This window comes from Lynx canadensis, chromosome X (assembly GCF_007474595.2).
Source record: "Lynx canadensis isolate LIC74 chromosome X, mLynCan4.pri.v2, whole genome shotgun sequence".
In the NCBI taxonomy this organism is placed as follows: Eukaryota; Metazoa; Chordata; class Mammalia; order Carnivora; family Felidae; genus Lynx; species Lynx canadensis.
The window spans coordinates 52,292,857-52,364,945 of record NC_044321.2 but is presented as its reverse complement, the minus strand read 5'-3'; the positions used below and the strand labels follow the sequence as shown (position 1 = coordinate 52,364,945).

General features: G+C 37.6%; 1 protein-coding gene across 4 annotated transcripts; it reads left to right on the top strand.

The window, feature by feature from the left end:
* The first annotated feature begins 21,546 nt into the window (after window positions 1-21,546).
* EDA2R (ectodysplasin A2 receptor) lies at window positions 21,547-57,051 on the top strand. 4 transcript variants are annotated; one of them, XM_030305817.1, is made up of 8 exons: window positions 21,547-21,600; window positions 50,100-50,278; window position 50,343; window positions 50,817-50,901; window positions 52,718-52,882; window positions 53,507-53,508; window positions 56,490-56,544; window positions 56,717-57,051. In XM_030305817.1, the coding sequence occupies exons 1-8, from the start codon at window positions 21,547-21,549 to the stop codon at window positions 57,049-57,051; spliced, it is 876 nt and encodes a 291-aa protein (XP_030161677.1). The 4 variants fall into 4 exon arrangements, with proteins under 4 accessions (XP_030161677.1, XP_030161679.1, XP_030161678.1 ...); XM_030305819.1 differs by lacking the exons at window positions 53,507-53,508; window positions 56,490-56,544 and having other exon boundaries at window positions 56,723-57,051; XM_030305818.1 differs by lacking the exons at window positions 53,507-53,508; window positions 56,490-56,544.
* The last annotated feature ends 15,038 nt before the right edge of the window (window positions 57,052-72,089 follow it).

Genomic DNA, 72,089 nt, shown 5'->3' with positions numbered 1-72,089 from the left:
CAAACATGCTTTGATGGAGGGAGCACCTTTTTCTTTGTGTGAAATCATATTTTCCCATGTTTACTCTTGTCAAAATGCAAGTACATAAGAATGATAAAACTTATGCACCCTATCACATTCCATTTTGCTAGACCTTAGTACAGTATCCTGCCCCATACTAGCTGTGTCACACTAGATGACATTAATAGTTATTATTTTTCAGTACTTATGTTCTTGGAACTATACTAAGTGCTTTTTTGGCATTTCTCCAATTTATTTCTTACACCATATATGATAGGTTTTATCATTACCCTAACTTTACAGATGATCAACTGATGATTAGGAAGGCTAAGGAACTTGCTCAAAGTTACAGGACCAGGAAGTAGAAAAGGAGGAATCAGATACAGGACTGTCAAACTCTAACTTGTGACGCTAACTATTCTTCTTCCTGCCTTTTTGAAGCAATATACTCAATTTCCACTTCCATAAAGTGAAGACATTTGTTGTTTTGCCTATCCAGTGTCTGTTATTCCATAGATAAAGTGGGGACAGATAGATTAGTCTGGAACAAAATAACTCTGATATAAAGACAAGGATAAGCTTGAAGGTAGAGGGATAAGAGGTTGTTCAGAAGTTTCTAGCATGGTGCTATGTTATGGTCTCAGTGAAACTGTAGAAGAAGTCTTATCTACTAGGAGTTTTGGCTATTATATATTAGTGTTAGGTGCTTGAATAAGAGGAGTAAGTTTGAAATAGCCATCTTGGGCAAGTAGAAAGAAAGATGTAAGGATGAGAGAAAAGACTGTTTAATTAAACTAGGACTTAACTGAACTTTGAAAACTCCCAGGCTTAGAAGTAATTCTTTCTTATACCCCACCTTTCTAATTCAGAAGATCCAAGACTGTTGTATATGCCTCAGACATCGATGGCCATAGTTATCTATACACATCACATAGGCTGACAAAAGGGCACCAGGAACTGATCTTGGTATTCAGGTATATACATCCCTATAGATGCTAGATTTCACAGGGAATGCCCCATATGCCTCAGTATTCCCTGGTGCCTTAGGTCTCTGCTTCTGCTAATATTGCCAAGGCCAATATTCCCCCAAGTGATCCTAGGTAACCTCTGAAAGAGAGATGAGTATGGCATCAGGGGGTCCTGAATCTCTCACTGGGCCCCATAAGAGCATCTCTGGCCCCAAAGATAGGCAGGGGGTAGGTTGTCCCTGTCTGTTATGTCATTTCAGTCTGATTCCAGCAGTGAGGTGTAATCAAAAATACCCTTTACCTGAGAGCACTTGGTTTGAGTTCAAAGTGACTCCTGCCCACCTAAAGAGTAGGAGATCTCCCCAGAAATGAGCTGACTCAACCTCACTTCTGCTCAGGTATGGGAGCCAGAATGGCTCCCCATAAAGGGCAGAGCTGAGAGTCTTAACTCTATTGACCCTTATATCCCCCTTCAGGTCCTTGGGGGCTGGTGCTGAGGAAAAGTCCAAAAGGCCTTGGCAATTCCATTACTCTATATTAGATAGGGTATTTAGGAAAGTCCCTCTTATAAGGTGAAATTTGAGCAGATACTTAGAAGAAATGAGGGAAGAATCTATGTAGATATACGAGGGAAGAGTTGCCCCGGCTGAAGGAACAGCAAGTACAAACACAGTCTAAAGAATGCTTTGAGTGTTTATAAATCACAATTTCTTTATCCATTCACCAGTTGATGGACATTTAGGCTCTTTCCATAATTTGGCTATTGTTGAAAGTGCTGCTATAAACATTGGGGTACAAGTGCCCCTATGCATCAGCACTCCTGTATCCCTTGGGTAAATTCCTAGCAGTGCTATTTCTGGGTCATAGGGTATATCGATTTTTAATTTTTTGAGGGAACTCCACACTGTTTTCCAGACTGATGAATGGATAAAGAAATTGTGGTTCAATACACAATGGAATACTACTTGGCAATGAGAAAGAATGAAATATGGCCTTTTGTAGCAACGTGGATGAAACTGGAGAGTGTTATGCTAAGTGAAATAAGTCACACAGAGAAAGACAGATACCATATGTTTTCACTATTATGTGGATCCTGAGAAACTTAAAAGAAGACCATGGGAGACGGGAAGGGAAAAAAAAAAGTTAGAGAGGGAGAGAGCCAAACCATAAGAGACTTTTAAAAACTGAGAATAAACTGAGGGTTGATGGGGGTGGGAGGGAGGGGTGGGTGGATGATGGGCATTGAGGAGGGCACATGTTGGGATGGGCACTGGGTGTTGTATGGAAACCAATTTGAATAAATTTCATATTAAAAAAAAGAAGAAAGAATGTTTTGAGTGTTGAAAGATACAGCGAAGCATCCAGTGCTGTTGGATATGGTGGCCAAAGGGCAGTGGTAGGAGATGAGATTAGAGATATAAGAGTAGGATGGTGGAGGTGGGATGATGTCAGGAGGAGTGTAGACTATTGTTAAGTACTTTGTCTTTTACTCTGATTTAGAAGCCAGCCACTGGAATGATTTTGGTAGACTTGAGCTGACTTACATTTTCAAAGGATCACTCTGGCTGCTGTGCTAAGAATTGACTGGAGTGGAGTAAATTCAAGGACAAGGAGACCTATTGAGGCTATGGCAGTAATCCAACTGAAAGGTGATGGTGGCTTGCAACAGAGTAGTTGCAGTGAATGTGCTGAGAAGTTGGGGATTCATAGTATTTTGAAGACAAAGCTGATTAATTGTGCTGAGGATTGAATATGTATGAGATGTGAGAAAAAAGAAGAGACAAGGATGATTCCAATGTTTTTGGCTCCATATGGTTTTTGTAAAAATGAGATAAATTAATCCATGTAAAACACTTAGAACAGTACCTAGCAAGTGCTTAGTGAAGGTTAGTCAATATTATAGTATTATTAGACAAGTTATGGTGGTGTATAGTAGTTTCATATATGCTGCCTAAGGTCATTTTCCAAATAATGAGGAAAAAGCTTGTGGACCCTGAAGTTTCCCTGGTACCTTTGTCTCAGGCTTCCTCCTATCATCCAGGAAGCATTATGGAGTACAAGGTTCTTAATCTGTATAATGGGCATAGTAATCCCTATCTCATAGGACTGGTGTAAGCTACAAAGGGACATTTTCATGACTTATAAATGTTCTGTAAATGTTCCTTCCTACCTTTTCTTCAAATGCAAATTTTGATTATGCTGTCTCCTAGCTGATGTACCATCAAATGTCCTTTCACTTCCGTTCACTTAGGTAAGTGTTGTCAATGGTCTAATATGGCTCCTGGTTCTTATACTCAGTTTGCTAAGTAGGATCATAAGGTGGAGCACTTATGCTGAGAGCACAAAAGTTGGGTGAGCCTGTGAGACTGAACTTGTAGAAAGGCCCCTAATCCTGGCCTTGAAGCATGCTCCATCTTAGCTGGAAGGGACTTGTGATTAAAAAATAAAAGATAGGAGTGCCTGGCTGGTTCAGTTGGAAGAGCATGTGACTCTTGATTTCAGGGTCATTAGTTTGAGCCCCACGTTGGGTGTAGAGACTACTTAAATGAATAAATAAATACAAACTTAAAAATAAATGAATAAAAAATAAAAGACAGCATGGTTGTGCCAAGTGGGAGAATGTCCCCAGGCTAAAGAGTCCTTGTTCCCAATTAATATTTTCATCTGTGAAACATTTCATCATATGGGGCTCTCTGACAACTGAAGTTCAATATATTCAAAGTCTTCCTGGGCTCTCCCAATTTGTCTTTTGCATCTTAGTCCTCTCATTAATTTGTTTTGTTCCCTCTGCTGTGTATCGGGCTCCTTCAGAGCCCTGCCATTTCCTACTTGTTTGACATTGGGCAAGTCAGTCTGTGCCTCAGTTTTCTCATCTCTACGTTGTGGCTAGTACTAGGGTATTTACAAGGATTGGGTGAGTTAATATATGCAAATATTGTGAAGAATGCCTGGCAGATAGCAAATGCTCTCTACGAATTATTATTAGCTCATGATGCTTATCACTTGGAAGGGAAAGGACAGACATTAAACAAGTAAGCAAATTAATTAAATGATTATAGGTTTAATTCAGTGCCAGTAAGGAAATTAACAGGGTGCAAGGACAAAGGCAAGACTGGGCAAGTAAGGCTTATATGAGGAAGTGACACTCTGTCATGAAGACTCAGGTCCTCCCTTGACAGCACAGATTTTAACTTTAACTTCACAATTTCTCCTGCTTTCATTCCCCTTTTTCATCACATAGATCCTACCCTTATTATGCTTTGCTTTGATCCTAGCAGTAATCTCCTAATCAGTGTCTACCACCAGCCAATCTGTTGCCTAACCTGCAGCCATACCCATTTTTTTTAAATTCTAGGTTCTAGAATTTCCTTTGAGCACCTACTGTATTCTCCTTGCTTTATGAACATTGGCTCATTCCACATTCACAATTTCGTAAAGAATTATTAGCCTCCACCTGCATATGGGACAACTGAGGCTCAGAGAGGATAAGTCCTCCACTAAAGATCCAACAGCTAGTAGATGTTAGAACCAGAGTTGTAATAGTGATCTGTGGATTCTAGAGTCTGTATTCCTTCCAGATGCCTTCCTAAACTTGTATTTTACCTATGTGTAATGACTGTAGACCTAAGGAAATAATGATAACATCTAGTTATATAACATTTCCCATGTTTCAGGTTCTATTACATATTAATTCATTCAATCCTGGAAACAACCTATGAAGAAAGGATTACTATCATTCCCATTTTTCAGATGAGGATACTGAACCATGGAGGAGTTAAGTAATTCCCCAGTTCACACAGCTAGGAGGGAAAGACCTAGGATTCTAACTCAGTTTTCCATCCTTGTAGGCCTGAACCTATAGTAGCAGTCTAAAAGGCCACATTCTTGTCCCAGCTGTAACCAGAGGCCATATTTGGAGTTCACTCAGAACGTATTCAAAGTCACCTCTGAGCCTATTCAGCCCTTTTTTTTTCCACTGAAGGCATTACAGCCTATGTATTGAGACCTTACCCTGAACTCCTAGCATACAGCCTCAGCCCACACCAAGTGGGGCCCCCCAGAGTCTGAACATGGCACATTGATTAGACCCTTCTCCATGCTTTGGCTTAAGCTTCTTTTCCATTTACGCAAATGCAATTTGCTCCTCCACATTTTTTTTAGGCCGTCTCAATCTATTGAAGAGCATTTCCCTTCCCTGCACATATTTCTTCTTTTATTTTTCCCTTTTCTCTGCTTCCTTGCTACATTTCTAGCCTGTACCTCACAGTTTGGCCCCTCATTCTGTACTGTGTGCTGTTCTCTGACAGTAGCCAGTCTGTCTTATCTCCCTTATTCTTCTGCAAGTTCTTCAAGGTCAGGGACTAGTAACATTCCAGTACTTCTCCACTGCTGCCTCTGAGATCCCGAAGTGTCATTACTGGAAAAAAAACAAAAAACAAACAAAAAAAACCAAAAAACAAAAACAAAAACACCTTAGTGTCTAGTACACCATTCTTTGTATAGAGAATCAGGGGCCCAAAGCAGAGAATCAAATTCTCCTTCAATTTGAATTATTTTCCTTTGTTTTATATTTCCTTTCTTCCTGCCCAAATTCTGAACAAAGGAATATAAGAAAAGGGAGGGCCAGAGCTGGGAAGTGGCTTTTCCCTGTGTCTGAAAATCATTAATTTTCTGTCACTAATTTCCTGTATTAAATTCTAGGCCTGCTAACATTCATGTACAGAACTTCAAGGAGCTGAGCTGCATGCTACTGTGCAATAATTACAGGAAAAGAAGTCTGCACACGCTTGTAACCACTTGACCCTCCCTCTGTTCCCACAGACCAGGCAAAACCTAACTCCCTGCCTGTCCACAGTCCCTGGAGCTTTTGGATTCTTTCCATAGGAGTGGCTTGGTCTCTGTTTACCTCTTCTTCTCTGCCTTCCAGCAGCAGTGCCCCTTTCAGGGGTGGGACTTCTTTACATAGCCACGCCTAGATACTCAAGTAATCTAGTTGCAGCTTTGGGAGCTTCTGGGGGGCTGAGAAGTAGGCATAACATAAAAGAAAAGGAGAATAGATTTAGGCTGTTCTTGCTACACATGGATGTGAAATTAGCCTGAGTGATTGCAACGGATTTCATCTACTGTGAACATGGTATGTAAGTTGGAGGCTGTGTGTGTGTGGGTGTGTGTGTGTGTGTGGCGGTGGGGAGGTTAGTGATATGTCTGGCCTGCGCTGAGGTATGTTTGTCCAAGAATTCTGTTGCTGGTTCAAGATCCATCCATCCATAAATTTACAGGGTAAGTCAGGGAACATTCCCTGGCATGGCAAGGCAGCTCAGACCTGTGGGACATAAGGGTGGAAGCTCAGAATGAGGATAGGGTGACCTTGTTAAAAGGCACAAAATCAAAGTGTCTGAGAAGACATTCTAGTGGTCTGTTTGTCCATCCATCTGTATTCAGAGAATACTATCTAAGGTGCCGGGGACCTGGGTTAATACCCCAAGGCTTTGGAGGGACAGTTCCCCCCCCCCCGTGTAGGGTTTTACTGGACCCATAGGGCTTCTGAAGACATGCCTGGACATGTCCAAACACCCTGAGCACCTGGGATTTAGAGCTTAGTAAAAGAAGGAGGCTGGAGCTTAGAGATGAAAGGGAGGGGTTGGATCAGACATGTTAAGCATCTGGAGGGAAGTTGAGCTGCCAGCTCACCCTCATGGCCCCTTGGCAAGTCAGGGCTTGTGTAAAGAGCACTCAGGCTATTTGGGGGCTTTCAGTCTGACCCTTCATCCACCCTACTGGGTTTTACTTGATCCCTCACTTCTAGAAACTGAGCCCAAGTCAGGTGATATTTTGATTCTGCCTTACCCCAAACACTGGCCAGGGCTAAAGCAGCTGTGAGAACTAGGGGGCAAGAAGAGACCCACCAGAAACCTCAGAAAGCAGAGACTGCAACGTCTGGTTTGGACGGGTGTTGGCAGTGTTGGCCAGGTTCATGTCATGTAATGTGGCTAGGCAAGAGAGTATGTGGCGTGTCTTCCTCCCTATTGTTGCATCCACACGACTCCTGAAACAGAATGCTAAGGGCACCAGTGACAGTCACAACAAAGTTTATTACAATGAGAGGCAAGGCTGACCAATTGGGACCAAACACTTCTGATACGAGTGCGGCCTCGAACAGCCGGGGTACAGAGTTTTTATAGCCGATCACATCGTTTTATCATCACCTGGGAACAGAACAAAGAAACAGTTTCCCAGATGAGTTAGAAACAGTTGCCTAATGAGGTGTTTATTTTAGACTTTCTGCCTCTAAGTTGCAACCAGTGGATCTCCTTGACCCTGCCTCTGATGCTCTTTTCTTTGAACTTTTGTTTCCTTAATTGGTGAAGCCTAATTTACAAGAGTATGAGGTGTAATTTACGAGAGTAAAGCAAGGCTGTTATCTCTTAACCTTCAGTGTCAACACAAAGCTGTTATTTTTCAAGCTAAGTGTTAGCCCTACACTACAATTTAACCCTTAAACTATCCCCTTTTTCACCTCAATATTCCTTCAATTCAATGTGGCAGGCTCACTGAGCACCTCTTTTGTCAATACTGCGCAAGATAGATGCCTAAGATGCACTGGGACCTGATAGTTTCATCATGGGTTAAGAACAAATAAATATGACACAATATAGGCTTTAAAGGTTTAGTCAAGGAACCTCCACACTGCTTTCCAGAGCGGCTGCACAGAGAAGGACAGATACCATATGGTTTCACTCTTATGTGGATCCTGAGAACTTAACAGGAACCCATGGGGGAGGGAAGGAAAAAAAAAAAGAGGTTAGAGTGGGAGGAGAGCCAAAGCATAAGAGACTGTTAAAAACTGAGAACAAACTGAGGGTTGATGGGGGGTGGAGGGAGGGGAGGGTGGGTGATGGGTATTGAGGAGGGCACCTTTTGGGATGAGCACTGGGTGTTGTATGGAAACCAATTTGTCAATAAATTTCATAAAAAAAATAAATAAAGGTTTAGTCAAAATGTCAAAAAGTTTAGTCAAAGTTTTGACAACTTTGAGGTTGTCAAAGTAAGAATCACGTCAAGTGAATCAGGGATAATCAGAAAGACATTTTTTGATATAGTCACACCTTTTTAGGGCTCCAGAGACAGACTACTTGAGTTCAAATCCCGTCCCCACTATTTATTAACTTGTGTGACATTGGACAATTAGAATTACTTCCCCTTCCAGAACTCTGGTTTACTCCAGACTAAATGAGATAATAATAGAGCTTAATTCATCAAGTTTATGTGAGTATAAATTGATAATCCATGTAAATATTTGTATACACTTATCACAATAGGCCAAAATAATCACTCAATAAATGTAATTATTATCATTATTTATATTATTATTATTTAAGATGTACCATGAAGCACAGATAAGACTTCAACAGGTGGAGATAGAAGGCAAACCAAGCAGGAAAAACAACAGGAACAACGTTTGGAGGCAGGAAAGATCGGGCATGTGAAAAGAGCATAGGCTGCCACTGGATTTTAGGGTACAATCAGGGAAAAAGTGGAAGGTTAAGTTTGCCATGGTAGATTGGTGGCAAACTGTGTGAAACACTTTTGGATGCTACACTTTTTGTTGAATTGAAAAACAGTGGAAAGTCATTGAAAATTTCTGAGCTAAAGAAAAAAGTCAAATATACATTATAGGAAGAATCACCTGGTAAATATGAGTCATCTGGTATGGAATAGGAAAGCATAAAATGTGGATAAATTGGATGTAGAGAGGGGGATGAGGCCTCGGGGCTGAGGTGGTAACTTTGGGAATAGAAAGGAGGCAATAAATTGAGCAAGACATCGTAAAGTTAAATCTACACAATTAAAAGTTGATAAATTATATGAGATTGAAAAAAGGAGGAATGATAAGAATCAAAATCTCTTAGGACTGGCTTAAAATTTAAAAGGTTATACATCCCATTTCCATCCACTTCTCTGATGGTGCAGTAGAAGGTATATCCACTTTCTGATTTAGACAGCTGTGTTTAAGTCCGGAGTCTACTTATCTGCTGTCTGTGATCCTAACATATTATTTATCCATAATTCCTAGTCAGGATTGTATTTCTATAGAGCATTTAGGAGTATGTGTGGGGAGCATGATTTTGTTTTCTATACAAAGACTGAAGTACACCCACTAAAATACCAGCTGTAAGCCCAGTAAAAAATGTTGAACTTCTCTGAGCCTCAGTTTTCTACTCTGAAAAACAGGAGAAAGAAACCCAGTACTTACATCATAGTTTTATTGGGATGATTAAAGGAGGTAATCCCTGTAAAGTACTGGCACAGTATCTGACACCTACTAGGTTTTCAGGAATCATAATCTCCTGCCACCCACAAGTGACTTTACCTTAAACATCCTTGTTAGTTTCTGCCTAAACACTTCCAGAGGGGAATGTACTTAGTGATCTATGAGAAAGTCCATCCCCTTCATGGAAAGCCTGACTCTTCAAAAGCTCTTCCTTTTGTTTAAGCTTAACTAATTCTCCCTATGGTTTTCACTCAGAGATCCTAGTCATTCTCCCTGGAGCCACTCAAAACAGTTTGTTTATTCTCTTCCATGACAGTTTTTATAGACCTGAAAGATGGAGACCATATCCTCCTGCATCTGCTGATCCAGGTCAAACAGCCCATACCTTACCATATCTCACATGGCATGTTTTCAAGTCAAATAGGACTCTGAGATTTTAACTCTGTAAATTGGGATGATGGTGGTACCTTAAAGTGGTTAAGAAAAAATACATAAGGAACAGGATGGGTGAATGTGACAAGTTCCTTTATAATTTATTAACTCTTACATTCCCGCTATGTGCCATATACTTTCAAATCCATCATCCCACTGACTCCTCACCCCCTACTAGGAAAGGTGTGGGTTTTCTTCTCTTAATTGTACAGGTGGCCAAACAGGCCCAAAGAAAATAAAACTTGCCAGTAGTTGTTTAGTTACTAAGTGTCTGAGCCACAACTGGAAGTAAAATTTGTCTTACTCCAAGATTAGTGGTTATTGTTTTTTTTTTTCATTCATTCTTCCTTTTTTTTTTTTTTCATTTTCCATAGCTGTTTTTGTTTAAAGTATAGGCTGGGCAACTGGGCCAACTTTGAAACTAAAGAGACTGGAGGAGAATGGGTTATCTAATTGCCTTACATAGTTATTCTTTCTTTAAGGGACCTCATTTAGAGAAGCTTTTTAAGGGAGAAAAAGCCCCTCATGCCAGAGGAAAGGCAAACAATGCCTGTACCTGGGAATACACACCAGGCTGTATAACTTCCTTTAGATGTCTTCTTTGACATGCTGTACTTGAATGCCTTCTGCAGAGAGTGAGGCTCATTTTGGAGCCATTCCTCACAGCTGAAGCTGGATATTGAACCAAAAGCTAATTTTCTCTCCTTCCTGTCTGGAAACTAGAAACTGTCAATTTTCCCATTGGGTGTATAACAAGGGGAATGTGAGTCAACTTCACCATCTGTCTGAAAATGGAAGGTATTATTCTGTGTTCATGGGAGATATGAAGATGACTATAGTTTGTCTTGGATTAGAGTTAACTATATATGTTTTCTATGTTCCTCATAAGACTATGGTTTTTTTAAAGTAGAGAAGATACTTTACTCACCTCTGGTTTGTCCTTTTCCACCATGTCCTAATAGAAGTCCTATCATAGAAGGTAATTCTCAGGTGCTTTTTGAGTGAAAAGAAATCCATCCTTCCCCTCCCAGGGTGACTATAGTAATGATATCCGTTAAGTATCCCAAAAGATATCATGACATTATTAAAAATAAAGGAATTGTCACATAATGTTTATGGTAGAATCAAAGACTAAGATATTTTTACTTACAGGAAATTGTTAGTCACCATGGTGAGTAAGCCAAAAGGACCACTTCCTTTCTATGGGCCACATATTCCTGACCCAGCCTACCCTTTAAAACTTTTTCTGTTGAGGGGCGCCTGGGTGGCGCAGTCGGTTAAGCGTCCGACTTCAGCCAGGTCATGATCTCGCGGTCCGTGAGTTCGAGCCCCGCGTCGGGCTCTGGGCTGATGGCTCAGAGCCTGGAGCCTGTTTCCGATTCTGTGTCTCCTCTCTCTCTGCCCCTCCCCCGTTCATGCTCTGTCTCTCTCTGTCCCAAAATAAATAAACGTTGAAAAAAAATTAAAAAAAAAAAAAAACTTTTTCTGTTGAAATAAAATGAGCCAAGATTAGTCTGTGAGGTGGGGTAGGGAAAGAAGCCAGAAACTTGTTAATATACTCAGTGAATAATTAGTCTTCAACCTGGGCCCACCCCCTATTTTTTTTTTACTTATGGAAATAGACAAGCCACTGGGACCTAAATTTGGATACTTGGATTATAGTCCTGTCCCTGCCACTGACCAACTATGTGACTTTGGGAAAATTTTACCTCTTCTCTGTGTTTCAGTCTTTGCATCTAGATTATCAAACAATGGGGTTAGGTTGTCTTGAAGAATCCTTTTGGGATTCCATGACAGTATGTTTTTCAATTATCTGGTGATTTAAAGTTTTAATCAGCTGCCAAAGAGGAAAAAATAATAATAATGGAATATGCTGTCATGTGAATATTGAGGTGCCTGTTTCTTTCTTTTTTTAACTTATTTGTTTATTTTGAGAGAGAGGTTGTGGAGAGAGAGTTCAAGCATGGGAGGGTCAGGGAGAGAGAGAGAGGGGGAGAGAAACAATCCAAGCAGGCTCCATGCTGTTAGCACAGAGCCTGACTTGGGGCTCAATCTCACCAACTCTGAGATCATGACGTGAGCTGAAATCAAGAGTCGTGCACTTAACCTACTGAGCCACCCAACCACTCCATGAGGTGCCTGTTACTAAAAACAAAAACAAAAACAAGTAGATTTAGATGATATTTCTTTATTTGGCAACAGGTAATTGGGGATAAAAAGAGTTTTAAACTTCTTTCTAAGATTGTAGTATTTATAAATTGTCTTACAGAATATGTGTTTATATATGAGATCGTAGGCTTCTTATTACATGCTTCCTTTTTCTTCCACTACCCTGGCAACCCTTATATGTTTCTTCTTTTTAATGAGCATCCTAAAAAAATTAAAAAAAAAAAACATTTTGGTGTCAATATCTCACATCCTGTAAAGACAGGCTCAATTTATGGACTGGTTCTTCCATTTCTGTTGGAAAGATAAGTGGCTCTGAGCTATACTTTCAAATGGTCATCAGGTTGTATTTTTGCTTCTTTGGGATATTTCATTCTCTGGCCTATGAGGAAGGGATAGTGTGCTTGATTGAATTTAAATTGCTTTGGGAGATAAGGCACTCTTCTTACTGACACCTTCAGAGAGATATAGTTATTCCAGATTGCTTGGTAAATTGGACAGGGTGGAGAGAATGTGAGGTAAGATCAAAAAACCTTAATAGAAATCAGAAATTAATACCCTTGACTGAGTTTTATCCAGTGTGCAGCCCTGCAAAAAATCAAACCACGAATCCAATTCCCAGTTATGACAACTCAGCTAAAAATCATATCCCCCTGGGAAGTCAATAAATATTTACTCCCAGCACTCTTGGTGGGATAACTAATTTTTGAGGATACCATAATTTCATGTGGTCGGGGTTTGTACATTAATAAGTGACTCACTTTGTCTGAGACCTGGAGCAAAACAGGGGCTTTGGGTACTGGCTAAGTGTTTGTTTAGCCTGTGCTTTGTTTCCAATTCCCTTTTCTCTACCCCCTAGGTGGGATGGTAACAACAATCATAGCAACCCTCACATTTGTAGCACAAACCAGAGTTTCCACAGCACTCACACATGCATTATCTCATTTTTTCCTTTGAACATCATCTAGGGTAGTTTCTGTGCCTTTGCTACCACTTGGGAAGACTGTTTCAATAATTATTAAAATTAATTTCCCCTCATAATCAGCCCAGAGTTTGCTGGTCTTCATTTCATCCCATTTATGTTATTAATTATATTGCTATATTTTTGGCTACACAGTTCTTTTCTCCTCTTCCTTTAACAATTTTATTTCAGCAGTTGCCAGATAGTAACACAATATTTGTATATTTTGTAGCTTTTTCTCCTCCTCAATGTATAGTCTTTTAAGTTATGTTTGTCTTTTTAAGTTTGTGTGTTTTTTTAATTGTTATTCTTTTGAATGTGTGTGCTCACACATGTTTTGAAGGAGAAATAATTTACTCCATATGGTTAGCATTTGGTTTTGGCTAAAATGGAAACGGCCCAGTTCAGTTGGTTATTAATTCTGTCTACAAAATTATAATATACTTTTAATAAGGTTTTTTCTTTTTCTACTCCAGCATCTTTATTCTTACAGAAACATGATCTGTTGTTCTGCACATTGGAATAAGACGAAGTAAATACGTGAGGCTTCTTTGATTTTGCACAACTCCCTTCATTCTCCTCTGTTGATAATCCTGACATTATTGGACCAGTTGTTATCACTAATAATTGAAATTCTTTAGCTACTTTGGAAATGTAAAGAGAAGCCTGTTAAAAACTATAAACCTGTGGTATCTGAATCTTTCTATCCTATGAACATATCAACTTTAATATTAAAATACAATTTACTTTTATTACATGTCCACAAAATAAGATCAAAATAATGCATCCTCAGTCCTGATGATCTTCCACCTTCCTGTACTAACAGTTGACAGTGCTGCTCACCTCTTTTTAAAACTCTATCCTGTATTTCCCTATCTGGGTTTTATTGTTTCTTCCCTGGCTTCCACTTCTTGGTTGCTACTGGATTTTCTTCCTCTTCTAACTTCAAATATGGATGCCCCTCAGTGTTTTGTTCTTGACATTTTTCTTTGTTCATCTAAGCCTCCACCATAATTTACCTAGGCCAGTGTCTCTTAACCTCCCAGAGGTATTTATTTAATTGATCTAAGATACAGGTATATTTTGTAAGTCCTCTTGATGATTTTGATGTACATCCAAATTTGACTTATCTCTAACCCCAACCTATGTTCGACATATTTTAATTGCCTGCTAAGCACCATCACTGACATTTTTTTTGTCCCTCCTGTACTTGAAATAATTTGAAAAAACTAGTATATTGTTTTTTTTTTTTATTTTCTAATAAGGAACTGTTTCACACTCTTCAGGGCTTTGAGATTCTCTTTGTTTTCCAGGCAGATACCCTCAGAATTTTCTCTGACTCATGTCCTTCTTTGGCTCTCACATCCATGGAATTGTAAGGTTCTATAGGCTTTTTTTGAGGTCTGTTTCCCCCACCATTACTTGCTTTCTATTCTTATTGCTACCACCTATGTCCTGGCCCTTATCACTTAAGGCTTGGGAAGTAACCCTGTCTAGCTATTCTTTAAAGTAGAATCAGATTAACATTCAGAAAATGGCCTTTTTCCAACCTAAGATATTATTGATAAAAAAATTAAATTTCAGTCACAGGCTGGAAAACCTCAGTTCCCTATTTTAGAGTTCAATACTGCCTTGGAAAATATGATGGACTCATGGGTCTTAAGTTTCCTGTGAGTTCTGGGTGTGTTTCTTACTAGATAAATAAATTAGAGGAATCTATTTTTCTTTGAGCTTCAACATTTTTTTAACTTAATAATTTGTGATAATCCCTGGCTTACTTCTGGGGTTATTGTAAGGATCCATTGAGCTAAGTGATGTGAAACCCTTTATAAATTGTGAAACCTTTCACTCAGTCAGAAGATTGTGACCATTATTCTGTAGACTTTAAACATTCACTAAATTAAAAAAATATATATATATTTATATATATATATATATATATATATTATATATATATATTTAGGGCCTACTATGTGCCAGGCACTGTTCTAAACATATGTGATAAAGGAGTGAGCATAAAAAGCAATTTGATTTCATGGTGCTTACATTCTAATAATATATAAGATTTCAGATGGTCAGGAGGGCTATTGAGAAGAATGAAATAGCAAAAAGGTATAGGAAATATGGAGCAAAGTTAAGGTTTTAAAGGAATGGTCAGAGAAACCTCACTAAGAAGATAGTATAATAAAGAATTGAAGAAGATAAGGGAGGAAGCCATGGGGATATCCAGGGGAAAACATGCATGATTGAGGGAATAGCAGGTGAAGCACTTAATTAAGTTGGGAATATTACTAGGTTAGCTTGAATAATATAGCAAAGAGGCCAGCATGGCTGGAGTTAAAAGAATAAGAGATCATAAGGTCAAAGAGGTAATGGTGTAAGGGAGGTAGGCGGATCATCTAAGGCCTCATTGACCATTCTAAGGACTTTAATTGTATTGAGTAAGGTGGAGAGCCATCAATGGATTTTGAGATTGGAAATGACATGATATAACATGTTTTAAAACTAACACTCCGCTCTCAACCTCTTTGTCTTTATCATCATTTTTTTCTAAAAAAAAAAAAAAATGGAGGGTCTCATCTGGTTAAGAGTGTGACTCTTGAGTTTAACTCGGGTCATAATCTCACGGTTTATGAGTTCAAACCTCACGTCAGGCCCTACACTGATGTTGCAAAGTCTGCTTAGGATTCTCTCTATCTCTTTCTCTGCCCCTCGCCCCTCTCAAAATAAATAAATAAATAAACTTTAAATAAATACTGGGCAGGCCACAGTTAATTCTGTCACCAAATTCTCTCTGAATGTAGGAGAACAAAAACCTTTCTGAGTACACCTTATACTCGGGCAAACAGACAAGAGAAAAAAAAAAAGCCCTTAAAGCAATGATTTTCAAAGTGGGCTGCACATAAAAATCACCCGGTGAACTTAAAAAATTCCAAATATTAAGACCACACCTGTGACTGATTACATCAGAATCTCAGGAATGGGACAGAACTATCAGTATTTTTTGAAGCTCCCAAGGTTCAGTCTATACAAAGAACCACTAGTCAAAGAGATTGGGCAAACCCTTATAGTATGAATGGAGACCTTGAGTCTAGCACTGAGGAGGAACATGCTTCTGATAGAAGAGCTGGGCCTGGGATCATTCACCAAATGGAGGAATGTAAAGTTCACAGATAGTGGGGCAGGAGGAAGATAAGATGCTTGATAGCTTATAAACAAGAGAAAGCTGGGGTTAGGAGTAGCTGTAGGCCAGGCTGGGAAATAAAGAGCTGAGAACCAGAACCAAATAATAAAGCAACATCTGGATTATAGGCCAAACATCTGGAAATGATGAGGGAACTCATTATTAGAGTGAGATTAGAAGCTTAATTTTCAAAGAAGGCAATATTCCCAAGGCCAGGCTGAGCAACCACTTTGATTTTCACCAGTCTTATGTATGTGGGTGACCGGGAAGCCCAAAGGAGAGGAATGGATAGTGTATGGGCCAGCTGCTGTCTTCCTCACCCTCATTAATACCACCCCCTGCACTGATTAGGCAAAGTAAATATCTTCCCTAAAGTCCTGAGTTCTTAATTTAGACCTGTCATCCTGTCTTGCCCACTCACCCTAGATGAAAGAGCATGTTTCACCCCATAGGCATGTGCAAATTGAGAAGAGCAGCAGCCGAAAGCTGTGGCCAGAGGCAGGTACACTGGCAGCAACCAGAGTACCTCACATCCACCAGAAACTTGGCCAACATTGATCATTCAGGACACAATAAGCTAATGTGAGGATTATTGTTAATGTCAACCTCATTTTTCTCCTCTTCCCTATCTACTTGCTCTCTTACTCTTCTAGGTTATATTATTTATGTTATTATTATTTTGGAATTAAGACAGGGGTTGGGGATTGGCAGGGAGAGCAGCCACATGACAAAGAGATGAAATAAGGAGACCCTCTTGATATTTTGCCACTTGTCAGACCCTCTGGTTAAACCCAATCGATATATCCAACAACACTTACTAGATAAATTTGGGCGAAAAGTTGAGTGAAAAAAAATCAGTTAGGGGCACATATAAGAATATATAGTATCTATTTAAAATTTTAATTTTGGGCCTAACTCAGGTAATAACTTGGAATAATATAGGGTAGTTCATAGTATTAAAGAAAAAGCTGAAGAACCAGCCTTTTCTAAAAATAATTGAGGTACAATTCACATACCATAAAATTCACCTTTTTAAAATGTAAAATTCATTGGGTTTTAACATACTCACAAAGTTGTGCAGCCATTATGATATCAGTTCCAGACCATTTCATAACCCCCAAATGAAACTCACCCATTAAGTAGTCATTCTCCATTTTTTCCTTTCTCTGACCTCTGGCAACTACTAATCTACTTTCTGTCTCTATGAATTACCTATTCTGGATATTTCATGTAAATGTAATCATACAATATATGTCCTTTTGTGTCTGGCTTTGTTCACTTAGCATAATTTTTTCAAGATTTATCCATGTTACAGCAAATATCAAGTACTCCATTCCTTTTTGTAGCTGAATATTTCGATGTGAGGTTGGGCCATATTTTATTTAGCTATTATCAATTGATGGACATTCAAGTTGTTTCTATTTTGGCTGTTATGAATAATGATGCTAGGAACATTTGTGTATAAATTTTTGTGTGGATATATAGTTTCAATTATTTGGGTATATGACCAATGCTGGGTCACATGGCAACTCTGTATTTAACATTTTGAGGACATACAAAAACATTTTTCAAATGGACTGCACAATTTCACATTCTTTTTTTACATCCACATTTTGCATTACATTTACATTACATTTTTTTGGAAAAAAAATTATTCAGTGTTTAAGATTAAAAACCACAAATAAAATATTTATAAAAAGTAAAAAAAAAACTACAAGATTTTGCTTGCAGCTGATGAGTGAAAAGAAAAAAAGTTAAATTATCAACTGATTGGCTAGTTAAAATGTTTTGACTCACAGTAAAATTATTAATTGATATACCAGTTACTTTGTGTAGGATTAAGAGTTCTGGAGCCAAATAGCTCTAAACAAAATATATCTTCTGAGAGCATAGGGCTAATGATAATGAATATTTAATTAGAAAGCTAATAAAGAGAGACTGTGGCAGACCTTTTGATTCTTTTAGGCTTCTAACAGTTGGTTACCACATGCAAGGACCTAGCAGCCAGCTATTTCACCTTTTTATTTGAGTTAAACAACTTTAACCCACTAAAAAGGAATAAAGAGATACTTTATAGATCAGTTGGAAAACATAAAACAGTCCCAATTCTCCAGCAATATTTGAGGGTTCCCACTTCTTCAATCCTTGCCAACATTTGCTTACCTCTCTTATTTTTTATTCCACTAGCCACATAGGCCTGGGTGTGAGGTGGGATTCCATTGTGATTTTGATTTGCATTTCTGTAATTGGCTAATGATGTTGAGCATTTTTTATGTGCTTATTAGCCACTTGATATCATCTTGGAATAATGTATATTCAAATACGTTGGCCTATTTTAATTGTTTTTTTATTAAGTTTTAAGATGTATCTATATATTATGTATGTAAGTATTTTATCAGAATCTATAATTTTCAGTTTTTTCTCTCCCTTTATTATTGGATTATCTTTTTAATTTTTATATAGTGTCCTTTGAAGCAACAAAGGTTTCACTTTTGATTAAGTACAATTTGTTCTTTTTTTCTCATTTGTTGCTTGTGCTTTTCGTATTATATCTAAGAAAACATTTACTAATCCAATGTCACCAATATTTACCCCTATATTTTTATAAGAAAAGAAAGAAAAATTGCCATAAAATGTTTTCTTATAAGAAGACTCTTATAGGAGTTTTATAGTTTGTCTCTCACATTTGGATCTTTGGTCCATTTTGGGTTAATTTTGTATGTAGTTTGAAGTAAGGGACCAATCTAATTATTTTTCATGTGAATATCCAGTTGTCACAACACCTTTAAAAACTGTTCTTTTCCCATTAAATTGCCTTTAGCACTCTTTTTGAAAATCAATTAACCATAGCATAACAACTTTGTGATGGGTACAAATTGGAAACAGCCCAATATCTATCAACCAAAAAAATGTATAAATTGTGGCATATCCATACAATGGGACACTAAACAGCAATGGTAAGGAACAAAGATTGCTACACACATGATGGATGAATCTCATTCACTGAGAAATAACATTGAGCAAAGAAAGTCAGAAACTAGAGTGCTCTTGCATTAAACTAATTTATATGAAGTTCAAGGACAGGTAAAACTAATAATGGTGAAAGAAGCCAAAATAGATATTACTTGGGAGAACGGGATGATATTGACTGGGAAGGGCAATGAGACAGCCTGTTGAGGTAATCAAATGTTCTGTATCTTTATCTGCATAGTGTTTATATGATTATAACATATGTAAAAACTTTATAGGCCTGTCTATTTGAATTTTAAGGATTCAGCTTCATCTTCTGTGACTCTAGAAGAGTGTGTTGATGCAGTTATGAGAAACCTCAGAGTAGCCCTGGATTTTCTCAAAACCTAATTATTATCTATTACCTTCTCTCACAATAAAAGGGCAATTACATCTACCAGAGGACACTGATGACCACAGGGAAAATTTTGACATAACTTTGGAGTTGTCCTTGGATAATGACATGTAGTCATTATTAAACGGTTTTACTCATATACCGTGACTTCAAAAACAGTCTAGAGTCTATGATATTTCTTCTCTTAATAAAGACAATTCATGAAACTTATAATGAAAGAATATTTTTGGTATGCTTCAGGTAAGCAAGTTTGACAAAAACAGAGGAGAAAAAAAGCTTTCTGTTCATTCCCTGGATTTTGCTATGAGGATTTGGTAATAAGCCTGCCTTGACTAAACATAGGTTTCAAAGTCAGTGTTAGAGAAACATGTTAGACACATGACAAATGACATTTATTAGATAAATGAGGCTCCTAAGTCAAACAGAATAGAGTGTTTCATAGACACCAGAAGCAGGTGCTGTGGAGATTCATATACCTATGTCAAGAGCTCATTTCAAGGGCAGGGCTGTTCTTTGGCTTCTGCCAATGTTTTTGTTGTTTGGTTGTTTGTTTTTTGTGGGCAAGAAAAGGATACAGGGTAGTTGTTCAGAGCAGTATGCTGGCCCTGTGGCCATGACACTTAATTCCCTTGTCATAAGGGCTATGCTACCACTGATGGTTTTTGTTTTGTCCTTACTAAGAAGGGGTAGGGGGAGGGGAGCATGCTTATTGAGGCTGATACTATGGGCCAGTAATTGAAACAACACAAGAGGGAGTGTTTTAGCTTGTACAAAAATGAATTTTGTAGCCCACTTACTTCTGAATGAAGGAATGAGAAAGAATGGCCCAGGTGATGGTGGGAAAAGATGCATTCAAGCAAGAATGCCAGCCAGGATGACTTGCCCTATCACCACTGGCGACTTTTGAGAGGAAGATTGATGCCCTCTCAAAGTTCACATTCACTTTCCTATCTTCTGATGTACATCCTTAGGACTTTCAGTACTTTCAGTACCTTTATGAGGTTAAGGAGTTAGCAAAAGAATCTCACTCCACCTTTATCTTTTAACAGTGCAAACCATGTGTATCCATTATTTGAGTCCCCCTCATTATAATTCATCTTTGTAGAAAACTGTTCCTCTGCATACTTACCTCTGTCTTACTTTGTAGAGCTTTTCAAAGCCTTCAGAATGCTTGATGAACCTTAGCTCATTTAATCTTCTCAAGAGCTATATAAGGTAGGTGAGGAATGCACTGTTATCTTTTTTCAGGCTAAATAACTATGGCCAGAAAAATAAAGTGATTCATCCAAGGTCATAGGTTGAAAGAAATGTTAGGTAAGTTAACCCACCATCCCAGTTTGCCTTAAACTGTCCCCAGTTTTAACAATGAAACCCCCATATGGGAAAACCCCCTTAGTTCTGGATGATTGGTTACCCTATAGCCAGGATTAAAATGTCTATCTCTCAATTCTCAAACCTGTGCTAACGATACTGCCTATGTCATCTTTATTCTAAAACTATATCTGAATAGTATTCCTCCTTGTCTACACCTTAGTATATCAGGACATTCTTCATGGTGGGTCATCTTCCCCTAGGACAGAAGCAATAACATCTAGGGACCTCAAAGATACTCAAGACAGTTTTGGCAAAAGAGGGCCATGTTTCAGCTTTCTTATCCACAAAACAATGACAATAATCTCTATATTGTTTACTCACATGGTTATTGTGTGGATCAAATAATAAGGATGTGAAACTGTTTTATAAGCTGCTAATAGCTATTCACATGTGAGAAACTGTGGTTATCCTTTACTCATCCAGGCAGAAGCTAGCTCCTTGCTTTATTCTCTTTCCAGGTCAGCAAGTGGTACAGCAACTAATTCTGTGAACTTTGGTGAATTTCTTGGCCTCTGTGCCTCTGTTTCCTCATATGCAAATTGGGGCTAATGATAATCTCTGATTATGCTGGTGTTAAAATATTGAATGAAATATTAAATTTAAAGTATTTAAAGATGTTTCCTGGCACATTAGCATTAGCTATTTGGATTGGCTTCCTCAACCCCTGTAACTCAGAGCCAGAGGACTATGTTAAGAGGACCCATAAATCAAGTAAATGGAAGCCACTACTTACATTTTGATACCTTTTCACTAGCTTCCCAGTATTGTGTTATGTACCCATAGCCTTCCCACAATGGACTGCCAAGAAAATGAGTACTGGGACCAATGGGACAGTGTGTCACCTGCCAACTGTGTGGACCTGGACAAGAACTCTCCAAAGTAAGCCCCTCTGATCAGGATACTTATTTCTGTCACATTCTAGGAACAAGCCTGGCAACTGAGTGGGTCCAAGATTAGGAGAGTCAGCCCTACCTGTGGCTAATACAGTTCAGTGGGCAAAACATACAGTCCAAAGATTATGATAATAGCAGTGGCAATGCAACAAATTCCACCTGACAGGATCAGGGCCAAGGGAGGTTTCCACAATATAATGACATATATCAAGAGGAGATGTGGAGTGCAGAGGCCCATGAAAACTCCTTAGCATTAGGGAAATCTGCCAATTAAAGTAGGGCTCAGGCTCACCCACTTGGGGTTCAAGAGTCAGATATCAGGTCTGATCTGCTATAGAGCTACTTCAGATCAAGTAGCAAGGAACTCTAAGGAGGTGCCTTCTGAGGACAGAATATAGGTAGTAGAGTCCCAAGGTGGAAATGTATTACGCATGTTCAAGGAAGAAAAAGGTTAGGGCAGCTGATGTATGGTAAGTGAAATAGAGAGTGGTTACACAATGAGGTCATAGAAGGGGTATAGGCCAAACTCTGTGGAGTCTTGAAGTCTATGATAAGAAATCTTCATATTTTTTTTCCCTCAGTGCACCAGGAACCCTTGGAGGGTTTTGAGTAGAAGAGTAACATGATCCTCTAAGTAAAGTAAATATCACAATTATTTAGTCCACCTTCCTATATCTGTATTTCACAAATGAAGAGACTGAGTCCAAGAGATACCAACAGATGCAAGTACAAACTCTAACTTTAACTCTTTACACATAATATTTGGTATCACAGATGAGTGTCCACATGGTTGATAAGAGTTCCCAGGACCCAGGAAAGGTTATCAGAGGTTAGATCATGCTGGCCATTGGGATGGACCTGATGGGCCAAGCTGCTTGGCTTGACAGAATCTATTTTCAATATACACTGATCTTGATTAAAAAGTCCTGGCACTCCCATTAAGAACAGTCTCTTACAAATGTTTCTATCATGTACATTGCCATTATGTTTAAAGCCATCCACATTTGCATATTTACATATTGAACTTCTCCAAGGGAGAAAGTGAGTCTTTCTATCAAACTTCCATTACCAAACTCTTAAAACATGACCAATGATGAAATGCGCATGTGTCTATTTCAGCACCACTAGAAAGCTCAGAGAAAATGAAGGAACTGCAATGTTGTGCTCCTGAAAAGCTTTATATATAAACAGATTGTACTTGTATAGTAGTCTGTACCTTGTAAACAGCTTTCATGTGTATTACCTAATTTGGCCCTCGGTCACACCAAGGAGGTATTATGAACCCCATTTTACATGAGGAAACTAAGACTCAGAGAGAATGCACGACTTGCTCAAAGTCAAAATAGTTCAGTAAAAATAATCATGAGCCACATAAACAAGGGTTTGAGCCTCAGCTTTGCTGTGGAGAAATTAGTTTATCTATGACTCAGGATATGGTCAGCTAGAAGTAACATAAAACTTAGCAGTGACTTGAACCATAAACACATTTATTTATGTAATGAAGTCTAAAGGTCAAGAGAATGTGCTTGATTGAGCAGACCAACAATGTTGCCAAGGACACAGACTTTTTTTTTTACTCTTCATCTTGTGTACCTTGTTTTCTCCTCATGCTTGTGGCCTCTTGGTTGCCATAACTCAAACCATCATATCTCCACACCAAAGTGAAAGTCAGGAAGAAGGGACAAGGACAAAACACCTTGACTTTTATTAGGGAAAATCTATCTTCCTAGAAGCAACCGAGCAAATTTTCTTTATATCTTATTGGCGAGAATTGAATGCTATATCTCTAAACTGCAAGAGAGGCTAGGAAATGAGTACCTGGCAAATGGGAATGGGATTACCATAATTAAATAAGACCAATCAAGAATCAGTTCTTGAGGATGTTCACTTTACAACCCAGAATTAAATCAATTATCTATTAGTAAGTGAGAAAATGGGCTATAACTTTTGGATAAGCAGCTAATTTCCTAATTAGCCTTGTTTTTATAATTACTTTTATTTAGATTTAAAGTTCATTCATATGGATTTTAAACATCATTGTAAATAAATCATTACAGAAAATCAACAGTATTTCCTCAGGACACATTTCTAGAAGTATAATTACCAGGCAAAATAATGCATACTATTCAGAAATTCTTGAAATATATAAGCAGAACACTTCTGAATTTTTTTTGCTAATTTACATTATAATTATATTTATTATCAATAGTGCATGGAATTCTTATATCCTAAAAGCCATACCACATATGAACAATGCATGTATCTACCATCTATTAATTTTATGCTTTCCTTTGTAATATTAAATTACTAATTAAGGAGAACTTTATGGCATATCCTTTTTTATTTACTTTTTTTCTATTTGATGGGGTAAAAACAACTTTTTTGTGCTTATTGTTTATTTGCATTTAGAATTTTGTGTAATATTTCAAATTGCTTTTTTTACTCATCTATTCATTGTTTATTCTTTACTAGTGTAAGGAACCTGAGTAAACAAATAGCAGAATATAGAGTTTTTAAATATTTTATATAATATATATGACTTTAAAAATCAAATGGCTTTGAATTTTGTTTCATTTTATCAACATCTGTTGACAATTTCATCTATTTTCCCTTTGACATGTTAATTTGTATATATTAATAAATTCCAAAAATTAAGATATATTGCATTTCTAAGATAAACCAATTTTTATTGTGATTTGGGGTTACATATCCTTTTATGTTTATAAGTTAATATTTTATTTATAATAAATAGTCTTATAGCACTATCAGCACCAAAATTTGAATAAGAATTATGTTAGCTGAGTAAAATTAATTAAGAACAACAATGTTATTCTAATTATAAAACTGGTGAACTAAACCAGCGATACAAGAGATCCTAAGGGGGATCCGGTGAGACAAAGTACCAGAGACATTGCTACAAACATGAAACCTACGGACATCACAATGACTCTAAACCCATATCTTTCTATAATAACACTGAATGTAAATGGACTAAATGTGCCAACCAAAAGACATAGGGTATCAGAATGGATAAAAAAAAAAGACCCATCTATTTGCTCTCTACAAGAGACTCATTTCAGACCTGAGGACACTTTCAGATTAAGAGTGAGGGGATGGAGAACTATTTACCATGCCACTGGAAGTCAAAAGAACGCTGGAGTAGCCATACTTATATCAGACAAACTATACTTTAAATTAAAGGCTGTAACAAGAGATGAAAAAGGGCATTATACAATAATCACAGGGTCTATCCACCAGGAAGAGCTAACAATTATAAATGTCTATGCACCAAATACAAGAGCCCCCAAATATATAAAACAATTCATCACAAACAAAAGCAACCTTATTGATAAGAATGTGGTAAATGCAGGGGACTTTAACACTCTACTTGCAGAAATGGATAGATCATCTAGACACATGGTCAATAAATAAACAAGGACCCTGAATGATACATTGGATCAGATGGACTTGAAAGATATATAGAGAATTCTTTCCTCCAAAGCAACAGAATATACTTTCTTCTTGAGTGCACATGGAACATTCTCCAAGACAGATCACATACTGGGTCACAAAACAGCCTTTCATAAGTATACAAGAATTGAAATCATACCGTGCATACTCTCAGACCACAATGTTATGAAGCTTGAAATCAACCACAGGAAAAAGTCTGGAAAACCTCCAAAAGCATGGAGGTTAAAGAACACCCTACTAACGAATGAATGGGTCAACCAGGCAATTAGAGAAGAAATTAAAAAATATATGGAAACAAACGAAAATGAAAATACAACAATCCAGACGCTTTGGGATGCAGCGAAAGCAGTCCTGAGAGGAAAATACATTGCAATCCAGGCTTATCTCCAGAAACAAGAAAAATCCCAAATACAAAATCGAACAGCACACCTAAAGGAAATAGAAGCAGAACAGCAAAGGCAGCCTAAACCCAGCAGAAGAAGAGAAATAATAAAGATCAGAGCAGAAATAAACAATATAGAATCTAAAAGAACTGTAGAGCAGATCAACGATACCAAGAGTTGTTTTTTCGAAAAATAAACCAAATTGATAAACCTCTAGCCAGGCTTCTCAAAAAGAAAAGGGAGAGGACCCAAATAGATAAAATCATGAATGAAAATAGAATTATTACAACCAATCCCTCAGAGATACAAGCAATTATCAGGAAATACTATGAAAAATTATATGCCAACAAACTGGACAACTTGGAAGAAATAGACAAATTCCTAAACACCCATATGTTTCCAAAACTCAATCAGGAGGAAATAGAAAGCTTGAACAGACCCATAACCAGCGAACAAATTGAATCAGTCATCAAAAATCTCCCAACAAATAAGAGTCCAGGACCAGATGGCTACCCAGGGGAGTTCTACCAGACGTTTAAAGCAGAGATAATACCTATCCTTCTCAAGCTATTCCAAAAAATAGAAAGGGAAGGAAAACTTCCAGACTCATTCTATGAAGCCAGTATTCCTTTGATTCCTAAACCAGACAGAGACCCAGTAAAAAAAGAGAACTACAGGCCAATATCCCTGATGAATATGGATGCAAAAATTCTCAATAAGATACTAGCAAATCGAATTCAACAGCATATAAAAAGAATGATTCACCATGATCAAGTGGGATTCATTCCTGGGATGCAGGGCTGGTTCAACTTTCTCAAATCAATCAGTGTGCTACATCACATTAATAAAAGAAAAGAGAAGAACCATATGATCCTGTCAATTGATGCAGAAAAGGCCTTTCACGAAATCCAGCACCCTTTCTTAATAAAAACCCTTGAGAAAGTCGGGATAGAAGGAACATACTTAAAGATCATAAAAGCCATTTATGAAAAGCCCACAGCTAACATCATCCTCAATGGGGAAAAACTGAGAGCTTTTTCCCTGAGATCAGGAACATGACAGGGATGTCCATTCTCACCGCTGGTGTTTAACATAGTGTTGGAAGTGCTAGCATCAGCAATCAGACAACAAAAGGAAATCAAAGGCATCAAAATTCGCAAAAATGAAGTCAAGCTTTCGCTTTTTGCAGATGACATGATACTATACATGGAAAATCCGATAGACTCCACCAGAAGTCTGCTAGAACTGATACATGAATTTAGCAAAGTTTCAGGATACAAAATCAATGTACAGAAATCAGTTGCATTCTTATACACTAATAATGAAGCAACAGAAAGACAAATAAAGAAACTAATCCCATTCACAATTGCACCAAGAAGCATGAAATACCTAGGAATAAATCTAACCAAAGATGTACAAGATCTGTATGCTGAAAACTATGGAAAGCTGATGAGGGAAACTGAAGAAGATATAAAGAAATGGAAAAACATTCCGTGCTCATGGATTGGAAGAATAAATATTGTCAAAATGCAACACTACCCAAAGCTATCTACACATTCAATGCAATCCCAATCAAAATTGCACCAGCATTCTTCTCGAAACTAGAACAAGCAATCCTAAAATTCATATGGAACCAGAAAAGACCCCGAATAGCCAAAGTAATTTTGAAGAAAAAGACCAAAGCAGGAGGCATCACAATCCCAGACTTTAGCCTCTACTACAAAGCTGTAATCATCAAGACAGCATGGTACTGGCACAAAAACAGACACATAGACCAATGGAATAGAATAGAAACCCCAGAACTAGACCACAAACGTATGGCCAGCTAATTTTTGACAAAGCAGGAAAGAACATCCAAAGGAAAAAAGACAGTCTCTTTAACAAATGGTGCTGGGAGAACTGGACAGCAACATGCAGAAGATTGAAACTAGACCACTTTCTCACACCATTCACAAAATGAACTCAAAATGGATAAAGGACCTGAATGTGAGACAGGAAACCATGAAAACGCTAGAGGAGAAAGCAGGAAAAGACCTCTCTGACCTCAGCCATAGCAATTTCTTACTTGACACATCCCCAAAGGCAAGGGAATTAAATGCAAAAATGAACTACTGTGACTTTATGAAGATAAAAAGCTTCTGCACAGCAAAGGAAACAACCAACAAAACTAAAAGGCAACCAACGGAATGGGAAAAGATATTTGCAAATGACTATCAGACAAAGGGCTAGTATCCAAAATCTACAAAGAGCTCACCAAACTCCACACCTGAAAAACAAATAACCCAGTGAAGAAGTGGGCAGAAAACATGAATAGACACTTCTCTAAAGAAGACATCCAGATGGCCAACAGGCACATGAAAAGATGCTCAACGTCGCTCCTCATCAGGGAAATATAAATCAAAACCACACTCAGATATCACCTCACGCCAGTCAGAGTGGCCAAAATGAACAAATCAGGAGACTATAGATGCTGGAGAGGATGTGGAGAAATGAGTACCCTCTTGCACTGTTGGTGGGAATGCAAATTGGCGCAGCCACTCTGGAAAACAGTGTGGAGGTTCCTCAGAAAATTAAAAATAGACCTACCCTATGACCCAGCAATAGCACTGCTAGGAATTGCCCAAGGGATACAGGAGTGCTGATGCATAGGGGCACTGGTACCCCAATGTTTATAGCAGCACTCTCAGCAATAGCCAAATTATGGAAAGAGCCTTAATGTCCATCAACTGATGAATGGATAAAGAAATTGTGGTTTATATACACAATGGAGTACTACGTGGCAATGAGAAATAATGAAATATGGCTCTTTGTAGCAACATGGATGGAACTGGAGAGTGTGATGCTAAGTGAAATAAGCCATGCAGAGAAAGACAGATACAATATGTTTTCACTCTTATGTGGATCCTGAGAAACTTAACAGAAACCCATGGGGGAGGGGAAGGAAAAAAAAAAGAGGTTAGAGTGGGAGAGAACCAAAGCATAAGAGACTGTTAAAAACTGAGAACAAACTGAGGGTTGATGGGGGGGGGTGGGAGGAAGGGGAGGGTGGGTGATGGGTATTGAGGAGGGCACCTTTTAGGATGAGCACTGGGTGTTGTATGGAAACCAATTTGACAATAAACTTCATATATTGAAAAAATTTTAAAAAACACAAAAAACTGGTTAATAGCAAACATTTGGGGTACATTAATCATTTGAGAGAATTGCCTTTGCCTCCTAATTAGGAAAGAAGATTCTTTGTATAATTTTTGCATGATACCTTGTTCTTTTTTAATTTCCTGAAAATGACTCATTCATTTATTCAATAAGTTATTGAGGAAAATTTGATAGTGTTTATTTTCATCTGGTATGCAAATGTCTGCTTTTAATTGTTGTATTAGACCATTTATATATAAGGTAATGATTGATATTTTAGAGCTTAAGTCTGCCATTTTATTACTTTTTAAATTTTATTTTTCTTTTTCCTCTGTTTGTCTTTTCTTGACTTCCTGTGGGTAAACTAATTTGGGCGGGATTGTATCTTGATTGTTGTATAGACCAGTAAGAAAGAGATCATTCTGGGTATTATTATATACACATGTAAGTTAACACTCCCTACCAGTATCAAGATTTTATCATTTTGTAACATAAATTTCACTGGTAATGGCAAATATATAGTCATAGTTAAGTTCTGCAATATGGTAATATTGGTGCATTTTTCACAACTCTAGTTTAAAAGAAATATATCTATATCTATATATATAGATATAGATATGGATATGGATATGGATATGGATATAGATATAGATATAGATATATAGATATATAACTATAAATACAATAATCTGCTATCAATTACACTATATATATATATATATATATATATATATATATATAAAACATGTACAGACAGTCCCCTACTTACAATGGTTGACATATACATTTTCAATGTTATGGTGTTAAAGTGATGTACATTCAGTAAAAACTTTAATTTGAATTTTGAATTTTGCTTTTTTCTTTGGATAGTGATATATGAGACAATACTCTCCCATGATGCTGGTCAGCAGCAGTGAGCTGCAGCTCCCACTGAGCCACATGATTGCGAGGTTAAAGCATCAATACACTTACAGCAATCCATGTCCATAAAATTACTCTTTTTTTTATCTCTCAGTACAGTATTAAATAAATTACATGAGATATTCAATACTTTATTACAAAATATGCTTCGTTTAAGATCATTTTGCCCAACTCTAGGCTAGTGTACGCATTCTTGGAACCATATAAGGTAGGCTAGACTAGGCTATGATTTTCAGTAGGAGTATTAAATGCATTCTCAACTATAACATTTTCAAATGATGATTCATTTATTGGGATGTAACCACATTGTCAATTGAGGAAGATCTTTAAATTGTAATAGCAATACCTAAAATGTGTGAGAGAGAAGAAGTAAGAGTGTAAAGTATATGAATTCTATTGAAGTTATCAGTTTAAAATAAGATGTCAAAAATTTAAGATATTTTATGTAAGCCTCATGGTGACAAAAGGGGAAAGTATTGTAATAATTACACAAAATAACACAATAAAAACATCAAGCAACACTGATACTAAAACACATTAAAACACAAAGGATAGAAGGTTAAGGCACAGGAGCAATGGACTTAGAAAATGACCAGAGAACAATTAACAAAGTGGCAATAGTAAGTATTTGCTTATCAATAATTATTTAAATATCAATGGATTAAACCCTCTAATCAAAAAATATAGATAGGGTAAATAGATAAAAAAGCAAGATCCTACAATATTCTGCCTACAAAGAGCTCACTTTAGCCTTAAATATAGATATGGACTGAGAGTGAAGGGATGGAACAAGACATTCAAACAAATGGTAAAAGCAAACAAACAACAACAACAAAACAAGGTGTAACTATACTTATATCAGACAAAATACACCTTAAAACTGTTAAAGAGATGGGACAACTGGATGGCTCCTTCGGTTAAGAGTCTGACTCTTGATTTCATCTCAGGTCATGATCTCATGGTTGGTAAGATTGAGCACCACATTGGGCTCCATGCTGACAGTGCAGATCCTGCTTAGGATTCTTTCCTTTCTCTGTGCCTCTACCCCCTTCTTGTGCTCTCTCCCTCTCCCTCTCTCTCAAAGTAAACATTTAAAAAAATAAAGAAAATGAAAGTGTTAAAGAGACAAAAAAAGGTAATTATATATTGATAAAGGAGTCAAAACATCAAGAAAATATACCAATTGCAAATATTTATGTGCCCAACTTTGGAGCACCTAAGTGCTAAAGCAAAAACTAACAGAGCTAAAAGGAGAAATAAACAGTAATACAATAATAGATGGGGACTTAATTCTCTACTCTCAACACTCAATAGATCCAGACAGAGTATCAATAAGGGAACAGTGAATTTGAACAACACTATAGACCAAATGACCTAATGGATGTATGTAGAACATTCTATCCAATAACAGCAGATACACATTCTTCTCAGATGGAAATGGCATATTTTCTAAGATAGACTACATGTTAGGCCACAAAACAAGTCTTAGCAAATTCAAGAAGGCTGAAATCATACCAAAGATTTTATTTGACCACAATGACATGAAACTAGAAACTAATAACAAGAGAAAAACTGGAAAATTTTGAATACATGGAAATTAAAACACACTTTCTTGAACATCCAATGGATCAAAGAACAAAATAAAAGGGAATAAAAATTTCTTGAGACAAATGAAAATAGAAACACCACATACAGGAACTTAAGTGATACAGCAGAAACAATTCTAAGAAGGAAGTTCTTAGCAATAAATGCCTACATTAAGAAGCAAGAAAGATCCCAAATAAACAACCTAATTCATAGCTTAAGGAACTAGAAAAGTAAAAACAAACTGACACCAAAGCTAGTAGGAAAAAAAAAAAGAAATGATAAATATTAGATAATAAGTAAATGAAATAGGAACAATAGAAACAATAGGAAAGATTAACTAAACTAAGAGTTGTGTTCTTTTTTTTGAAAAGATAAAATTTATAAACTGTTAGCTAAAATAATCAAGGAAAAATGAGAAAGGACACCAATCAAACAGAATTATCTATGAAAAAGCAGACATTAAAATTGATGGCACAAATATTCCATGTATCATAAAAGGCTAAGGCTATATTAAAAACTATATTCTAACAAACTGAACAACCTAGAAGAAAAGGGGAAAATCTTAGAAACATAGAATTTACAAAAACTGAATCAGGAAGAAATAAATAATCTGAGTATACCAATTACTAGAAAGGAGATTGTATTAGTAATTTAAAACATCTCCCAATAAAGAAAAGCCAAGGATTAGATGACTTCGCTGGTGAATTTTACCAAATATTTCAAGAATTAACACGAATCTTTTTCAAATTCTTCCAAAAAATCAGAGGGGAGGGATACTCTCAAACTTAATTTACAAGGCCAACACTATCTTGATACCAAAACCAGAAAAGTTTACTACTAAAAAAGAAAACTACAGGCCAATAACCGTGATGAATATGGAAGCAAAAATTGTTAATAAAATACTAACAAACCAAATTCAGGGGCAAATTAAAGGGATAATTCACCATAATCAAGTGAGATTTATCCTTGTGATGTAAGGATGATTTAACTTATGCAAATCAGTTAATGTGATGTATCACAATAGAATGAAAGAAAATAATCATATGATAATCTCAGTAGATTCAGAAAAAGCATTCAACAAAATCTTAACATCCACTCATGTTGAAAAACTCCTAACAAATTAGACATAGAAGCAACACATCTCAATATAATAAAGGCCAAATATGATAAGCCAACAGCTAATATACTCAATGGTGAAAGAATGAAAGCTTTTCCTGTAAGATCAGGGTGCCCACTCTCATCACTTATATTCAACATAGTACTGGAAGTCCTTGCTAGAGCAATTAAGCAAGTGAAATAAATAAAATGTATCAGATATGGAAAAAAGTAAAATTGTCTGTATTAGCAAATGGCATGCTTTTATACCTAGAAAATCCTAAAGACTCAATCAAAAACCTGTTAGATGTAATCAATGAATTCAGTAGCTGCAGAATACAAATTAACATACAAAATCAGTAACATTTCTGTACATTTACAATAGCATCAAAAACAATAAGTAGGAATAGATTAACTTAGGAAGGAAAAGATCTCTACACTGAAAACTATAAAACACTGATGAAAGAAATTGAAGAAAACATAAATAAATGGAAAGGTATTTCATGTTCATGAAATGGAAGAATTCATATTTTTAAAATGTCACTACTACCAAAAGCTATCTATAGATTCAATGAAATTTATTTCAATATACCTATGACATTTTTATGAGTAGAAAAAACATTACTAACCTCTATACTGAACCACAAAAGACCCCAAATAGCCAAAGAAATACTGAAAAAGAACAAATCACACTTCTTGATTTCAAGCTATACCATATATCTGTAGTCATCAAAACAGTATGGTACTGCCATAAATGCAGACGCATAGACCAATCGAACAAAATCAAGATCCCAGAAATAAACCCAAGTATATAGTCAACTAATATTTGACAAAGGGGACAAGAGTACTCAATGGAGAAAAGACAGTCTCTTCAATAAATGATGCTGGGATAATTGTATTATTTACATTGATAAGAATTAAACTCAACCCATATCTTGAACTACTCACAAAAATCAACTTTAAATAAATAAAAGACTTAAATGTAAGATCTGAAGCCATAAATAATCTAGAAGAAAGCATAGGAACAAAATGTCATGATGTGGGTATTGGTAGTGATTTTGTTTAATATTGCACCTAAAGCACAAGCAACAACCACCACAAATAAACAAGTGGGACCATATCAAACATAAAAGCCTCTGCACAGCAAAAGAAACCATCAACAAAGTGAAAAGACAACCTACAGAATGGGAAAAATATATTTATAAATCATATATCTCATAAGGGATTAGTATACTAAACATATGAAAATTCGTACAACTCAATAGCATAATAACAAATAGTCCAATTAAAAAATGGGCAAAGAAATTGAACAGACATTTCCCCAAAGAAGAAATTCCAACAGGTACATGAAAAATGATCAACATCACTAGTCATGGAAATGCAGATAAAACCACAGTAAAATATCACCTTACACATGTTAGAAAGGCCATTATATATATATATATATATATATATATATATATATATGTGTGTGTGTGTGTGTGTGTGTATAAGTTTCAGAAAGTTTATATATATATAAACTTTCTGAAACTTTGATGGAATTGTAAATTGGTACAGCCATTGGAAAACATTATAGAGGATCCTCAAAAATTTAAAAATAGAACAACCATATAATTCAGCGATTCCATTTCTGGGAATATATCCAAAGGTTAAAAGAAAAAAAACACTAACTTGAAAAGATATCTGCACCCCCATGGTCATAGCATCATTATTTACAATAGTCAAGACGTGAAAACAACTTAACTCTTCATGTATGAGTGAATAAATAAAGACGTTGTGGTTCACGCACACACACACACACACACACACAGGGAGAGAGAAATACATACATACATAATGATATATTATTACATACATACATAATGAGATATTATTAAGCCATAAATAATGAGAAAACCCTACCATTTACAACAACATGGATGGACATTGAAGGCATTATGCTAAGTGAAACAAGTCTGACAGAGAAAGAAAAATCCTGTATAATATCACTTACATGTGGAATCTAAAAACAAAAATTCATGGAAAAATAGATCAGACTTATGGTTACCAGAGTCAAGATGGGAGGGGGGTGAATAAAGGTGATCAAATGGTACAAACTTTCAGTTGTAAGATATATAAGTGCTAGGGACATAATGTGCAATGTGATGACTATAACTAGCCCTGCTACATAATATACAGGAATGTTGTTAAAAGAGTAAATCCTAACAGTTCTCATCACAAGGGGAGACTTTTTCTTCTTTTCTTTTTATTGTATGTATATGAGAAGATGGATATTAGCTGAACCTATTTTGGTAATCATTTCACAATATATGTAAATCAGACCATCATCATACTGTATGCCTTAAACATATACAGTGATGAATGTGAATTATTTCACAATAAAACTGGAAAAAATTACCATTCTAAGTATCAAAACATTACTTCCATTTAGTTTTCTTTGCTTTCTCCACTTTTAAATAACAAATTCTTTTAGTTTTTCTTTGCCATAGAATGTCTTTCTTTCCCCTTCATTCCCATAGGGTAGTTTTGATAGATATAGAATTTACATTTGTAAGTTATTTTCTTTCATCACTTGAAAAATGTTGGTCACTTCCTTCTGGTCTCCATGGCTTCAGTAGAAACCCATCCATGGTCGTTCCAATGGGTGTTGCCTTTAGAATGTAATGTTTTTTCCTGACTACTTCTAAGATTTCTCCTTTGTCATTAGTTTTCAGAAGTTTCATTTTAATGCTTACTGGTATACATTTATTTGAATTTATTCTACTTGGGTTTTGCTCACCCTCTTGAATCTATAGGTCTTTTACCAAATTTGTGGTTTTCAGTCTTTATTTCTTTGAAAACTTTTTCAGAAATATATTATTTTCTTTTTATTTTCATGAGACTCTGATAATATAATTGTTTAATGATTTTTTTTATTTTCCCACAGGTCCATTGTATTTTCAGTCTGTTTCCTTCCTGTTCATTTGCATAAATTCTATTGCTTTGTACTCAAGTTCAGTGATTCTTTCATCTGTTAGTTCCTCTATGCTATTTAGCCCATTCAGGGAGTTTTTAATTTATATTTCAACTTTTTTTTATTTTCACAGTTTCTATGTGAAAAATATTTTGTAATTTCTTGCTGATATTTTCTAATAATTATTTTATTGCAAGATAATTTGTAATTGCTGACTGAAGCATTTGTATGGTGACTGCTTTAAAATACTTGTTAGATAATTCCAACATCTGATTTATTTAAGTGTTGGTGTCAGTTGATTGCCTTTTCTCATTCGTGGAATTTTCCTAATTCTTGTTATGATAAGAGATGTTTTTAAAAATATCTCTTGGAGGGGCGCCTGGGTGGCTCAGTCGGTTAAGCATCTGACTTCAGCTCAGGTCATGATCTCGCAGTCCATGAATTCGAGCCCCGCGTCGGGCTCTGTGCTGACAGCTCAGAGCCTGGAGCCCGTTTCGGATTCTGTGTCTCCCTCTCTCTGACCCTTCCCCGTTCATGCTCTGTCTCTCTCTGTCTCAAAAATAAATAAACATTAAAAAAATTAAAAAAATATCTCTTGGATATTTTCATAATTGCTAAGAGACCAAGTGTTCTATTTAAATCTTTTATTTTAGGAGATGATCACTTGTTTAGGTTTAGCATACCTGTCTTGGCTTACTTTTGTGAATATATGTGATTTTCATGATCTTTATAGTATGACTTTGGTCTATATGGTTTTATAGTATGACTTTGGTCTATGTGGTTTATTTTGTGCTACTGTGGCCCTCACTACTCTTTCCTGGTGCTGCCTGAGGAGTATAAGAATTTCTCTGGGCCAGGAAACTGTTGCTTCTCTTGAAAAAGGAAGTCTCTCAGTTGTAGAGAGGAAGAACACATCCTAGGTCAGACTGCTTGCTGTTATAGGATATCGTTTGCCAGTGCACCATGGCAACTTGTCTGTAGGTGGAGAAGAAGAATATCAGACCCACAGGACAAAGGAGCTTCTTGGACTGGGCACTTATGTCTGTGAGATCCCTCTGGACAGTACCCCTGTGGCCTGGTGTCTCTAATTGTGGATGAGGAGACTCAGGGTAACAGGGAAGAAGCTTCCCAGGAGAGACCATTCATGACACAACATTTGTGCCCCATATTTGCTTATTTGTGAAACATAAATGACAATACACACCTTACAGAAATTTATGAAGAATAAACAAGAATATAAGTACATGAAAGGAATTTTTGTTTTATTAATTTAATTATCAGGACATAACATACATAATAGCATCCTAGCACATAGTAGTTGATCAATAATATATTCTGAATTAGTATATTGAGAAATAGCTGACACATGGTTAATTGTCAGTAAACACTAGCTAACTCCCATCATTCCCTTTCCAGTAAGTGAATAAGTGATGAGTCAGGTTCATGTCTTCTGATTCCAGTGCTTTTGATAATATAAAAACTTTCCTCCTGAAAGAAAATACCTAATCCTCATTTGGAACTTACTAATGCCAGGCATGATGACAGTATATTATATCCATTCATATTCTCTATCTCTATACCTCTTCCTCTCCACCCCACTCTATCATTCATTTTATTTTTTCCAAGTTGTTTATTAAATTCCAATTTGTTAATATACAATATAATATTAGTTTCAGGTGTAGAATTTAGTGATTCATGACTGACATACAACACCCTGTGTTCATCACAACAAATGCCCTCCTTAATTCCTGTCACCCATTTAATGCAATTTCCAGCCCACCTGCCCTCTAACAACTCTCAGTTTGTTTTCCAAGTTACTAGTCTGTATTCTAGTTTGCCTGTATTTCCCTCCACCATATTCATTTGTTTTGGTTCATTAATTCCACATATGAGTGAAATCATATAGTACTTGTCTTTCTCTGACAGACTTATTTCATTTAGCTTACTACTTGCTAGCTCCATCCACATCTTTGCAAATGACAAGATTTGATTCTATTTTATAGCTTATTAATATTCTGTTGTATATATACTACATGTTCTTTATCCATTTGGACTTTTTCCATAATTTTGCTATTTTTCATAATACAGCTTAACATTGGGATACATGTACCCCCTTTGAATCAGTATCCTTGTAACCTTTGGATAGATAGCTACTAATGAAATTGCTGGACTGTAGGGTAGTTCTATTTTTAACTTTTTGAGGAATCTCCATACTATTTTCCAGAGTGGCTGCACCACCTGCATTCCCAAAAGCAGTGTAAAAGAGTTCCCTTTCTCTGTACCTTTGCCAAAACCTATCTGTTGTTTCCTGAGTTGTTAATTTTAGCCTTTCTGACTGGAGTGAAGTGATATCTCATTGTAGTTTTGATTTGTATTTCCCTGATGATGAGTGATATTGAGCATCTTTTCATATGTCTGTTAGCCATCTGTATATCTTCTCTGGAAAAAAAAAAAAACGTCTGCTCAAGTCTTCTGCCTATTGCTTAACTGGATTGTTTGTTTTTTGTGTGTTTGATAATTTATATATATATTTTGGATACTAAACTTTTATCAGATATGCCATTTGCAAATATCTTCTCCCATTCCAAAAGTTTTCTTTTAGATTTGTTGATTATTTCCTTCACTGTGCAAAATCTTTTTATCTTGATGAAGTCCCAATAGTTCATGTTTGGTTTTGTTTCCCTTGACTCAAGACCTATATCTAGTAACTTACTACAGCCAATGTCAAAAAGGTTGCTGCCTGTGTTCTCCTCTAGGATTTTGATGGTTTTCTGTCTCACATTTAGGTCTTTCAACAATTTTGAATTATATTTTTTGTATGGTGTAAAAAAGTGGTCCAGTTTCATTCTTTTGCATGTTGCTGCCCAGCTTTTCCATCAACATTTGCTGCAGGGACTGTCTTTTTTCCATTGGATATTCTTTCTTGCTTTGCTGAATATTAGTTGACTAGATAGTTGTGTGTCCATTTATGGGATAACTCTTCTGTTCCATTGATCTATGTGTCTTTTTCTGTGCCAGTACCATAGGGTTTTCATCACTACAGTTTTGTAATATAACTTAAAGTCCAGAATTGTGATGTCTCCAGCTTTGCTTTTCTTTTTGAAGGTTGCTTTGGCTATTTTTTTTTGTGGTTCCATACAAATTTTAGGATTGTTTGAGTTCTGTGAAAAATGTTTGTGGTATTTTGATAGGGATTGAATTGAATGTGTAGACTGCTTTGGGTAATATAAATATTTTAATTATATTTGTTCTTCCAATCCATGAGCATGGAGTGTTTTCCCATTTTTTGTGTCATCTTCACCTTCTTTCATCAGTGTTTTATAGTTTTCAGTGTACAAATATTTTACCTCTTTGGTTAGGTTTATTCCCAGCTATCTTATGGTTTTTGGTGCAATTGTAAAAGTGATCGATTCCTTGATGTCTCTTTCTGCTGCTTCATTACTGGTGTATGTGACACCAATATCTGTATGCAACAGATTTCTGTATGTTGATTTTATATCCTGCAACTTTACTCAATTCATGTATCAGTTCTGGCAATTTTTTTGGTAGAGTCTTTAACATTTTCTATATAGAGTACCATGTCATCTATAAGTAGTGTTTGGCTTCTTCCTTACCAGTTTGGATGCCTTATATTTCTTTTTGTTGTCTGTTTGCTGTGACTAGGACTTCCAGTGGTGAGTGGACAATCCTATCTTGCTCCTGAATGTGGAGGAAAAGATCTCAATTTTTCCTCATCGAGGATGATATCTGTAGGGGTTTTGTATATGGACTTTATGATGTTGAGGTGTGTTCCCTTTTTTTTTTTTTTTTTTTTATTTTTGGGACAGAGAGAGACAGAGCATGAACGGGGGAGGGGCAGAGAGAGGGAGACACAGAATCGGAAACAGGCTCCAGGCTCTGAGCCATCAGCCCAGAGCCTGACGCGGGGCTCGAACTCACAGACCACGAGATCGTGACCTGGCTGAAGTCGGACGCTTAACCGACTGCGCCACCCAGGCGCCCCGGTGTGTTCCCTTTCAAACTACTTTGTTGAGAGTTTTTATCATGAATGGGTATTGTACTTTGTCAAAGGGTTTTTCTGCATCTATTGAAAGGAACATATGGTTCTTATTGTTTCTTTTATTAATGTGGCATATCATGTTGTTTGATTTGCAAATATTGAACCGACCTTGGAGCCCAGGAGTAAATCCCATTTGATAGCGGTGAATGATTCTTTTAATATATTGTTGGATTCAATTGGCTAGTATTTTTTTGAGAATTTTTACCTTCATGTTAATCGGGGATATTGGCCTGTAGTTAGTTCTCTCTGTTAGTGGAGACTTCACTGGTTTTGGAATGAAGGTAATAAGAGCCTTATGAAGTGAGTTTGAAATTTTTCTTTCCATTTCTATTTTTGGACTATTTTGAAAAAAAAAATTATTAACTTTTCCTTAAATGTTTGGTGGGATTACCCTGTGAAACCACCTAACCCTGAACTTTTGTTTTTTGGGAGAATTTTGATTACTGATTTACTATCTTTGCTGGTTATCAGTCTATTCAAGTTTTCTATTTCTTCTTTTTTCAACTTTGGTAGTTTATACATATCTAGAATTTATTGAATTCTTCCAGATTGTCTGATTTGGTGGCATATAATTTTTCATAATATTTTCTTTTACTTGTTGGTATTTCTGTCATGTTGGTTATTATTTGTACTTTCTCATTTGTGATTTTATCTATTTGGGTCCTTTATCTTTCTTTTTGATAAGTCAGTGTAGAGGTTTATCACTTTTATTATTTTTTTCTGAAGAATCAGCTCTTAGTTTTATTGATTGGTTCTACCATGTGTTTTGCTTCTATTTCATTTATTTCTGCTCTAATCTTTATTTTTTTCCATTTTTCTGCTGCCTTTAGACCTCATTTGTTTTTCTTTTTTAGCTCTTTGAAATGTAAGGCAGGTTTATTTGAGATTTTTCTTGCTTCTTGAAGTAGACCTATAATGCTGTACAATTCCCTCCTAGGAACAATTTTGCTCCTTTTCAGTTGTTTTGGACTGTGGTGTTTTCATGTTCATTTGGTTTCATGTAATTATTTTTTTATTTCTTCCTTCATTTTCTTCTTGACCCATTCATTCTTTAGCAGAATTTTTTAAAATTATTTTTCTTATTTATTTTTGAGAGAGAGAAAGAGCATGAGCAGGGAAGAGGCAGAGAGAGAGTGGACATAGGATCCAAAGCAGGCTCTGCTGACAGCAGAGAGCCCAATGTGGGGCTAAAATTCATGAATCATGAAATCATGACTTAAGGCAAAAGCAGATGCTTAAATAATTGAGCCACCCCAGCACCCCAAAGCATGTTCTTTTAACCTCCATGTATATATGGTCTTTCCATTTTTTTTTCCTTCTGTTTGACTTCAATTTCCCTAGCATTGTGGTCATAAAGCATGCATGGTGGGGCACTGGGTGACTCAGTTGGTTAGGTATCTGACTTTGGCTCAGGCCATGATCTCACAGTTCACGGGGTCGAGCCCTGCATCGGGCTATGTGCTGATAGCTCAGAGGCTGTAGCTGCTTTGGATTCTGTCTCCCTTTCTCTGCCCCTCCCCCACTCACACTTTGTCTCTCTCTCTCTCTCTCTCTCAGAAATAAATAAACATTAAAAATTAAAGAAAATAAAGCGGGCATGGTATGATCTCAATCTTTTTGTATTTGTTGAAGCCTGATTTGTGAGGTAGGATATGATCTATTCTGGAGAATCTCCCATGTACATTTGAAGAGTGTATTCTGCTGCTTTAGGAATAAATACTATGAATATATCTGTTGAGTAAATGCAGTCCAGCGTGTCTTTCAAAGCCATCATTTCCTTGTTGCTTTTCTGCTTAGATTATCTGTCCATTGCTCTAAGTGGGGTGTTGAATCCCCCTACTATTATTGTTGGATTATTATCAGTGAGTTCCTTTATGCTTGCTATTACTTGTTTTATATATTTTGGTGTTTTCATGTCAGGAACATAAATATTTACAATTGTTATATCTTCTTTTTGGATAGTCCCCTTTATCTCTTGTTACAGTCTTTGGTTTAAAATCTCATTTGTCTGATATAAGTTTTGCTACTCCAGCTATCTTTTGACATCAATTTTCAGGGTAAATATTTCTCCATTCCCTCTCTTTCAATCTGCAGGTATCATTAGATCTAAAATGAGTTTATTGTAGGCATCATATAGATGGGTCTTTTTTTATCCATTCTGACACCCTGGGTCTTTTGATTGGAACATTTCATCATTTACATCAATATAATTACTGATTATAAGTATTTCATGCCATTTTATTAGTTGTCTTACTGTTTCTGGGGATTTTCTTTGTTCCTTTCTAGTCTTTGTCATTTTTTGTCTTTCCTTCCCACTCAAAGACCCCCCTTTAATATTTCTTGCAGGGCTGGGGCACCTGGGTGTCTCAGCTGGTTGAGTGTCTGACTTTGGCTCAGGTCATGATCTCATGGTTCATGAATTTGAGCCACACATCAGACTTGATGCTGTCAGCCTGTCAGCGCAGAGCCCACTTAAGGTCTTCTGTCCCTCTGTGTGCTCTCCCAAAAAATAAGTAAATATTTTTTAAAAAATTCTTGCAGGGCTGGTTTAGTGGTCACAAATTCCTTTAGTTTTTGTTTGTGTGGGAAACTCTTTATCTCTTTTTTTTATTTTGCATGATAGACTTGCTGAATAGGGCATTCTTGGCTGCATATTTTTTCCCATTCAGCTCCTTTAATATATCATGCCACTCCCTTCTGACTTGCCAAGTTTCTGTGGAAAGATCTGCTGTTAATCTATTGGCCTTACCTTGTTTGGGAATTCTTTTGTCTTGCTGCTTTGTTTTTTTTTTTTTTCTTTTTGTATCACAATATTTTGAAAATTTAACTATAGTATGCCTTGGTATTGGCCTGCTTTTGTTGATCTGGATGGAAGTTATTTGTGCTTCCTAGATTTGGATATATGTTTCCTTCACGAGGTTATGGAAGTTTTTAGTTATAATTACCTCAAATAAACTGTTTAGCTGCTTTTTTCTCTCTTTTCTTCTGGGATTTCTGTAATACAAATGTTATTAAGTTTGAAGGAGTCACTGATTTCCCTAAGTGTACTTTCATGATCCAAATTTTTCCTATTTTTTGTTTGGCTTCATTACTTTCCATAATTCTATCTTCTATATCACTTATCAGTTCCTCTGCTTCTTTCATCTTTGTGGTCATTACATTCAGTCAGTTTGTTTTTTTTTTAATTTTTTTAATGTTTTATTTATTTTTGAGTAAGGGGAGGGGCAGAGGGAGGGAGACAAAGAATCCAAAGCAGGCTCCAGGCTCTGAGTTGTCAGCATGGAGCCCAATGCGGGACTCGAAGTCACCAACCGTGAGGTCATGACCTGAGCTAAAGTCGGACACTTAACAGACTGAGCCCCCCAGGTGCCCCTACATTCAGTCAGTTTCTAATCTCAGTTATTGCCTTTTTCATTTTGGACTGATTTATTTACCTTTTATCTTTGCAATAAGGGTCTTCCTGAAGTCTTCCATGCTTTTCTCAAGCCTAGTGAGTATCCTTATGGGTATTGCTTAAATTCTGGATCAGGTATATTTATTATATCTGTTTTGATTATTGGCCATGACGTTTTCTTTTGGGATGAAATTTTCCATCTTGGCATTTTGTCTAGGTCTCTGTCTTCTTCTCTGTGTTAGGAAAGGCTGTTATTTTTCCTGTTCTTAAGAGTAATAACTTTATAAAGAAGAGGTTATAATGTCCAGGTCCTGGCACTCAGGAAGTGTCTCTGTATGCACTCACCTGCTGTGTTTTGGCTGTTGTATCCCTCAGGTAAGTCCTATGTAGAATTTCTCTTTCTTGCCCTAGGGAGTGTTTTGATCTTGGCCACAGTATGGCAAGTTCTAACTAAGTGTGCTCTGGTCTCCTTGTTAAAAGAGGCCTCATGCTATTTCCACTAGAACTGAAATTTTACAGAACTCTATGATCAGTAGACATAGTTCCTGCAGGGTTTTGTGCTGGTGTTTTGTGGGAGGCATCTGCTATGCTGGTCATTAGGCACACTTGCTATAGAAAAGCAGTGCAGGGGTGCCTGGGTGGCTCAGTAATTTGAGCGTCCGACTTCAGCTCAGGTAATGGTCTCATAGTTCATGAGTTCGAGCCCTGCATTGGGCTCTGTGCTAACAAATAGCTTAGATCCTGGAGCCTGCTTCAGATTCTATATCTCCCTCTCTCTCCCCCTCCCCTGCTCATGCTCTGCCTCTCTCTGACTCTCAAAAATAAATAAATGTTTAAAAAAATAAAATTAATTAATTAAAACAAAGAAAAGCAGTACAAGCAGAGTGCAGGTGGTGGATCTTGGTGTAAGCCCTTTAGCCCACCAGTGTTGGGATTGTGCCATTTACTGAAGTTGTTTGTTGCTGAGAGTCAGGGGAGGGAAATGGTACCAGCCTGCTCCTTTGTCCCTGGAGAGGGAAGTCTTTGCTTTCTGCTCTTAAGGAAACACTTTCAGAGGAGCAAATATGTTTCTTTGTGCATCACAGGAATTTTTCATATTGCTGATTTCACACTGTCTCTGGTTCACTTGCCTACTTGGAGTAGAGCAGCACAACTTGGGCTGTACTGTAGCCAGGGCTCCTGACTTTAAAATTCCAAACTTCAGGGACATGGTGTGGCAGGGACCCACACTGGTACCCTGAAAGTGTCTCATTGCACTGGGACTGATACAGGTTTGATCCAGAAAGGCAGTCGTGCAAGAGTTTAGGGGTGTTGGTTTGGAGCAAGCAGACTAAATAGCCAGTTTCCAGGTTAGCTGTTCTCAGCCAGTGTCTCTGCGTATGCTAAAGGGCAGAGGAGGGAAATGGTGCCTTCTGGTTCATTCATCCCTAGAGAAGCAATGCCACCTCTCACAGATATGCTCCAAAAATACAAATAGTCTCTCCCTGAGCCTCTTAGGTGATCCTGAGATCATGTAGTCTGCTCCGGAGTTGTTTTCCTGCCTCTGCTCCAGGATTAGGACAACGTCCTCAGAGTCTCTATCCCAGTCAAGCCCAAGGACTTCTAAAACCAGTTCTTTGAGCCTTGCTGGTTGCAAAAACTCACAAAATTCAGCCCCTGTCTTTTTCCTAACCAATGGCTTTGGGGAATTGTTCTTCTTGTGCATGTCCTTGTACATTCCACTCTCTTTCACCTTTCTCTGTGACCAGAGCTCCCTCCACTCTGCATCATCTGTAATCCTTTTCTCTCTGTAACCATTATCTCTGTACTTCCTTCCTTCCTCACAGTGGCCTCTTCTCCCCCCTGTAGTTGTACAGTTTGTTCAATCAGTCTTCAGGTCAATTTATTGACTATTTAGAATTATTTGCTAGTTATCTAGCTGTGTTCAAGGGATCAGAAAAGTCTAGGGTCCTCCCACTATGCCACCATCTGCAAACTCTCTCATTTTAGGTTAATTTTTTAACTTGAATTTTTAGGGATTTTTTTTTCTAAATTTAATTTTGTTTAATAATTATGTAAAAACATATTATTCCAAGGTCAAAAGTACAAAACAAGGGATACTCTCAAATTTTTACTTCTATCTTTGTCCTATCCTACCTATTCTTTCACTTCCCTTTAAAGGCAATTTCTCTCCTGTTTTGTTGCTGTTGTTTTGTTTTTGTTTTTTAGTTTTATCACTTACCATTTTATTTTTTTATTTCTGTAATATAAACCAAAGTGTGTGTGTGTGTGTGTGTGTGTGTGTGTGAACTGTGACCAGACTTGCCTAACCCACCTTTTAGGTAAATGATATCACGCTTTCCACTACCTTAATATTTTTCAATTGGCAATATATCTAGGAGATCATTACATTCCATTATATATCGATAGTCCACAATTCTTTTTATACCTGCAAATTACTCCACTCTATATCTTTCACAGTTTATTCAACCAGTCTCCTCTTGATAGACAGTTTTGCTATTAAAAATATTGCTACAATGAGTAGAATTATGCACACAGTTTTCTGTATTTTTGTGATTGTATCTGTATGATAGACCTCTAAATTTGCAATTGTTGGGTTAAAGAGTAAATATTTATGCAATTTTGTTAGATATTGCTGAATTCCCCTATAGAAGGGTTGTGCCATTTTGTATCACCACCAAAATATGCCTGTTTCCCTACAGCTTTAGCAACTCTGTTGTCAATCTTTTTAGATTTTTGTCAATCTAATAAGTAAAAAAATAGTAATTCAATATAATTTTATTTTTAATTTTTTAAAAATTTTATTGAAGTATAATTCACATACTATCATTTAGCTTATTAGTTTCAGGTGTCAACCATAGCGATTGAATATTTCTATACATCAAGAAATGATACTCACAAAATCTACTTACCATCTGTCACTATAAAAAGTTATTACAATATTATTGACTATATTCCCTATGCTGTACATAACATCACTGTGACTTGTTTATTTTATAATTGGAATTTTGTACCTCTTAATCTACTTCACTTATTACCCCCACCACCAAACCCTCTCCCTCTGGTAACCAACAGTTTGTTCCCTGTATCTATGAGTCTTTTTCCATTTGGTTTTGTTTACTTGTTTTGTTTTGTTTTCAATTCCACATAAAAATGAAGCTATGTTGTATTTGGCTTTCTCTGATTTATTTCACTTAGCATAATACACTCTAGGTCCATCCATGTTGTTGCAAATTATAATATTTCATTATTTTTATCATTAATATTCCATTGTGTGTGTGGATACACACACACACAGATACACACAGACACCACATCTTTATCTATTCATGTGTTGATAGACACATTGTTTGCTTCCATAAGCCATATAGCTTGGCAATTGTGAATAATGTTGCAACAAACATAGTGGGTGCATAGTTCTCTTCATATTGATGTATTCATTTTCTTCCAGATAACCACAAAGAAGTAGAATTGCTGAATTGTATGATATTTCTATCTATAATTTTTTTTTAATTTTTTTTCAACGTTTATTTATTTTTGGGACAGAGAGAGACAGAGCATGAACGGGGGAGGGGCAGAGAGAGAGGGAGACACAGAATCGGAAACAGGCTCCAGGCTCTGAGCCATCAGCCCAGAGCCCGACGCGGGGCTCGAACTCCTGGACCGCGAGATCATGACCTGGCTGAAGTCGGACGCTTAACCGACTGCGCCACCCAGGCGCCCCTCTATCTATAATTTTTTGAGGAAACTCCACACCGTTTTCCATAATGGTTGCACCAATTTACATTCCCACCAACAGTATATGAGGGTTCCCTTCTCTCCACATTCTTGCCAACACTTGTTATTTTTTTCTTTTTGATGAAAGTCAATCTGACTGGTGTGAGGTAATACCTCATTGTGGTTTTGATTTCCATTTCCTTGATGATTAGTGATGTTGAACATTTATTATGTGCCTGTTGGACATCTCTACATCATCTTTTTCAAAATAATTTTTAACGTTTTTTATTTATTCTTGAGAGAGACAGAGACAGAGAGAGACAGAGAGACAGAGGAGGACAGAGGATCCAAAGCAGGCTCTGCTCTGACAGCAACATTTTAAAATGTTTATTTATTTATTTTGAGAGAGAAAGAGAGAGAGAGCAAGCATAAGCAGAGGAGAGGTAGAGAGAAAGAAGGGAGAAAATCCCAAGCAGGCTCCCAGCTGTCAGCGCAGAGCCTGACATGGAGCTCAAAGTCATGGACCATGAGATAATGACCTAAGACAAAATCAAGAGTTGGACACTTAACTGACTGATACACCAAGGTGCCTCATAGCCTCCATAATTTTTTGAGAAAAAATGTGATCCATTGTACTTGACAAGTTGTTTCTGTGTTGCTGCATAAATATTTTTCTATGTCTTTGGCTATCTACATCATATATATATATACATATATATATATATATATATATATATATATATATAATGTATTGTCAAATTGGTTTCCATACAACACCTAGTGCTCATCCCAACAAGTGCCCTCCTTCATGCCCATCACTAACTTTCCCCTCTCTCCCACCTCCCAACAGCCCTCAGTTTGTTCTCAGTCCTTAAAAGCCTCTTTTAGTTTGGCTCCCTCCCTCTCTGTAACTTTTTTTTTCCCCTTTCCCTTCCCCATGGTCTTCTGTTAAGTTTCTCAAGATCCACATATGAGTGAAAACATATGGTATCTATCTTTCTCTGCCTGGCTTATTTCACTTAGCATAATACCCTCCGGTTCCATCCATGTTGCTGCAAATGGCCAGATTTCATTCTTTCTCATTGCCAAGTAGTATTGCATTGTATATGTAAACCACATTTTCTTTATCCATTCGTCAGTTGATGGACATTTAGACTCTTTCCATAATTTGGCTATTGTTGAAAGTGCGATCTGTACTTCCCATGTCTCTCAAACAAAGAAATGCTGATGCCAAAGGACTTTGAACCCCAAAGGTCTACACCTTATTTGTAATATGTCTCATTATGGATCTCTGAATTTTTCCTACTTAAATTTCGTTGAACATTGTGGATGTATTTATTCATGTCTTTCATTAAATTTGGCAAGTTTTCAGCCATCATCTCTTAAAATATTCTTTCTGCTCTTTTATCTCTCTCTTTTCCTTCTGGGAATCCCAATTGTATGTTAGTCTACTTGGTGGTGTCTGTTAGATTTTGTTTACTCTCTTCCTTCCTTGTTTTTTCTGTTCCCCAGAACTTGATAATTTCTACTGTCCTGCCTTCAAGTTTGCTCATTCTTTATGTACCTTTTGAAAGCTGCTATTGAACTCTTATAGTGAAGTTTTCATTTCAGTTATTTTAATTTTCACCTCTATAATTTCTTTCTTGTTTCTTTTTATAATTTTGATAATACTATTTTGTTCACATATTTATTTCCTGATTTTTAAAGTTCATGGTTTTCTTTGAACAGATTTAATATTTTAGTCTTTCAGTCATTGCTACTAAATCCAATGTCTGGACTCCTTCAGAAACACTTTTCATCAATTTTATTTGTTTCTTTAAATGATTAATACATTCGGGTTTCTTTGTATATCTTGTCATTTTTTGTTTGTTCAAAACTAGTCATTTTTTATTATAATTTGGTAACTAGAAATCAGACTTTTTTCCTTCCTTTCATTTAGCTTTTTAAATTTTATTCATTGAAGGCTATATAAGTTCATTTATTTAGGTGTTTTTCGAAACTATTTTTTTAACATTTATTTATTTTTGAGAGACAGAGACTCAGAGTATGAGGAAGGGAGGGCCAGAGAGAGGGGGTGGGGAGACACAGAATCTGAAGCAGGCTTCAGGCTCAGAGCTGTCAACACAGAGCCCAACAGGGGTTCAAACTCACGAACCATGAGATCATAATCATAACCATTAGATCAGATGCTCAATTGACTGAACCACCCAGGCACCCCACTTCCAAACTATTTTTGAAGTCACTGTATTCCTTTACATATGTGATCATTTAATATGTGTTCATTTATATCATGGTTAGCTAATATTTTGATAGATTTCCTTGATTGCCAGAAGTTAAAAGAAACAAAAACAAACAAACAAAAACATACCTCTCCCAGTCTTTACAGATTGGGTCTATACTGAAGCACCCCTTTAACACTTAGGAGAGGCATATATCATTTTATACGTGTTCCATTTGGTAAAAATTAGGCACATGGCCCCACCTAACTACAGTGAGATTAGGGAACGTTGGCTAGAGGTATTCTTAGGAAGAAGAATGAGTTTGGCAAATAATCAACCAGCTTCTACTACAATTAACAAATAGTTAATATCCCTTGATAACTAGAGTTGTGTCTTGGAGAAAGAACTATGACATATCAGGCAGAAGCCTCATTCCTAAATTAGGATGTCAGAATTGGAAGAATATTTCGACACTATCCACTTCAGCCTAGTCCTATGTTGGAGCCTCTGATGCTCAGAAATGGCTAGAGCCACACTAAGCCAATATCAGACCTAAGACAAGAGCCAGCTAGATCACTCATCTCTCCTATATATCATTCACATTAAAACTTTTTTTTTACGATTGCCAAGAGTAAGGAATAAATTTTTCATCACAATCTAACACATACTTATATATATTTTATCTGTAAAAAATTTACAAAACAATACTGAGGTATAGGTAATGATTACAGGCAGTTATTTGTCAAATCTTTCTATCTCCCCACCTTCTAGCACATTGTAGAATTTCACTTTCTTTTACTTTTTGTAGTTACTAATGATCAGGTGATATGTCAAAGGCATGTGAGCAAAGTGAAATGGATTATTTCTGGAAGAAAGTAAGAGCCAGTGGCAATTCACAATGTTTTCTTTTCCCTGATGCTCCACTCATGACAACACAAAGATAAAGTTCCTGTCTCCCTGTGTAACCCAGTGATAATATTGTAAAGCAGAGTTCCCAGTAAAGCTCTGGTAGGCAAATAGTGTGAGTGAGAAATAAACTTTTGTTCTTAAAAGAACAACAAAAAAAGACACTGAGGGGCGCCTGGGTGGCGCAGTCGGTTAAGCGTCCGACTTCAGCCAGGTCATGATCTCGCGGTCCGGGAGTTCGAGCCCCGCGTCAGGCTCTGGGCTGATGGCTCGGAGCCTGGAGCCTGTTTCCAATTCTGTGTCTCCCTCTCTCTGCCCCTCCCCCGTTCATGCTCTGTCTCTCTCTGTCCCAAAAATAAATAAACGTTGAAAAAAAAAAGACACTGAGATTTAGGATTTGTTTATTCCATAGCATAACCTAGCCTATGCTGATTCATACTTAGCTTTAGTACAAGCACTTTGATATTTGATATCATTATTTTGTCTTTTTTCCAAATTTTCGATGCTAGTCTTAAACTAGCATGGGTCATAAATGCATTGCAACTTGCAGTTTGTTAAGCACTCTTGTATACAATGTCCACTTTTCCTGTAGCTGATCTTCTTTCCAAGTTTCTGTAAAGTTAGTGATTCCTATCTCTCTACAGGATTGTGGTTATGGAGAAGGTGGAGATGCATACTGCACAGCCTGCCCTCCCTGCAGATACAAAAGCAGCTGGGGCCACCATAGATGTCAGACTTGCATCACCTGTGCTGTCATCAATTGTATCCAAAAAGCCAACTGCACAGCTACCTTTAATGCCGTCTGTGGGGACTGTCTGCCTAGGTGAGACTGCTGTATGAGAGAAAGCTTTTATGGACCTTTACATTCTTTGGAGGTCTTTTCCCAGAGTCTAGTTGAAGCATTCTAATGGTCCATATCATGATGAGCTTAAGCTCCCATGAGGGAGAAGCAGTGTCTTCCTGTGATCAACCTACAAAGTGCCTAGTGCATGGTCAGCCACAAATAAGTACTTAACTACTTTTTCATCATGCTGGCATGTTGAAGCCAAGACCCAAGATTCAAGGTAAATCCCACTGTAGACCTCAAAGAGGTTATGAAACAGTGGATGTCAAAGCAGTGCTTCCTCTCTTATGAGACTAATTCCCCTTTGGCTATAGGGTGTGGTGAATGAGCAAAGAGGTGGAGCATCTGGTACTTTGATTCAGAATCAGACAGAGGCAAATAATTAATGAAGGTTGGGAATGGGTGCTGGCTTCCAAGAAAGCAAGACTTTTAGAAGCTGTTTATGGTCTCAGTAAAGATCAGCCCAAGTGCATTGCTCATTTTATTACCTTGCCTTTCTTTATATCTCTGACCATAGTTTCTACCAAAAAGACGCATTGGAGGACTGCAAGACCAAGAGTGTATCCCATGCACAAAACAGACACCCACCTATGAGGTTCAGTGCTTGTATCCAGTTCTTTTCTCCAGTTTTCTCTCCAACCCATTGAGTAGTATCAAGATGGGATAGTAAAGACTTCCAATATCCTGTCGTACTCTTTCCTGTAGAACAGATTGGTAAGGGATCAGATTTGAATTCTTATTTCACAATATATATTGTTTCACAATATATTGTGCAGATGCACAACCTTCTTCACATCATCTGAAAAGAATGTAAATCATGATAATCACCATTCTTCATACCTTATTGGATGGCTGCCCAGGTCTAATAAATTAATATATTGAGAAAACACTTTATAAGTTATAACATTTGTATATTTGTAGATGATAATGAGGTTTATAGGAATCTCTACTGCTTAGTAATAGAAAAGGCTGAATAAAATACTAAGATCTAGTCTATGCCCATACCACTATCCATTTATCTGTCTATCATTTTTATCTATTTACCATACATACATATACTAACTCTTTTTAAGTTTTTGAAACTTTTTTTATCATGATATATTTCAAATATGTAAAAATATTTAAAATCCAGAAAAAATAAAAATATAAATGGCTAGTTACACAACACGTAGAATTAATACATTTTAACGTTTTGCATATTTGCTTTATATTTTTTTTAAAGTACAAATAATTGGGGCACCTGGGTGGCTCAGTTGGTTGGGCATCCAGCTTCGACTCAGGTCTTGATCTCATGGGTTTATGAGTTCAATTCCCGCATTGAGCTCTGTGCTGACAGCTCAAAGCCTGGAGCCCGCTTTGGATTCTGTGTCTCCCCCTCTCTCTGCCCCTCCCCTGCTCTCACATTCATTCTCTCTCTCTCTCTCTCTCTCTCTCTCTCTCAAAAATAAATAAACATTAAAATATTTTTTTTAAAAAAAGGAACAAAGATTCTACAGGTGTAATAGAATTCCCTTTTTGATCCTCCCTGAATTTCATTCTCTCCCTACTTCCCCAAAGGCAACGACTGTCATAAAATTGCATGCATCTTGTTGGTAGGTTATGCTACAACAAATCTCTAAATCTCAATGGCTTAATACAATAAAAGTTTATTTTTTACTGCACAAAAGCATTCCTCCATCTTGTGACTATACCATCTAGACCATGTGGCTTTTAGGTTGATGGGACAAGGGAAATATGGAAGAGACATAGTGGCTCTTAACTACTTTAGTCTGCAAGGGACACACATTACTTCCACTCACAGACCATTGGCCAGAAGTACTCTGATGGCCTTACTACAATGGTGTATAGGAAACACAGGTGGATAATTGGTGAGAACTATGACTGCCATATTTTAATACTTGTATTTTTAGTGATATATATTCATAGAAAATATATGCCATTATTTTATATTTGATGTTTCCTATAAATTACTTCATGCTATATACTCACTTTCTTCAATTTGCGTTTCCCTTCTGGATTATTTATGTTGATCCATACAGGTCTTTTATTTTAAGTTATATAATAATATTAAATCATAAGATTATATCATGATTTATTTTTCCTGTGCCTTACTGATGAACATCTTAGTTTGTTTCCATTTTTCTAGGTTTTATAACTAGATGTGACATAGAAAGACTACACAATATGTGCATCTGCAAATAATTGTATTAACTTATACCATACCAACAGTATATGCAAGTTCCTTCACTTTGTTATTTATATTTTTTCCTGCTCTACAAAGAATTAAAACCAGCTTAGCAACCCTAACTGGGGAAGGTTATAGAGAGAGGGCAATGGCCTAAGGAATTCCAGGCCCAGGGTCAGGGTGTTTATTGACTGCACACAGTGACTGACTTCCCCCACTTTCTTGTCTCACAGGTGCCTTCCAGTTGAGCTTAATGAAGGCAAATGTACACACAGTGCCCCCTCAGGAGGCCACACTTGTTGCAATGATGAGCAGTCTTCTCATGGTGTTTACCCTGGTCTTCCTGGGGCTCTTCTTCCTCTACTGCAAGCAGTTCTTCAACAGACATTGCCAGCGTGGTAAGTGTGGCTGCTTCACATATTACATGAATTAGGGGCAAGGTTCTGATTAGCAGAAGAGAGGAATTTTCTGGGGATGAGAGTTAATGGGCCTTCCCTACAGTGCTGGAAAACCTTAGGGGTAAATGATCTGGAGGTGGCAGTAGAAAGTATGGGGCTTCAGAGACAACTGAGCTCAACCCTATGAGCTTATGGAACCTGATCCACTAAGGTATGGGAATTCATAAATTAACACAACATCATGAGAAAACCCTCGGGGAAGGAATCTGGATACCTAGGTTCTAAATCAACTCATAAATTACTATGTAAATGTAGACAAGTCATCTAACTTCTTTGGGCTTCTTTATCCCTAATCTTTAAAATGAGAGATGGTGTTAGATTAGTTGGTTTCTAAGTTATTTTCCAATTCTCCATTTCCACTTATAGGTATAGACTCTGGAGCTTGTCAGGAATGGAGGATGGATGGATGGCTGGATTTGAGACATGACTGTAATAAAAGTGGGTGAGGTCTTGGGCAACTATTATTAGTATAGTAATATCTCAAATGTGGGTAACTGAGAGCCCAGTGTCCAGAGGAGTTGGTGGACCCAGACATTTTTTCCCAGACAGTACTGATACCCAAAGAGGTCTGGCCCAGCCCATAGGAGATTGTCATGTGAAATTGCAGAGCCTAAATGTCCATCAACTGATGAATGGATAAAGAAATTGTGGTATATATACACAATGGAATACTACGTGGCAATGAGGAAAAATGAAATATGGCCTTTTGTAGCAACGTGGATGGAACTGGAGAGTGTAATGCTAAGTGAAATAAGCCATACAGAGAACGACAGATACCATATGGTTTCACTCTTATGTGGATCCTGAGAAACTTAACAGGAACCCATGGGGGAGGGGAAGGAAAAAAAAAAAGAAGTTAGAGTGGGAGAGAGCCAAAGCATAAGAGACTGTTAAAAACTGAGAACAAACTGAGGGTTGATGGGGGGTGGGAGGGAGGGGTGGGTGGGTGATGGGTATTGAGGAGGGCACCTTTTGGGATGAGCACTGGGTGTTGTATGGAAACCAATTTGTCAATAAATTTCATATATATATATATAAAAAAAAAAGAAATTGCAGATGGAAGGTCATATTTAAAGTCAAGAGTACCATTATGATCTGTTTCAGCACAACTCTGGCCATTAGCCAAAATGTGGGACAGAAAGTTCAGATCACTGAGGGCAAAGATTGGGGGAGATGGGATGGTGCACCGGCCAGCAATAGGTAAGAGACTTAGAGCTCCAGCCAAGAGTACAAAGGCTCTGGACAGCTTCAGTGTCCTTGAGAGAACTAAAATCTATGCAGAGATACCTAAACAGGAATCCATGTTAGTGAATAAAGTGTATTTAGTAAGAAAAGGAGAGGATAATTTTAAAAAATATGTAACGTTTTTATTTTATTTTTTGAGTCAGAGAGAGACAGAGTACGAGCAAGGGAGGGGCAGAGAGAGAGGGAGACACAGAATCCAAAGCAGGCTTCAGGCTCTGAGCTGTCAGCACAGAGCCCCACATGGGACTCAAACCCACAAATGCAAGATCATGACCTGAGCCAAAGTCAGACACTCAACCAATTGAGCCACCCAGGCGCCCCTACAGGATAAATTTTCTTACACTGGTGCTCAGGACTCCTCCTCAGCCCACTGGATACTAGGAACAAAACGATATCACTTTTTTAACCTCCCTTTATTTTTGTGGGAAGATCTCTTTTATATAGACATGGGTAAGTTTGGCTGTAAGATATGTCAGCTAATCTTCAAAAGACCTAGCATATATTTTTGACTTAAGCAGTGGTGAATCTATCTTTTCATGGGCTGCAGGGACACAAAAGGAGTACTATTATCCCTTTATGACCCTTCTCAAGCTCTGCTTCTTTCTCTTCTACTCTTTGGTGGATCCTGGAACATTGTGGCTCAGGGTGGACCATCTTGTCTCCCACTTTGGAGCCAGTTTGTCAAATAAGAAAGCTGCTACCCAGTGTCTGGGCATGGGCATGAAATATGGACAATGAAGCATTTGGACCCCACAGCCCAGAAAGATGAAGATGAGGCAATGTTTGAGAGCTGCCTGTGTCCTTCCTATTGTCTCAGGAAATGAGAAATGGGTAACACTTTTCTGCTCCTCTTCTGTCCTCAAGATAATAATATTGTACCTTTCTCTGGGGATGTGAGGGTGAGCAGCTCACTAGGGTCTCCATAGGGGAAAGAGGATGAGCCTTTTTTTTTGAAAGGGTGTTTATCAGGACTTATGCATACTGGAGTTGTATAGGGAAAATCAGTGTGTGAATCAGATCTGATCAACAGTGCAATAGAGAGAAGTAGGGGCTATGGTAAAGTAAAGAGTGAGTTCATTTACTATCCAAATGGGAATCTGCTACTCAGCCCAGGTGACTTAATTTCTTTTTTCTTTCTTTCTCTTTTTTTTTTTTTACCATGAGGAAATATTCAATGTTTGAGATCTGTTGAATTTTCAAAAGAATCCAGAAATCTGAATTTCCGTATGAAATAATTTTAACCTCTGACGATGAATTCTAATCCATCCATCATAAATAAATAAATAAATAAATAAATAAATAAATAAATAACAAATAAAACAACCACAATGCGAAGGGTCAAACAAATACAGATACCATAGGCTCTCAGTTTATAACTCAATGCTGAATCAGACTTATTCATGAAGTATGTACTATTTTTCTATCACTGCCATAAAAAATTACCACAAATTTAATAGATTAAAACAGCACCCATTTATTATCTCACCATTTCCATGAGTCAGAATCTTTGTAGGCTCAGCTGGATCTCTGTTTAGAGTCTTACAAGGCCAAAATCAAGGTGTTCACAGGACTGTGTTGCTTTCTGGAAGCTCTGGGGGGAATCCGTTTTCTTTATCATTCCAGAACATGGAATAATTCAATTACTTGCAGTTCTATGGATGAGGTGACATTTATATGCTATCTATAAGTTGAGGACCATTTCCAGTTTCTAGATACTACCCACATTCTTTGGCTTATGACTACTTTTCATTTTCAAAACTAGAATGGTGGGTCAAGTCCTTTCCATGTTACATCTCTCTGATACTTTCTCTGACTATTCTGCTTTTTCTTTTCTACTTTTAAGATTACATGTAAAAAAAAATAAAAAAATAAAATAAAAAAAAAAGGACGCCTGGGTGGCTCAGTTGGTTGAGCATCCGACTTCGGCTCAGGTCATGATCTCTCACGGTGAGTTCCAGCCCCGCGTCAGGCTCTTTGCTGACAGCGCAGAGCCTGGAGCCTACTTTGAATTCTGTGTCTCCCTCTCTCTCTGCCCCTCCCCTGCTCATGTTCTGTCTCCCTCTCTCTCTGTCAATAATAAATAAACATTAAAAAAATTAAGAGCACATGTAATTACACTGGTCCCACCTGGGTAATCCAGGATAATCTCACCATTTTAAGGTCCATAATCTTAATTCCATTTGCAATGTGCTTCTTGCCATATGACACAACATAACACACAAGCATAACACCAAAGGATACAGATTATGGGGGAAGAGGGTCAAAATCCTGCTGCTCATAAAAGGTTTCTCTTTCTCTGGAGAAATTGACTGTTTTCCCTGATCCACCACTAGATAGCCTCAATTTGATACCTCAGTGTAAGGGTGTTTCCCAAGTGTATCACCTCATCCTGGTGCTAGGTACTTTGATCCTCAGGGAGGGGAAGGGGAACACTAGTTCCCAGACGGTTTCCCATCTTGTACTCAGGACCAGGTACTCCACTGAGAGGAGCTCTTGCCTCTGGGTGACCCAGTGGCTTTCTGCTTCAAGTTGCAGGAGGTTCACTGCAGTTTGAGGCTGACAAGGCATCAGAGGAAGAATCTCTCTTCACCATGCCACTTGGCCAGGAGACTAGTCCTAAGTCCCCACTAGGTGAAAGCATCTTTGAGAGCCAGCCACTTAACCCCATCCTGGATGACGACTGCACTTCAACTTGTGGCTTCCCCACACAGGAGTCTTTTACCATGGCTTCCTGTGCCTCAGAAAGCCACTCCCATTGGCTCCACATCCCCATTGAATGCACAGAACTAGACCTGCAAATGTTTTCCAGCTCACCCTCCTGCACTGGATCTGAGACATTGGGGGGAGGGGGGGAACACAGCTGAAAACTCTGAAGATAGGCTGGAGTTCAATATGCCCTTTGAAGTCCCCAGTGATTAACTCTACAGAGGTGAGCTCGAAAGGTGGGACAGAAAGACCAGAAATTGGGTACCACCCTCAAGGAATTTTCTTTACAGTACTGTTGTTCAGTAGGGCTAGGGGTAGAGGAACAGCAAGCTGGAAACACTAAAGGGGGCAACAGTGACTATGCTAATCTTTGGAGTCTGTCAGCCAAACATCACATTTCTGGGCCTACAGCTGTCAAGGTAGTAGCTTGGTTGATATGATTGCCAGTCTTTCCATCCTGGCCTTTTACAAGCTTTCTCAGGACCTCAATATCTAATAGTAATATTCAATTATCTCTGCTCATGTATAAGCACCATGAAACAGTGGGAAAATATGGAAACTTTGGCATCTGGTAGTCCTGTGTTTCAAATCTACCTCTATTCCTTAATAGCTATGTGAACCTTGTGTAAATCAATTTACCTCTTTGAGCTCCAGGTTCTTAAACTGTAAAAAGTAGAAAGTACTACTCACCTCATAAGTTTTTATGAGGGTTGAGTAAGAAGTGTATTTGAAGTGTTTTTTTATAGCATCTGATGTATTAAAGATGTTTAAACCATGTTATTTTTTTCCATCCCAGACATAATTTACACAACTTTCCATATTGACTACACTTGTCTTATCTTCATAACACCCTTTTGTTACCTTTGTGGTAAGCAGGTCAGGGTTTGTTAGCTTCATTTTATTGAGGCAGGAACTGAGACAGAGAGTGGAAATGGTTTGCTGAAAGTTACACAGCAAATCAGTGGCAGAACTAAGCTACAGCCCCGTTTGGGGCCTCCATTCCAGAGTTTGTTTAACTTTATCAAAGCAATTATTCCATAGCCAATATTACTTTCTTAAAGGCTTAAGTAGCATGAGGCAATATGAGGCATCAGAGTGGATAGATTCCTACTTTTCAACTAACCAACTACTTTTAACACCCTTTTCCATATTTCTGCAGCTAAGATATTGTCCGGGCCTCTCAATGATTCTACCTCTCCTACATCTACCTAAGAAAATGTGAACATGTAGGTGAAACCTAATATTGCTATCAAACCAGTTAGCTTAGATACCTTCCAGATTATCTAGTCCAACTTCCCCTCCAAGTCTTCCAATCCATGTTTGAGGTCCTTTTGTAATATCTCCAACAAATATTTGTGTCACCTTTGCTCACATACTTGCAATGTCAGAGAGCTCACTACTGCCCAATGTGTATTGCAGCTGTGACTGGTAGATTGGAGCTCAATGTAAAGAAAAACCTCTGTCTCCCTGTAGTACCTACTCATGGGTCCTGGCTCTGTTCCATGGGCCACACAGACTTCATCTACTTCCTCTGTCTTCTGACAGCCCTATAAAGATCTGAAGAAAGCATCTTTTCTCTGGAAAATATCACTTTGAATTTCTCTAAAGTATGTGGGGCTTAGAACTGAACCCAGTTTCATGAGGAGTGGTCTCACCAGTATAGAAGAGGGTAGAACTATCATCAACCTAGCTAAGTGATATATTTCTGCTATTGAATCCTCAATGATTAACCTAAACTATGTTTTTGTTTTTGTTTTTGTTTTCAGAAATAAGGAGCTCAGAAAACTATTGAGATTGCCCCCATAGATTTCTAACTTACTTTCCTCCCTCCTCCCTTTCCTCCCTCCTTGGGCTTCTGGCAACCTTGCCCAGTCATTCTCTCTGGACTCTCCTGCTTTGTTCCTATACCACAATGGTAGCAGGGGCCTGGGATGTGGTATCCACAACAGCCAGTGCTCTATGGATGGGGAACATCTTATCCCATCCCACCAAGGATTGATTCTTCACCATTTCCCCAAGACTTATCTGCAGCATTTCTTGCTTCCCTATTCTAGCCAGTTTGGAGAGCCAGATTATTTGGCCATGGAACCACCAGGCATGTTCCTACCTCAGTTATTTATAGATAAAAAGGGAGGGGATGCCAATGAATGGGGCAGAGTTTTACTCCTTGCATATTTGTCTGGCACACCTGGAGGAGAGGCCTCTTCTTCAGACATTGATATGTCTATCTAGCACTTTAGGGACAAAATCAAATTCTTCCCCCTTTAGCTTCTTCACACTGCCCCCTTCTTAGTACACATACACACACACACACACACACACACACACACCTCTATATGCATCTTGGGGGAGGCCTGACACCTTGATTCCCCACTCATCTCCTAGACTTCTGTGGCTGGGACAGCTCTGGATCTAGCCCACTTACCAGGGTCTTCCTCCCCATATATAGGGCTCTACCATTCTTTAGCAGAGATTCAACTCAATGTCCTTTTGATCTTTAAAATGGTACTTCATAAAGTTCCTTTTATTTTTATTTAAGTTCCTACTTTTGCCTCTTTTGTCCCTTCCTGGTGCTGGTCATCTAAAAGCTCAAGGCTGAATCTGTAGATCCCAAGGGCCAAACTTACTTCAGAACTTTGGTCTTTGAGGTGACAGTGAAGTTCTTGAGGTTGGGGTGGGAGCACTGAGGGCCAATGTTTCCCATTGAGGTCTGACCTTGGCCAAGCTCAGGGACCATTGGTGCTTTCTTGGTTTAGAGTAGAACAAATCAATTTCTGAGCACTCACCACCAGTTTCACCCGCTTCCCAGAATAAGGTGGAACTTCACTCTCCAACACTGATGGCACAGGACAAATGAGAACCTCAGCGCTGAGATGTGAGCATCATGGATTATTTTTAAGTTCCTCTTATGTCTATAAAGGGCCACTTGATCTGATGTACACTCCCCCACAGTAGATCAGATTTGGAAGAAAAAAAAAGTTCCCAGATGAGTAGAGCAACTCTCTCCTTTCTTTTGGAACAGCTTATATAGTCCAAAATGTTGGATGTAACTTAATTTGTAAAAACAAAGGATGAAGATAGGACACAGTTATCCTAGGAGTGAAAGTGCTGAAATGTACTGCATATACAGGTGCTGCACTTTACAGTTTGCAATGTGTGTTTACAGACATTATCTTATTGGATCTTTATACAAACCCTAAGATGAACAAGGCAAGGATTACCACTCCCAGTTTGCAGATGAGGAAACTGAGGTCCATAGATGGAACGTGACTAGCCGTAAGTTACTCAGTGATGTAGGGTGAATAACAAGTCCTCTCTAATTTCTTGAAAATTTGATGTTCTGGAAGACAATGTTTTTGAGTAAAGAGATATTGATTTTCTGGCATATGTGTTCCAGAAAACAATAATCTTTGGAAGAAAAAATGTGGAGAGACAAATAAAGCTCTTATACCTGGATGTGAATGAGGTAATGTTCTTGCTCACTGTACCAAGTCTATGCTCTACCCTTTCCAGAAACTCCCTTACCCCCATCCTGCAGCCAGTATGGATGTACATTCTCTGCCAAGTCTGACCCCAGTGTAAATCGAAGAGACTTTCCATTTAGCACTGTCCCTTGAGAGGTCAAAAAGTGAGAAGGGCTGAAAGGCCAGACAAGATTCTTTTTATCTGCCTATCTTATTGTCTTTTACCTGTGTGGTATAAAGACAGTAGATAAAACCTGGAGCCAGTAAGAGCATCCATTCTACTGCCCCCTCCCCACATTCCACTGTCCAATTTCATAGTCCCTGATCTTAGTTTGGACAAAGACTTGAGACTTTTACTTTATTTGGAGGTGGGAGGAGTGCAGTTATTTCATCTTTGAAAGCCTCCTCCAAGTAAATTGCAGATATTTGAGCAAACATGTCAATTATAACTTCAGTACTTCATAGTCTATAAAAATTTATTCACACATTATGCCTATTTTAAAGATGAGGAAAGTGAGGCCTAAAAAGGTAGTAACTTACCCAAAGCAATGCATATTTGGAAAATGCCACCTGTCCCACATGCCCACTCCCACTCTCAGACCTAAGTGTGGATCCTATGGATAAGCGTATATGCAGTCCAGGGAAGGACAAGTAGAGCAAAATCTGCCCATGGTTATGACAAAGGACAGGGAAGACTATTGAAGGGCACTAGTTCTTTCTTTCCACTAGACACTGCCTAAATAACCCTATAGGATCACTAGTGCACCCAGGGAAGAGACTTAGGAGATGGGTTAAAGCAGTTCATCCCTACTATTATGAAAAACGTCTGGCCCAATAGTCTGTAAATTGCTAAGGTAACAGTAGTCTTCCATTGAAAAATAATATAGGATTTCATCTGCATCCAGGATATAAAAGTTGTCTTTTTTCTTTTCTCTCTCTGTAGTTCTTACCTCCAATGGCCATTATGTTTTCTTCTGCCTTTTTCCAGGTTCCTCTAGATGCACTGCACTCCCTGGGTAGCTGGAGGCTCTTAACACATGTTTGAAGAGCAATGTTTCTGCACTGCAGCATAGGGCAGGGCAAGTGATTTTCCAGTGGATTACCTGAGCCTCATCCTTTATTTGAGGTGCTATAATTCTGCAACTCCAGAAGGGAGGAAGGCTGGGGCTTGCCTTCTTTGAACCTTACAGAAGCTTTCTGAGCCAAGCTGACCCTCCTTCTGGAGTTTAATTTCCCCAAACGACCTCCCAGAAGTCTCCCAAAAATATCCTCCAATCAATTTAGGGGCATCTGAGTGGGAGGAGGGAAGGAGCCTCATTGTGTGTTTCTATTATCATGTTAATTGGATCCCAGGTCTCTCATAACCCCTTCCCATATGATGCTGAAGTGTGTTTTTGCTTTAGCTTCTACTCATGTATCTCTAGAGTAGAGGGGAATAAGCTCCTTGGAGACTGTATTCTTCTTTATTATCCAGTTATCTTTCTGAATACTGTAGAGCTAGCTCCCACCCCACAAATACTTGGTGGTTAATAAAGTACTTTAGGCAGCTTGCACACTTTATCATCAGGTTTTAGCCCTGGGAAAGGAATGTTCTCTACAGCAAGTTCTTTGCTTTCAGGATTTTATTAAATGCATCTTTGGGGATAGTCCATCTATAATCATTGATTAAGGGCTCCTGGGGCAACCCATTGATCAGGGTGCTAAAAGCACCTAATAAAAAGTAAAATGGCCCCATTGTACTGTACTGGGTATTAGAAGCAATTGAACACAAGACTGCACCAAGCAACCTAACATCACACAGGTATTAGCAAATATGTATGAACCAAGGGTTTAGGCCTTGGAGTTTAGGTTCTCTGTTCTTTTATTTATGAGATGGCTTATTCTTATGTCACTGGCTTTAATTAGTCATCTCTTTACCTTCTAGTAGGGAAAGAACTAGTACCCAAACAGATGATTCAGATTGGGGTGCCTGGGTGGCTCAATCCACGCTGGGCATGGATCCTGCTTGAGAATGTCTCTCTCCCTCTCCCTCTGCCCCTCCCCCTTTCACTCTCAAAAAGAAAAAAAAAAGATGATAACTCAGCTTGAGAAGGCCTTAGGCGTTCCAATGTCACCATGCATCTGGCAGTGGTTCAAGTCCAACACTGCTGTTCTATGGAAAAGATAGTGATTGTAACACAGCAATAACAACAATAATACAATGACAAAAATGACATGGCACTCTTCACTGTTCCTGCTCTAGACTTTATAATTTACAAAGCTCATTTACACCCATTTCATCCCCATAAGATCCTGAATTGGGTGTTATTTATTTATTTATTCATTTTTGAGAGAGAGAGAGGACACAAGTGAATGAGGGACAGAGAGAGAGAGGGAAAGGGAGAGGGAGAAGAAGAGAGAGAGAGGGAGAGAGAGAGAGAGAGAGAGAGAGAGGAAATCCCACAAGGGACAGAGAAAGATATACTGAATTGGGTGTTATTATATCCCTTTTTAAAGAAGAGGAAACAAGCTCAGATTAGATATATGGCTTGTCAAGCCAGAGGTCAGTCTGGCCCAAGTCTTCTAATTCCCAGAGCAAGCTTTCTCCTTTGCTTCATGGATTCCCCTGTAACAACTCTTTTAATGTACAGTTACCATAGTGGCATTAGGGGCAACACTGTAGAAAACAAAACAAAACAAAACAAAACAAAACAAAACAAAAGCAGCTTCCAGGTAGCAAAATTCCCCAGTGGTGTGTCTATAAACACAGTAACTACAAAGGTCAGTGTGAGCTCCACCCAAAACAACAGACTTCCTTGATGGACTACCTAGCCCAGAAGAGCTTCTTAGCACTGACTTTTCCTGTAGCAATGAAAATACAAGCCTCGGTTGCTCGGGCTATCTTAGTTCACAGGTGTGCCAGCCAACAGCAAAGTCCACATAGTATGAACACAATGTGTCCACCCCAAAATATACTCAGAATCACCTTGGTTCTAATTTCCTTTCTAAAGTTCAAAAATTGGCATTGGCAATTGGAATAGGGAAATGAAGTTTTACTTTGCTTTTTAAGGTGTCTTATGTAGAGGTGAGGTAAAACATATTTTTATTCTTTGTAACTGCTGTTTGGCCATGTCAAATATCACACTCAATTGTTTGCTTCTGGAGAATACTTTTAAAGATTTCCTTCCCATTGTTGTTAAAGTGTGGGCATCTTTGAGTGCCTTGTTTTTATGTATGTATGTATTTATTTTCTACTGGAGAGTCATTGGTCAGTGGAAGAACAAAGGGCACTTGATAAATACAATTTTTAAAACTTTTTTAACGTTTATTTATTTTTAGAGAGAGAGAAAAAGCGCAAGTTGGAGAAGAGCAGACAGAGAAGGAGAGAATGCAAAGTAAGTTTCATGCTCAGCATGGAGTTCGATGTGGGGCTTGATCCCATGAACCATGAGATCATCACTTGAGCCGAAATCAAAAGTTGGACACTTACCCAACTGAGCCACCCAGGTGCCCCTGATAAAAACATTTTCAACATGCCCCCAAGTCTACATAATTGTTGACTTGTCTATATTTGAACTAGCCAAATAGGTTGCTTTTGTTTATATGGGAGGGGAGATATTTGCTGGGAATGAGTTTGCTTTTGGTTCACTATTTTCCTCTCTGTATACCTGGATTTGGATTTTGACAGGAAAGAATCTGGGAGAGCAATTTTCTTCTTCAAGTTTCTCATACCCAGGCTAGGTAAGAATGTCACTACTGCTGCACTCTTTCCACAGCATACAGTCCTACTATACTTGGAAGATAATCTCTCATGCCCCTAACACCCTGCCCACCTTACTATCAAGTTCTTTGGTGTTTAACTTTGAATGTAACTAAATTCTAATTACTTTTCCCTCATAAATTGGTGATTTATAGAAATTTTGTTAAATCTTTAGTCATATGTATGTGTGGCTACTGGCAGAGTTAGGTTTTGTTTTTGATGTTCTGGAAAAATTTCATGTTAGCCAGTAAACAGAAATACTTCCAAACACTTTTTTTCCTCTATTTTTAAAAAACCAGAGTGTTTCACTTGGCTGGTGTATCTTTTCTCAGTGAATACAGATAGGAAATAAGAAAATGTGTTTCTTACAGTGAGTGCAGCATCAGGGGAAGTGGAATCCAGTAACTTGTCACTCAGAATATCTGGATTATAGACCAAGCTATCCTTCTATCTTTTTAAATTCTTTATAACATTTATCTTCTAATCTGGGCTATAGATGTACTAGAAATTGTTGAGTTCTAAACTAATACTTCTTAAACAGGATTCCATGGTTCTAAAAGACTGTGCATATGTCTTCTGAAGTCTGCAATTTGTAGGAGTTTGTGTGTGTTTTTTTTTTCATTTTTATCATATTTTTTAAATGCAAGCTTATTCTATTTAGACCTTCTGAAAATATTTACACATTTATAGAAACATTATTTATAACATCCATAAAGTAGGAACAACCCAAATGTCTATCAATTGTGCGTAGATAAACAAATAATCATATATACATAATGGAATACTATTCAGTCATAAAAAAAGATTGAACTGACACACAGTATGTTATACATGAGCCTCAAAGCATGATAATTGAAAAAGGCAGATACAACAGACCACATATTGTATGATTCAATTTCTATAAAGTGTTCATAAAGGCAAGCTAATATAGACATAAGGTACATTAGTGGTTGCCTGGAGCTGGAGGTGAGAAAAAAATATTAAATGTAAATAGGCATGAAGGATCTTATTTGGGGATTAAAGTGTTCTAAAATTGGGTTATGATAATGACTGCTGCAAAATTCAGTAAAGGTAATACAAAATCATTAAAATGTGCACTCAAAATCAATGAATTTTACAGTATGTAAAGTATACTTCAAAAAAGCTGTTTTTAAAAATATTCTATGATCACAGATTTATGAGTAGACTCTGGTGTTTACCAATTTTATTACTTTCCAAACACCTGCATTTCCAGAAATAATCCCAAACAATTTCAATTTATCTTTCTACCTCCCTCCCCTGCCCCTCCCCCATATACACACAAATACACACACGTGCATGCACGCACACACACACACACACACACACACACACACACAACACCCAATTACTCAATTCAGGACAAAAGAGATCGAACCTGAGTCCTATTCAGTTTTTTTTTTGAGCCCTTACAAATTACCTTTCATGTGTTTTCTCACTTTCATGTTTTGTTTCATTGAATACTCATGATGTTCCTAGGTGATGAGTGTTCTTTATAATCTTTATTTTACAAAAGAAGAAACTGAAGCCCAAAAAGATTTAATGGTTTTTCTATGGTTATACAGCAGTAAGTGCTGGGCTGGAATTCCAGCCCCAGTCTGATTCTGAAGCATAAGCATTCCCCATTATGCCACAGCTGCCTCCCTAAGACAGGCCCCAGAAAAGAGAATCCTATTTATCCCACTGGATTTCTCATAGTTCCCAGTTTAGAAGGCTACATCAAAGAGTCTCCCTGGGAATTTCTATGTATAAAAAAATAGTGTCAATGTATTATCAGCTCATGATGATCATTCCCATATTATCAGAAGAACCACATTGCTTATGCTGTCTTTTGGCCACAATGCTGTCAATGAGAGAGCATCCTGTAGATCTGAGTTCTTATTGCACCTCCATCATTCCCTAGGTGAAATACCCTTCTCCCTTTCCTTGGCCTCAGTTTTCCCCTTGGTGCGCAAAGGAGATTAGACACAATGATCTCTAAGAGCCTTACAACACTGATAGGCAATGAACATGAAAGATCTAGCTTTGCTGTAGACTCACTCTTGGTAGCAGGAGCTCTCAAAGGAGAGGCAGGAAAAGAATAACCAGAAATGGTGACTAGAAAACAACTGAGTGAATAACAAGAGGTGATTTTTTTTTTTCAATTTATGAACTTTATTGATGCTTTTCATTCCGTTTTGGAATCAGCTCTTTTTAATCCCCTGACATTTTAACCAAATTTTGATTAAAAAGTACCCCTAAAGATTATCCACAGATCTTCCAGCAGCTCCTAAGAAAGTAAACTTTCCTTAAGTAGGAACAACAAAGAGACATATATAATGGTGCATATATAACTTTTCTACTCATTCATGCGCTATCTATAAAACCATATCTCAGCGCACCTGGGTGGCTCAGACAGTTAAGTGTCCAACTCTTGCCTAGGCTCAGGTTATGATCTCACCTGTTGTGGGTTGAGCCCCTTGGGGAGCTCCTTGCTGACAGTGTGGAGCCTGTTTGGGATTCTCTCTCTCTCTGCCCCTCCCTTACTCACGTCCCCCCACCCTTTCTTTTTCTCTCTCAAAATAGATAAAACTTAAAAAAGTATATATCATAGAGTGCCTGGGTGGCTCAGGCAGTTGAGCATCCGACTTCAGCTCATGAATTCGCGGTTGGTGAGTTCGAGCCCCATAACATGCTCTGTGCTGACATTTCAGAGCCTGGAGCCTGCTTCAGATTCTGTGTCTCCCTCTCTCTCTCTCTGCCTCTCTCCCCCTCTCAAAATAAATAAACATTAAAAAAATAAAAATATAGATATACCTCACTTTTTAAGTGTTTAAGTTCCAGTTAATTAACATACAGGGTAATATTAGTTTCAAGTGTATAATGTAGTTATTCCACCCTTACAAACAAGACCCGCTGCTCAACACAAGTGCCCTCATTAATCACCTTCATCTATTTAACACATCCACCCCCACCTACTTCCCCTCTGGTAACCATCAGTTTGTTCTCTAATAATTAATTACAATAAATTAATTAATTATGTTGCAATTAATTAAGTAAGTAATTACATAATTAATTAATTAATTGCCTCTCTCTTTTCTTCCCCTATGAGCATTATTTTTGTTTCGTAAATTCCACAAATGAGTGAATTCATAGGGTCTTTCTCTTATTGATGTATTTCACTTACCATAATACACAATACCTCCTTCCATGTCCTTGTAAATGGCAATATTTCATTCATTTTTATGGCTGAGAAATACATATAATCACATCTTTTTTACACATTCATTACTTTATTTTATTGTTAAATTTATTTATTTATTTTTAAGACAAGATGTTATTATTATTATCTTTAATTTACATCCAAGTTAGTTAGAATATAGTGCAAAAATGATTTCAGGAGTAGATTCCTTACTGCCCCTTACCATTTAGCCCGTCCCCCCCTCCCACAACCTCTCCAGTTACCCTCTGTTTGTTTTCCATATTTAAGTCTCTTATGTTTTGTCCTCCTCCCTGTTTTTATATTATTTTTAATTCCCTTCCTTATGTTCATCTGTTTTGTCTCTTAAAGTCCTCATACGAGTGAAGTTATATGACATTTGTCTTTCTCTGACTGATGAATTTCTCTTAGCATAATACCCTCCACGTAGTTGCAAATGGCAAGATTTCATTCCTTTTGATTGCCAAGTAATACCCCATTGTATATATATACCACATCTTTATCCATTCATCCGTCGATGGACATTTGGGCTCTTTCCATACTTTGGCTATTGTTGATAGTGCTGCTATAAACATTCTGGTGAATGTGTGCCTTTGAAATAGCACACCTGTATCCCTTGGATAAATACCTAGTGGTGAAATTTCTGGGTCATAAGGTAGTTTTATTTTTAATTTTTTGAGGAACCTCCATACTGTTTTCCAGAGTGGCTGCACCAGCTTGCATGGCCTCAAACAATGCAAAAGAGATCTTCTTTCTCCCCATCCACGCCAACATCTGTTGTTGCCTGAGTTGTTAATGTTATCCATTCTGACAGGTGTAAGGTGGTATCTCATGGTGATTTTGATTTGCGATTCCCTGATGATGACTGATGTTGAGCATTTTTTCATGTGTTGGTTAGCCATCTGGATATCTTCTCTGGAGAAGTGTCTATTCATGTCTTTTGCCAATTTCTTCACTGGATTCTTTGTTTTTTGGGTGTTGAGTTTGAGAAGTTCTTTGTAGATTTTGGATATTAAACCTTTATCTGACATGTCGTTTGTAAATATCTTCTCCCATTCAGTCGGTTGCCTTTTAGTTTTGCTGATTGTTTCCTTTGCTGTGCAGAAGCTTTTCATTTTGATTAGGTCCCAATAGTTCACTGCTTTTGTTTCACTTGCCTCTGGATACATGTTGAGTAAGAAGTTGCTGCAGCCAAGGTCAAAGAGGTTTTTGCCTGCTTTCTCCTCGAGGATTTTGAAGGCTTCCTGTCTTACATTGAGGTCTTTCATCCAGTTTGAGTTTATTTTTGTGTATGGTGTAAGAAAGTGGTCCATGTTCATTCTTCTGCATGTCGCTGTCCCGTTTTCTCAGCACCACTTGCTGAAGAGACTGTCTTTACTCCATTGGATATTCTTTCCTGCTTTGTCAAAGATTAGTTGGCCCTATGTTGGTGGGTCCATTTCCTGGCTCTCTATTCTGTTCCTTTGATCTGAGTGTCTGTTCTTGTGCCAGTACCATACTGTCTTGATGATTCCAGCTTTGTAGTATAGCTTGAAGTCTGGGATTGTGATGCCTCCTGCTTTGGTTTTCTTTTTCAAGATTGCTTTGGCTATTTGGGGTCTTTCCTGGTTCCATACAAATTTTAGGATTGTTTGTTCTAGCTCTGTGAAAAATGTTGATGTTATTTTGATACGGATTGCATTGAATATGTAGATTGCTTTGGGTAGTATCAACATTTTAACAATATTTGTTCTTCCTATCCAGGAGCATGGAATATATATATATATATATATATATATATATATATAGGACACCTCAATCAGACAATTGAGTGTCTGGTTCTTGATTTGGTTAGGGTCAGGATCTCACTGTGAGTTTGAGCCCCATGTCGGGCTCCATGCTAACAGCATGTAGCCTGCTTGGGATTCTTTCTCTCTTTCTGTCTCTCTCTGTTCCTCTCCCACTCATGCCGTCTCTGTCTCCATCTCTCAAAATAAATAAACTTAAAATTTAAATAGAAATATAAAAAAATTATAATAATAATAAATGAATAATAGGAATTGAAAAAATAAGCAAATAAATGAAAAATAGTAATAAAAAATAAAGAATAAAAGTAAAAAAGAAAATTGATCCCATTTCCCCAAGAACTGAAATTTGCAGCACACTACAATCAGTAGAATTGCTGCAAGGGAGTTGTTTGTGTTGGTCTTCTGGGGCAGGGTCCTGTTGCACTGATTCTCAAGTGGACTTGCTGTAGTGTAAATACACCTCTGAGGTAGAGGGGCTGGGCTTGGTGTACATAGATTTGGGCTCCACTAGGTGGTGCTGTTTTGCTCTCTGAAGGCCTTTAGCACTGATGCAAGGGATGAATATGTTAGCACCCCATTATCTAGCCCCAGAGCTGAAAGTTTGTGCCCTTCAGTTTTCAGAGAACCCTCACAGAGGAGCAAATAGTCACCCCTCTTCTGTCCCCAGTTTTCATCTAACCTTGCATTTGCCCTGTTTGTGTCCAAACATTTGTATCTTAGGCGTGAGACTGAGTTTTGAAACTCCAAATTTTAGAGACTCCTGCAGTTCAGACCTGCACTGTTCCTCTGGAGGAGGGTCTCACCACGCTTTTGCCATGTGTTGGTCATGCAAAGAAAGTGGTTGCATGACTCCAGCAGTTCAAAGTTTATGGCAAAATAGAGAACTAAGCCAGCCCCCCAGCTCGTTTCCTGCAGCTAGAGTCCCTGTTTCTATGTCTGGTAAGAGTGCAGCACTTTGGCACCACTCTGGTTTCTTCTTGCAACCCAGGGGATTATCCATCTTTGCTGTCACTCCTGGGACTCCACCCTGCTTTTCCACCTGAAAATCTTTAAGCCAGGTATGTCTCCCACAGTAGTGGACTTGTAAAAGTTCAGATTTTGTGCTCCACTGTTTATAATATTTTACAGTAGCTTCCCATAAGCAGGCTCCGTCCCTGCCATCATATTCACTTATATCTCCCCCAAGTCAACTCTCTGCACCTTCTAACTTCCAAAACATTGTTGCTTTTCTACTTGTGGACTTGCAGGGTTTCTTTGTTCCTTTACACCTCCAATTGATTTCTTGGGTGTTCAAAATGATGTGATTACTATCTAGCTGTGTTCCAGGGATGAGACAAGCTTAGGGTTCCCCTTCACTTCTACCATCTTAACTCCTTCTGTGAGGTTAATTTTCTAGTCAGTACCTACTTCATATTCCCATCTTCTTTACAGGGAGCAATGTGAAGTCTTGAGCTGACACCATTTGCATTACATTCCACTCTGTGGAACTGCGTCTCTTTCACTTGTTTGGCAGAACCACCAGCAGTGAACTAATCAGTGAGTCAACCACTTCTAATCTTCCATTTCATCTCTAAACATTATAACTAGAATACAGCCTTGGACCTCAGATCTAACCACTTTTTCATCTGTTAGATATCATGTAGTCTATTCCTTCATTTTAAAAAAGAACATTTACTAATTATATAAGGAAAATAATCACAATACAGAATACTTGGAGACTGCAGAGAAGACAAAATACCCTAATACAAAATACAAGACAAAACAAAACAAAACACTGGAACATAGGTCACCGTTGATCACTCTGTTCTATTTCATTTCAGCATTTTCTCAGCTTGTACATACTTTTAAAAAATAGGGACGCCTGGGTGGCTCAGTTGGTTAAGCATCCAGCTTTGTCTCAGATCATGATCCTGTGGTTCCTTGGTTGGAGCCCCACATTAAGCTCTGTCCTGACAGCTCAGAACCTGAAGCCTACTACGGATTCTGTGTCTTCCTCTCTCTCTCTCTCTCTTCACCTCCCCTGCTCATGCTCTGTCTCTCTCTCAAAAATAAACATTAAAAATATATTTAAAAATTGTATGCAAAGAGTTCAGCTAATTATATTATTCTGGATCTTTCACTTTTCCTTCTTTCCATATTGCTTTGTAATACTCCAAACCATCACTTCATTGAAAAACATTGTGACTTTTGAATGTTTAAAAAGAAGGAAAATAACATATTTCACCATACCACCCTAACACGATAACATTATGCTTCTCTTTCTTCCTTTAAAGTAACACCTTATTTAAAGGCAGAAGGATTTAATCATAATTGTAACCATACCTTCAGCCCAGTATGAGGGGCTGTTGACACTTATTTCATAAATATTTTCCGAGGTTCTAAGAAGTATTCATAATTAATCTACTCTTTAAATATTATACAAGCAATATAACCACATTTTACAGCATTTTTGAAATTGAGAACATGGATAAAATCTCTTTAATTCAACTCTCAAAACAAAAACACTTTTAGCAATTTGAAATACATCATTCCAGTATTTTTTCTATGCTTATTTTTACATACTTGCAATTATATTGTTGATCCAGCTTTGCATTCTGCTTTTTGCTTAATATCACAACTCAAACATATCCACATTCTACATAGATTTTATTCTTCTACTTTCTTAAAAAAGCAATATGACCATATAGCAGGGAATTTAGAAAACAGGAGGAAAAACAAGAACAGATCTTTTCAAATATTCTTACCCCACTTGGCCACCATTGGCCATTCAATTTCTCTTTAGATTTTATTTAAAATGTTATGTATATTTAAATATGTTTATATATATATTTTTAATTTTTATTGAAGTATAACTAACATACAGTGCTATATTAGTTGTAGGTGTACAGAATGATGATATAACAATTCTTTATTTTCAGTTAATAGTTTTTAATTATTTTATTTTATTTTATATTAATTCCATTGTAGTGAACATATAATGTTATATTAC

Coding starts and splice junctions, on each gene's coding strand:
- EDA2R (XM_030305817.1), top strand. CDS start 21,547: ATGGGACAGTGTGTCACCTGCCAACTGTGTGGACCTGGACAAGAACTC. Junction 50,902..52,717: donor ACCCACCTATGAGGTTCAGT/GCTTGTATCCAG, acceptor CTTGTCTCACAG/GTGCCTTCCAGTTGAGCTTA. Junction 56,545..56,716: donor CCTCAATTTGATACCTCAGT/GTAAGGGTGTTT, acceptor TTCTGCTTCAAG/TTGCAGGAGGTTCACTGCAG.